The sequence below is a fragment of the Mus musculus genome, chromosome 1 (genome assembly GCF_000001635.26).
Source record: "Mus musculus strain C57BL/6J chromosome 1, GRCm38.p6 C57BL/6J".
NCBI lineage: Eukaryota > Metazoa > Chordata > Mammalia > Rodentia > Muridae > Mus > Mus musculus.
In genome coordinates, this window is record NC_000067.6 from 153,884,030 (window position 1) to 153,955,158 (window position 71,129).

Consider the following 71,129-nt stretch of genomic DNA (forward strand, 5'->3'; position numbering starts at 1 on the left):
TTGGACACGCAAACTTTATATGCCCCAGTACAGGGGAACGCCAGGGCCAAAAAGGGGGAGTGGGTGGGTAGGGGAGTGGGGGTGGGTGAGTATGGGGGACTTTTGGTATAGCATTGGAAATGTAAATGAGCTAAATACCTAATAAAAAATGGAAAAAAAATACTGAAATATGAAAAAAAAAAGAAAATCCTTAGGAGCTATTTTCTGAGTAGCATTTCAAGAATGGACAATATGATGGAGAAACAAAAGATACACATTATATCGCAAGCTATGGCAATGGATAGAGAATTGGATGGCACAGCCGGTGTGGTTCTAAGATGACCTGTAAGGTTCTGCCTCAGAAGACACACTTCGTATAACCCTTCTTCTTGAGTGTGGGAAGATAGATGAAATGGAGCATAACTTTTATTTATTTATTTTTTAATGAGGGAGGGTTGAGGTAGGGTCTCAAATATCCAAGTGGGTCTCAAACTTGCTATGTAGTCAAGGATGACCTTGAATTTCAATTCTCCTGCCTCTGTCCCTCCGAGAGCTGGGACTGGAGGGACACAGCATCACACCAGATTTCTTTGGTTCTGGTAATCAAAGCAGCCCAGTGCAAGCACTTTACCAACGAATCTACACCCCATGCCCCAGGAACATCACCCTTATAAACAGTCACTGATCCGTTGACTCTGAATTCATGAGAGATTCCCTGGGTGGTTCAGCCTTTGTCACTGGGAGGTTAGAAGACATAACCTGTGTACCTGCGTCCAGCAATACCACTCCCTGTAGTTCCCTCACAGAATTTAAAGTTTAGGGTTCCCAAGTTGAAGAATTCAGACTCCTGGAAAGGTCCCTGGCCTCTGAAGTGGTGCTGGAGCAGGCAGCCAAAGATCAGGACTAGAAGTATAAGTTTACACATTCTACAACGATAGTATAGAAAGAACTAGATTTGGCTGGTTAAAAGATGCGCCATACCTGATTTAAAACAAAACAAAACTCCAGAGTGTCACCATGACAACAGGGCTAGGCTTTGTTATGTTGGGATTGTGTCATTAGTCCATATTCCTATCACCAACACGGTGTCTGAGCTCTTTTTAGAACAGCATGTTTCAGTTTGGGGACTGAGAGGCTGATAAAATTATGGAATACACATTTACTACTTGTTTTGTGATTTAAAGATTTTTTTAAAAGGCAATTTAAAAATTGAATAATAAAAAAAAAAGAAAGCCAAGCTGGGTGTGGTGGCGCACCCCTTTAATTCCAGCACTCGGGAGGCAGAGGCAGGCCGATTTCTGAGTTTGAAGCCAGCCTGGCCTACAAAGTGAGTTCCAGGACAGCCAGGGCTATACAGAGAAACCCTATCTTGAAACACCCCCCACCCCAAATTTGAATTCTATGGCATAGAGACTGTCTAGGTGGTGTTACAGGTATTCACATGCATATAACTGTATTGTGCTTTCAGCTAAATTGCAAGCTCTGAGGGTAAGAACTAGATCACCCAGCTCTTTACATGTTCTCACACACAGCAGGACTCCGGATGCCAGCCACTTGGGGGATTCTCAGGAAGTGGAGACCCTCTGGTAGGCCCTGCCAAAGCCTTACAAATACAGAAGCAGATGCTCACAGCCAACCACTGCACTGAGTGTGGAGTCCCCAATGGAGGAGTGAGAGAAAGGACTGAAGGAGCTGAAGGGGTTTACAATTCCATAGGAAGAACAACAATATCAACCAACCAGACTTCCCAGAGCTCCCAGGGACTAAGTCATCAACAAAGGAGTACACATGGCTCCAGCTGCATATGTAGCAGAGGATGGCCTTGTCCTGCATCAATGGGAGGAGAGATCCTTGGTCCTATGAAGGCTCAATGGATGCCCCAGTGTAGGGGAATCAAGGGCGAGGAGGTGGGAGTGGGTGGGTGGGTAGAAGAACACCCTCATAAAAGCAGGGGGAGGGAGCATGGGATAGGGGGTTTCCAAAGGGGAGACCTGGAAAGGGGAAAACATTTGAAATATAAATTAAAAAATATCCAATTTAAAAAAAAAAGAGCTGGGTCCGGGGTGAGCCTCAGTGTGGAACAGGTTGACTGATAGACATTTGTAGGTTTCTGTGGTTAAGCCGAGTGGTCCCCAGCTGAACAAGTCTTCAGGTACTCTGTGTTCCCAGACTGCGGAGCCGTCTGGAAGCTCTGCTAATCATCCACCACTCTTGGCTGCTTCCGTCGACACTACTGTGGGCCGGGCGGGTTTGGGAAGGACCAGTGCTCTCTTTGAAGTCCGGGGATCAGGATGCTCATGTGTTAATAAGCAATATGTGTTCTTTGATGTTGGGCCAAAGTGGGGAATCTGATCACCCCAGACGGGAGCCCCAGAGGGGCAAGCCTGCCCTGCACACATGCCGGTTCCAGCCTCTCGTTGCTGTGGGGTGAGGGCTGCTGTTCATCTTCCTCTGACCACGGATGCTCAGCTCCCAGCAGTCAGGCACAGCTGGAGAGACAGACGACGAGTGCAGGGAGGGAGTAAGAGCTGAAGCTCCCGGCTTACCACAGCCCTGGCAGATGAGAGGCAGCATTAAAGGCCAACATGGAGCTCAGCTGGTAAAGCGCTTGCCTAACATTTATGGAGCCCAGGGTTTGCTCTCCAGCCACCACATAAACCTGGCATGGTGGTGCATGCCTGCCATCCCAGCACACGGGAGGGAACCAGAGGGATTGTTTAATAATAATCAAATTGGTTATACTTGGAGTTTGAGGCAAGCCTGGGTGAGCGACATGGGAGCCTATCCGCACAGGCCTTACTTAGCCTGGTCTTAATAGTACTCAGAGCAAGAGTTCTGCGCTGCTTCTAGGGTGAACACAAGAACGGAAGACAGCCAAGGAGTGCCCTTCCCTGGTTAATTTCAGATGTGTCACTATTGATTTTCCCTTTGAATGGCCCCCTGCTAAGCATTCAGCTCTGCTTTGCTTGGTCTCTTGATAATTCACCACAAGGAGAAATTACTGCTCACCTCTACATAGCAGCACCCATACATTCCTCCTTACTTCCACTTTACAGAAAATGAAATCCAATTTACCTCCTCTCCCTCCTCCCCCTTCCCCCTCCTCCCCTTCTCCCTCCTCCTCTTCCCCCTCCTCCCTCTCACCCTCCTCCCCTTCACCCTCCTCCTCTCCCTCCTCCTCCTTCTTCACCACCACCACCACTACCACCATCACCACCACCTCCTCCACCACCACCTTTTCCATCTCAGCACTTGGAAGGCAGAGACAGGCAGCTCTATGAGTTCAAGGCTAGCCTGGTCTACATATTGAGTTCCAGGCTAGCCAGAGCTACATAGTAGGAGCCTGTCAGATATACAAGAGAGAGCTAATAGTAGAATTCCAACTTCCAGATAAATATACAAATTCACTTCTGCTTGCTTGTCACCTCATTGGTGACAATAGTCACAAAGGTGGTATATAGGTGATTTTTATTTTTTGAAAGGAAAGTAAGTAAAAGTTTATTTAGAAGAAATGATTCGGGCTGGAGAGATGGCTCAGCAGTTAAGAGCACTAACTGCTCTTCCAGAGGTCCTGAGTTCAATTCCCAGCAACCACATGGTGGCTCACAACCATCTGCAATGAGGTCTGATGCCCTCTTCTGGTGCTTCTGAAGACAGCTACAGTGTACTCGTATACATAAGTAAATAGATCTTAAAAAAAAAAAAAAGAAAGAAAGAAAAGAAAAGAAATAATCCCTTGTAATCAGGAGGAGAGCTGGAAAAAAAAATCACCTATGGGTGATTTGCAGTGTTCTTTTTGCTTATATAGTTTCCTGGATTTTCCTACAGTGATGGCACACAAAGCAATTTTAAATTCAAATAAGGTTCATTCAGAAGGCAAAATGAAGCTTTATTTTCCCGATTTGTCTTCACACTCATTTCCCCAGCGTACCAAACTTCTCAGCAGCCAGAAGCAATCTGAATTACTGCCATCTTTAAGGACAGAGGGAGATGTTTCAGTTTTCTGACATTAAGCCACCTTGAGAAAGAACGGATTACAGAGGCCCTGTCTTGCAATGGCTTGTTTTAGGATGTTTTTTCTCAACTGACAGCCCCTAGTCAGTTTTAAATCACAAGATCAGATAATGATACCTACAGTGCACTTGGTAGCTCTGATGTTCTATGCATGCGTGTGTGTGTGTGTGTGGTGTGCGTGTGGGTATATATGTGGCTACGTGTGCACAGGTGCATGTGAAGGCCATACTGGGTGTTGCTCCTTATGCATTGTCGGGAGCTATCATAGGAGAAGCTAATACCTAGCAGGTGATCTTCCTGAGATGAATCCTCCTTGGATTAAAATCCATGATGGATTTGCATCAATAGGCAAGGCCCAGGAGAAATTCATCTTGGGAAAGAGTCCTGCCATTAATATGTATTTCCTGTTATTATTAAATATGTAACTAGAACTAGGCATTAGCCCACCCTTTTGATCAGATCTCTGCAGAACTACAAAGATGTACTATTTTGTAATGATGCTATATAGTCAAATAGATAATGATTCTATAGAATTTCTGATTTGATTCAAATAATTTTAGGAGAAAAGTTTTTAGGGATGTCTTAGTTACTTTGCTAGAAAGATGAAATAAATTTAGAGTCAAGAATACAATGTGCCCACTCCTCAGAATAGTAAGTAAAGGCTTCATAATAAGAAATACAATGAGCTTTCATAATCACACTAAAAAGGGAAATGGACTTGGGACAATTTTGTGTTCAAGGAAAAAGATTTAGGTCCAAGGATAAAGACACAGATGTGTACTATGATAAGGCAAGGCCATGTAAAATCTTTTGCTTTGAACTTATAATGAGTGTATTATAATGAAACACTGCTTTGAACTTAATATCAACATCCTCCTGTAACTCCCATTCTAGGTAACATTCTATCTCCGAGGTAATTTTCTAAAGAACTTTTTGTCTAAGAAGGTATAAAAAGACCAGACGAAAGAAATAAAGTGGTTGCTTGTTGGTTGAGTCATTTGGCTTGGGGAGCTTGGCCCCATCCATCCATCCATCCATCCATCCATCCATCCATCCATCCATCCATCCATCCATCCACCTGTCCATCCAAATATATATGCCTGTTTGTCGGCATGTTTGTGTGTAGGATATATGTATATGTATGTAAGCATGCATGAATACTGGTGGAGTTGATTGGGACAGACAGTCGGACCCAGCCAGAGTATGGATGTATGAATGTTCGAAAGTATATGTGTCTGTGCATACTTGCCTGTACAAAGCATCTTAATTATTTTCCTTTCTTTCCTCCCTGGTTCACAAAGAGTTAATCAGCCGGGCCAGTGAAGGGCTTCTGACTGCCTGCCTGGTCAGGAAAGGGGCCCCAGAAATAAATCTTGTCACTTCTCCGCTGCTGTTTTATGATAGATGCTAACTAGTTTCTCACCTCAGAGGAGCTTAGGCAGGAGCTACTGCAGCTAAGCTCCTTAGACTTGAGGCAGGTAAAATGTTTTATTATTATACAGCAACCCTAAATATCTCTGAAGACCAAGTGGTACCCTGCAGATGCTCTTCCCCCTCTGCTGCCTCAAGAAGAACCAAGAGCAAGAAAGAAGACCCTCTGGGGTTGGCCCTCCTGCAAGGCACCATCCTTTTTCTTTTTTTTCTTTTTCTTTTTCTTTTTCTTTTTTTCTTTTTCTTTTTCTCTTCCTCTTCCTCTTCCTCTTTCTCTTTTTCTTTTTCTTTATCTTTTTCCTTTTCCCTTTCCCTTTCCCTTCCCCTTCCTCTTTCTCTTTCTTTTTAAGGTTTTTATTTATTTGTGATAATATTCTACTTGCATGTATGCCTGCACACCAGAAGAGGACACCAGATCTCATTATAACAGTTTATGAGCCACCATGTGGCCGCTGAGAATTGAACTCAGGACCTCTGGAAGAGCAGCCAGTGCTCTTAACGTCTGAGCCATCTCTCCAGCCCCCATGATTTTTTTTTTTTTTGAGGCAGGCTTTCTTATTGTCCTTATTGTTACCACGTAGGATAGGCTGAGTGGCCATCAAGCCCCAGGATCTGCCTGTCTCCGCTTCCAGAGTATTACATGTATCATCAAGCAAGCATTTTTTCATGGCTTTGGGGGACTGAACTCCGGTTCTCATGCTTGAATGGCAAGCACCTTACCCACTGAACTGTCTCCTTAGCCCTGTGCTCTGTAGGTTAGGTTCACTCATGCTGCGATAGGTTTATCCGGATGCGATTCCACCAGCACATCACATTTGGATAGGGATGAGGGCCCAGGAGCCGGTGCTGTGTTGTAGGTATTAGCATCCTTCCTCCTCACCTGGGTACCGTTATCGTACAGGTGTGGCAGCCTCTGCGTTGCAGTGGCTGGTAGTGTGAAGGAAAATGGTTATGCCAAAGACTGGTGTCAGCTTGGTTCATGATCCGGTTGAATTTCCTTTTCACTCAGGACACATTCTCCCTAGGAAACTCCTATTCCACGCACCCTCTATAGTAAGTCCAGGACCATGTGTGCTTTGTGCACATACTTCCCATTGCCTGGACTTGGATCTCCACAATCCCCTCTGCCTATGCTCCCTAGCCTTTAACCAGTATCAGAGAGAGATGAGGCAAGTGAACTGTTTCCCCTTACACACTAAATGGCTAATTCCAGCTTGCTGGGGTCACTTTTGTCAATGTTATTCACGTTTTAGGAACTATCTCTAATTTCTCATGTTCTAATAGGTTATAGAGGCAGTGGTATTCAGAAGATACAGATAGTGGATGTCTTCTTAAAGGGCAGACTTTGCATATTTGCGGGAGCTGGTGATGAAACCTAGCAGTAGTGGGCCTGCAGTAGTTTCAAGATCAACTGGAGGCAGCACCTGCCTTTCGCCACATCACCGCTCAATGGAAGGCAGACAGCAGGAGAATCTAAGGGGCTACAGGTCTACCTGCTCATCACCCCTGGAGGTAACCTAAAGGTGAATAACAAAATGCATGGGTGACAGTGGTGCCTGGCACCATACTCTGTCAGTGTGATTGGGCTGCTGTCCACTCCTGCCTTCAGACTTGTGAAAACTCCACTTGTAGCCGACCTCTGCTTGGAGCCATGTGGGGAAGGGTATTCTGGGAAACTTCATTCAAGCTTAGTTTTGCTGGCGCAGGTACACCACCACCTCTGCACCGCTGCAGGTTTGTCTCCTGGCCATAAAGATGGTGATGGTTTGGTGGTGGTAGTTAGGAAGGGGTGGGGAAGGGTGGAAGAGGAGGAGAGGGAACTCTCTAGGTGGTCTTCAAGATATGTCTGCAACAGAAGACTAGAAAAGCCAGGTGGATGCTATTATATGTCTCTAAATGTTTCTACGTCTGTGCCCAGAACAAACACATCCTCCTTTACAGATAGACAGAACTTAGGTCTGAGAATTACCAGCAGACACTTGGGAATACAAGTGAGCACAGGCTTTCTCTGGGTACGCAGTAACCCAGCCCACTATTTCCTTCCTACTCAGCACCAGGCAGGATGAGAGGAAGGAAACTTGAGCCGGGGACAGGCATGAGCCAAAGCCACTCAGGAGAAGCCCCCAAGAACCCACTCAGTTCCCAATGCACCAGAGGAGAATGGGGCAATGGGGGCCACATCTCTGCCAACTGTGTGGGCTTGTCTCAAGAAACGTTTCCCCTCTGTGGTGAGCAGTGGGTGAAGTGAGGTGATAAAACTAAGTGGAAGACAATTCTCAAAGCCCAGACCTTGCAGCCTGTGTATCCGAGTTTTACACCTTGTTAGACTCATAGCTCAATGGGAGACTTTATTGGCCATATATCTCCAGGCTTGTTTCTGGTCTTCTATGGTCTGTATCAAGCAGTAATAGTCTCCAGAGCTGTGATATTCAATGACTCTCTTCTGTATCCTTCCTACCTTTCCAAGAATAAGGGGAAATGGGCCCGGCTGTGGAAAATAGCCCATGCAGGCTGGTTGAAGGTTGTGATCGGCTCCCTCTTGATCGTTTATGAGATCAGTTGTGTTAAAGAAGGGCTGACATTAATGACCAAAGGGGTGCCACCAAGGTTTATGTACCCCAAGGAGTGGCAGCACCTCACCATGTTCTTCCTTCTCACCCTTGATGGCTGTGTAGAAATGGTGAGCAAGAACATGCTACGGCAGAGGTGTGTGCTCCTAGAAAGAGGTGCCACGGTCCTGGGTGTCTACGTGCTGCTCCTGCTGCTAGTGTCTCACGTTAAAGAATCATCTGGGGTGGAGCTGCAGGTTCACTCTCTCCTCATCTTGGTGGTGTTCCTGCTGATGCTGGTGTTGACGGCAGAGCTCTGGGCTCCTGAGATGTTTCACCTCTGGATGATAGAGACCTTCCTGATCCTGATAATGGGCTCGTGGCTGATTCAGGCAGCCTTCATTCTCTTTAGACCAGTCTCTGGCTTCCCATGGGAGGATGATGACATCAGTGACATCATGTTTGTCACCACCTTCTTCTGCTGGCATGTGATGATCAATGCCTTATGCATGTTGGGAATCTATGGTGTCTCTTCCTTTTGGCACCGTTGTTACAGTCCCAGCTTGAGGCTGATGGGGTCCAAGGAAGCGCTGTATCAGGAGAGCTCTTCAGGAACCTTCTACAAGCTGCTGCAGGAGGCAGAGCAGCAGGACAAAGATGACCAGGCTCCTCTCCTTTCAAAGATCTCTCCCTGTGACCGGGCCTAGAATACCTGGGCATATACACCGCCCCATCTTCCTCCTGTGGGCTCTCCTGGGCACTTGCAGTGCAACCTTTGCTCCTTGGTGAAGGCAATGGCCCTGGAGGATGGCAGTTTGTGCTCCTTGTCTCTGAGCCTGCAGTTAATGCTGAGGAGAAGAGACCCAAGCGTGATGGGACTTGAGAAGAGGGAGGGAAGAAGAGTGGGGGACAGTTCTACATGCAGGCAAAGAGAGAGAGTGAAACAATGGCGTTAAAGAGAGGAATCTCTGCTCAAGCCCAGAATTCTGCACTCAGCGCTGTTTCTCTGAGGCACCACCGAATGCTTCACCTGAGGGAATAAAGATTCCTCACAGCTCAAACCTGGCATCAGTTGTCTTATTCTGATGAAGTAGATTGATTCTTTTTTATTGTTTTGTTTTTGAGACAGGATCTCATGACATTGTCCTGGCTGTCCTGGAACTCAATATATATGTAGACCAGGCTGGCCTCAAACTCGGAGATCTGCCTTCCTCCACTTCCTGGGTTCTGGGATTAAAGGTGGATATGATGCAGGTTGAACTTATATTCTTTGGGGCTGGTGTTAGAGCTCTGCTGACAGAATGCTTGCCTAGCATGTTCATATCCCTGGGGGATTCAATTCCCAGCACCACAAAAAGCATATGTACAACCCCAGCCTCTAGACAGAGCCAGGAGAATCAAAAGGTCAAGATCATACTTGGTTGCCTATTGAATCTGAGACCAGCTGGGGTAAATCCTATTTCAGAAATAATAAGTAAAGTTTACCTTTCCTCTTTTTTTTTTTTTTTACCGTCCCCTCCCTGATCTTTAATGACAGGCTTCATTTCAAATTATACATAGTCATTTAAAAGGTAATTTAATAATCACATAAATTTACATTATCCAGGATTTTTAGAATGTCCATGCTTGGTATGTCTACCCTAGCAAAAGCTTTCTTCACCCCCTTACATGTGGAACTTATTACACACTACCCTTGGGTTTTGCAACTTTTCCTCTTTGAATCTCAAGCCATTCTATAATCTCTATTTTGTCTTTCAGCTGACACACAGACTGCAACCTTCTGCTACCGAGGCAGTGAGCACTCACAAGGCAGAGAGAGCTCACATGGATCTTCTTGTTCTGTTGTCACTGGGCCACTTGCAGGAACACTGCTTTCTTTTTCCCTAACCATCTGACACATCTGACTTTGTCCTGGTTTTGAAATAATTTTCCTTGGGGAGTTCTCTCTCACCAACATGTAGGTTTCAGAAGAAGAAGGGCTTTGCTGTATCTAAGTTACACAACTCCTTGTGTGTGTTCCAACTGTGTGGCAGCTCCTGATTCCACTCATCTGGTTCCACTGCCCACCCCACCCATCCTTCCTTCTCGTTGTGTTACACAACAGGTAAGATGCTCTGCCAACCTCTGGGTGACCATCCTAAAGCCTGAGGTCACCTTCTCTCTCGTTTTTCCTTGTCCTTGGGGAGAGTAAAGGCACAAAATCTGTTCCTACGTTGTTTAGTCTTTTGATATTAGTGGTGGTGCTTTGGTTGTGTTGCTTAGTACTGAGGGTGAGACCCAAGCCCGCCAGCAATTGCCCACAGAACCACATCCCGCCCCAGCTAGTATCACTGCTGTGATATGTACTTCTCTAAGGAAACTGCTGTTATGGGTCCACTTGCTGGAGAAAAGAGATAGGTCAGCTATTTAAGCCTCATGTCAGCCTCAAGTCTGACAGTGTCACCCAGGCTACCGAGTGAGTAATGTAACATAACATAACAATAGGAGTATCAGTCCCTCCCTAACTGCGATGGAGAAGGAAGTTATCCCCAAGATTAAACAAGGACTCAGGGGAAGAAGAGCAGAGGGAGAACGGGTGAGGCCAGCCAGAAATCCTGGTAGAGGAAGTGGCACAGTGTAAATACCCTAGACTCCCCTAAAGGACAAGCTTATGTGAGACTTTCTGCCCAACTCCCCTTCTCCTAAGAATAAAGTCTGGCGTACTCTCAACTCTTGGCTTGCCTTACGTTTCTGGGCTCAGACCCAAGTGAGGGCTGAGGATAAGGCTTGTTTATGATCAAACCTTTGAATCCATTTCCCCTTTATTCTTTGTCCCTAGACTTGTCTCAGTTGATTTTGCAGAGTCCTTTTTTTGTCCACCTTCCTTGCACACTGATGTGGGGTGAGAAGCAAGCAGAGTAGGCTGCCCATTTCTGGGCTTCTGAAGACTAATTTTATGACAAACTTCCAGTAATCAGGCAGTGATATGAATATAATATCTCTCAAACAGCCAGTGTAGGCGAAACACTTGGGTGCTATCAAATTATCATATGTAATATGTAACAGAGGCAAGAAAATCTTCAGACTCAAGCCTTCTGGGGCGATGTTTGAAATTCTCACAAGCCACCACTAGAGGGCACAATAGCACCATCAGTCAGTCCAAGCACCTCGGTCCCCAACCCCAGCATATATTAGTCTTTCAAAAACCAGTTTAAAAGAAGAAATGGGGGAGGAGAGAGAAAGCCCAGAAGCAGGCTAAATGTTGCCCAAGAATCCAAAATACATACCATAGGGCTGTGTGCTTCCAGTTAAAAATTGACAAATATGAGATAAACAGGGATCCAAACCAGCTAACGGGGTCAGGGGTGAGGGATAAAAGGCTCTGCGCAGGCCCAGCTGTGGACTCCTTTGAGAAAAGTAACCAACTGAAGAACTGTTTCAATTCAGTTTTTACACCACAGGCCAACTTTCCTAAACTTTCAAGTGGGCTTCAGTAAAGTTTAAACCATCTAGCAGCTATATAATGAACAAAAACAGAGCTGTATGTACTCTGGGAAATAAAGCAAAGTGTCTGGACCAGAAAGATGGTTCCGTGGGTTAAGGCATCAGCCACTGTGCAAACCTGACAGGTCTAGTCCTGGAATTCATGGTGGGAGGAGAGAACTGACTCCTGAAAGTTGTCCCCCGACTTCCACACAGGTGGTGTGGTGGTGGTGGTGGTGGCGGCACACGCCTTTAATCCCAGCACTCAGGAGGCAGAGGCAGGCAAAGGTCTGAGTTTGAGACCAGCCTGGTCTACAGAGCAAGTTCTAGGTCAGCCAGGGCTACATGGAGAAATCCCATTTCTGGAAATAAAAAAATAAAAAATAAATAAAACACAATAAAGGGTGGGCTGGGGATATAGCTCAGCAATAGATTGCTTGTCTAGCCTGTCCCAGAAACAAGTAGGAAAGACAGACATGGGGGTTGAACTCTAGAATTGTGATTGTGGCTTCCATAGTCTCAGTAGGACCCCTGCTTTCCCACGCTGTGACAGATGAACTTGGTTCTTCCCAAACCCTTCATGTGACTTCCTAGCAGAGGCAAGCTTTGAGATAGAGTCCAAACAGACCCAAACCTTCCACTAATATGCAGGTTGAGAAATGGGGTGCTCTCTCTCTCTGTGTCTTCACTGAACATTGGTCAAACTCAAATGAGGTGAAAGACAGTTGACATCCCAACTTTGAATTTCTTCTCTTAAACTGAAGAGTATCAAGTGATTAAGCTATGTAAAGAAAACTCCCTCTCGTGACCAGTCTTAGGTTATCGAATTCAAGGACAAGCTGGTCTTGCCTTCTTTCATTGTGCGGAGTGAAGTTTGAGAGGCGGACTTAATACAACTTTGCCCTGTAAATACACTTTACAGGGTCCAGGAATGCTACCGACTTCCAGTGATCTTTCTCCTTTTTGGGGGGTGGGTGGGTGCTTGTTTTAACATTTGTTATGCTCCATTCTTTTGGTCAGATCTAATTTGGGTTTATAAAGAACCAAACAAGTTACCTTCTGGGTTGGGTTTTTGGGTGACTGCAACTTGAGTCCACACTGTGTCTCTTCAGCTTAAAGTTTTCACAGACTGCCTGCTGACATCAGCCACACAGGCAGCCAACTCCACTCCCAGCAGCTACAGTCTACGATTTGGGTTCAGTGGAACCATATCCTAAACTTTGCATCACGGGTACAAGGTAATCACACAGCTGTCCTCTTATGACACTAGGTTAGGAGCTTTAGAGCTTCAGAGAAAGAATGTATAAGAACACAGGAAAGCCTACTCGAGCCATCAGTTTAGCCAGCCGAGCACCACTGATGGAACGTGCTTCGTTCTGGGCTATCTCTGCAAGTTTAGTCCAAGCTCTTTCCTGGCAATATTGCTCTCCCAATCCACCCACCCTGGGGACAGAGGAACTCAATTCAGTGAGAAACTCAACTTCAAAGCACTTGCCATCAGACCCCCATTAGCCTTGGTACTGTGTGGGCCTGGACTGAAAGTTCATGGGTTCAATCGCTTGCCGCCTTTACGGGGGGTGGGGGGGGGCAGAAAATGGAGGCGGTGGCAATTTAGGGGAGAATAAAGGACAGACATAGCAAAGTCAAAGTGGAGGAACAGGCTGTTCTTTTAATTTCTCTAAGAGTACAGGTGGCTTTTCAGAGGGCAAGCCAGTTAAGGAGGGACTCTTCTTCCATGGTACACTCAAAGCTCCCTAGTCCAGTCCTTGAACTTGTCTGGGTCCTACTTCGGCTGGTTTAAACACATGTGGGGCCGACCAAGGGGGCAAAGCTGCCTGTTTACCCCTGAAAGTCAGTGGTCACATGAGATGTTCCTGGTCACATGAAAGGATCAAAGCAAATCCGCTTCTATTCTTGGAAACAGAGCAAATGTTCTCTTGATGCTGCCGCTGATGGTACTGTGGGGTCAATACGTGTTTATTGAACAGTCTGGACACTATTCGAGGGCTACGGGAGAATAAGCAGCCAAGGAGGTTAACATGTCTAGGAAGGGAAGCGGGCACTCACATGGCAGAAACACAAGAAACCCATGGAAAACAGCACATGTGCTCTGGAATATTGCCCTTTCTATCGTGTTCACTGCTCCCATTGTGGAGCCTGGTGAGGAGTGCTGAAGGCTGCCCTGGCTGATGACCGGCAGCTGCCATCTGGAATTCACTATCTCCTAACATAAGAACAACATCTCTCCCTTCTGACAACCCCTTTTCTAACCACCTAAGCTGAAGAGTTAAAAGAAGAAATGGGAAGACAGCCGAGCCCATTGTTGCTGAGTCTACACCTTACTTCCTTAAGTAATGGCGCAGCTCACTACGGAGGCAGAAAGCTGCATCACCCGAGTGGGCAGGGGGTGGGGGGTGGGGGGGGGTGCAGTGCCAGTGCCACAGTGCCGTTGGTGGGTCCTCTCTTCAAAAGAATGAGGGTCCCGGAGTTCATCTCCAGCAACCATGTAAGAAGTCATCTGCAATGCAGGTAACTTCTTCAAGCTGTGCAGAGGCAGATCCAGAAAGATCCCTGGGAGTCACCGGGCAACCAAGTTAGTTAAGTTGCAGTTACAAGTTCAATGTCAGACCCTGTCTCAAAAAAAAAAAAAAAAAGTAGAGGGTGATAGAAGACACCTAAAGTCATCCTCTGACCTCTACACATATGGATGCAGTGTATAACACACACGTGCATGTGTGCATACATGCATGCACACACAGAGTAATCATGGAAAGAAACGACTCAGTCTCTTCAGATTATATTGACCTATGAGATGACATCGTCTTCCTAACACTCCTCATGTTCCAGGTCCCACTGTCATCCCCGCTACAAATGCTAAGACAGAGCTTGTGTGGCTACTAATTTGGCTACTACTCAGAATGAACTTGGGTTTGCCCGACGTGAAGCCCCGCTGTTGAACAACCTCATGGTAAAACGCTTCACACAGTACTGACTAGGACACAGAATTTGCAAGGTGCCTTTCTGGTCCAAAGCCTATTCAAATCCCCACCTGTGGGGCATGCTGCTTCTGTGAGCCACTGTGTCAGACACACTCAGGGGAAATTGACAGAGGTTGACCTAACAGGCCGAGCTATGTGTGTGGGGTCACAGGCAACCTTTCTTTTTCATATTTGTGGTGCATACACAGAAGCAGAAGCACAAACTTCATCCCTTCCTCTTCCAAAGGCACTGAGAGCGTGGGTTTCTGGCATCTAGAGAGAAAACTTCATCTCGAATGCCAGAAGTCCTGAAAGATAAAGCCCAGCCATGAGGTGGATTTCATGTACTAGAAAGAGACTGCTCAGAGCATAGCATTAATAACAATATATGGGCCACGTCTATTTTTTTACAGGTAAATTCTGTGCACATTTTCAGCTTGTCTCACTACAGTATTCACACACTATCTCAGCCATCACTGCAGGGTTAAGAAAGGAAAGAGAAAACTCTCATTCCCTCTCCCCCAACACACACACACAGTTAAAAACAACTTGGGAAGCAAAGCCAGGGGTTCCCCCCACCCCTCTTGCTTTTTTGTTTGTTTTCTCTGTGAAACCCTGGTTGTCCTGGAATTCCCTCTGTAGAGAAGACTGGCCTCGAACTCAGGAGACCCACCCGCCTCTGCCTCCTGAGTGCTAGGATTAAAGGCGTGTGCCACCCCCGCTTTCCCTCCTGAGTGCTAGGATTAAAGGCATGTTGCCACCCTGCTTTCCCGGTCAACTGCTCTGAAAGTCCTTCCATCTGCTTTATTTTGCAGATCCAAGGAAAGGCTGAGAGACGGGAACACACACACACAAGGCAACATCAAATAGACTATGGACGTCCAGAATCCTCTTTATAGAAACATCACACTTGTGTTTAAACCGTGAAATCACAGTCTGACCACTTCCCCCAAATCCACTCAGGAAACCAGGAAGATAGGGTCCTCCAGGTTCTGGGAATCGTGTTTCTCTCTCTCTCTCCCCGCGCCTGATCAGGGCTCCCTGCCTCTCCCCAGCCCAACCCGTCCCCAGGCTCGCTCAACAAACAAAGGGTAAAATTCTCTTCTGGGGTTCTGGATTTTCAGTGACAGATCTCCTCGAAAACCTCTGTACCGTTAAGGAAGCAAAGAGCCGAGGCCAAATGACTCTGAGGAAGCCTCAGCCTGGGTCCGAGGGTCCAGAGGTCGCTTAAGAACGCAAGCTGCAAATGCATCCTGCACCTTCGGCCCTGGCCCTCCTCCAGCCGCCGCTGCCTCCCCTCCCCCACTCCCCTTTCTCTTTCTTTCTTCTGGGTCTCGCTCGCCCCACCCTGAGGCTCCCGCACAGTTCCTCGGCCAATGGCCTCAGGGCCCCGGCGCGCAGCAGCTGATGGGCGCGGGTTTCCTGGCCTAGGTCAGCCAATCAAGGCGACTGGGGGCGGGCACAAGCTGTCAATAAAAAGTACCGAGCAGCCAGCGACCCTGCAGAGCGGAGAATGGGAGTAGAGCAGAGTGTCTGAACAGCACGCTCACCCATCTCCTCTCCGCCTCGCTCTCCTGACCTGTTCACCCATCCATCATCCGGCCGGCCACCGCTCTGGTAAGCGCACGGAGGGTCCAGGAATGTACGGCCGCCCGGGCTGTGGGGTCGCACTCTACTTCCCAGCTCCAGTCAGCTGCTGTACGGAGCGGGATGCAGCGCTCGTGCCTCCCGCGTGTTTGCAGCGTGCGGCCCGGGCCGGCTCTGCTTGGTGTTCCTAGGACGCGCTGTGAGCCAAGCTCCGGGAAGGGCGGGGTTGCGGGTTGTTTTGATCTGTTCTATACTTGCGGCCGGAGGCGCCGCCCCGGGAGGCAGGCGCCGTTGGCTGGGGTTCACGCTGAGATGGGGGCTTTCCGGTGGTCCCAGCGGGAGAGGGTTCTTGCCTTAGGTGGGCGCAGGCGCCTTGATCCTCTCTTCCTGGCGGCGCATTTGGGGGGCGTCGTCACGCTGTGGGTGGTCTGGTTGAGGATGGTGGTCCTAAGCGTTGATGGCACCACTCCCCAGCTCCCAACGCCGTGTCCTAGGCCTTTACCATATGACCGAACAATGGAGAGCCGGAGCCCCGGAGTGGCCGGCGGGCTCCGCAGTGGAGAGGCCGCGCCAAGCGGAGGCAGCAGCGGCGCGCTGTGCCTCCCGCGGTCGCCCCACTCTCGCCACCCGGCCTCTACCCTCGCCGGGGTATGGCCCCCTGGGAGAGGCCTTGAGATCTACGCGGGCCCGAGGGTCGCGGCACCGACTTTCCGGACATTTTAGTGGGAAGGCTGCTTTCAAAGTGGATTGCCCCAACTCCTCCGGGGGCGGGAAGCGGGGATCCTCCCCCAGCCGCAAATACTCAAAGAAACCAACCATTGAAGACGTAGAAGATGGAGATTCTCGGTCCTCAGAGTCCCCTTCTAATACTTTAGGCTTCGTTGCCTACTCTGTGAACTCCGGGGAGAAGTCGAGGGTTAAGATTAAATCGCACCCGTCTTATTCCAGCACCTCCCCCTCCGAACGGTCTGGGTCCCCCACTCCATCGCCCTCGCCCAAAAAGCTCCGTTGCTTAGACCAGCGAGAAATCGAGAACGAGGAGAGGCATGAACACTGCTCTAAAAAGAGGAGGTCTAGAGAGTACAACCCCAGTGCATTTGATTCTCATTGGCTGGGGTGAGTAAAAGTCAGGGCGAAGGACCCCGGGTGCATCTGGCAACCCGCAGAAACTACTCAGAATTTTAAGAACCCATTCCACTTTGCACTACAGGGACACCAGTTGGTGCTATCTATGTACACTAGGCTGCTGGCACCCAGCTGGTCTCAGGGAACCAGGGCCAGAGGAGGAACTCAGGTTCCCCTAACAGTTCATTAATGCTGGATGTGTGTGTGTGGGGGGCGGGGGGCACGGCAGAGGAGGAAAGCTGATGAGTGGTGTAAATTGAAGCCATCTAGAATTACAATCCGGGCCTCTAAGTGGTGTAGGCAGAGGCTTTGGTTCTGCATCGGACTTGACAGCAGAGGCTCATCTGTTCCCCGGGGGAAGGGTGAGGCTTTTGGAGGGAGAGGCAGTTGTTTTCACTTGGGCAAACATGGACGGTTGCCCATAGAAACTTTGCCACTGTACTTCAGAAAGTTGCCCAAGTCATTGGAGGAGAACAATATGTTCCCTCTCCAGCTATCCGGGGAGATTAGGGAGGGAGGGGGGCATTTCCTCTTGTGTTTTGAGGCTGGTTTTTTGTAGCCTCACATTCATCGAAGATCTTGCCCCGACTCCTGTGGCTTGTAAACTTAGAAGTGGGATTTTTCTACGTACCAGAAAATATTATCCGGTGGGATCGTCAAATACTGTTAATTTTCACATTGAAATCTGTCTCTGGAGTAAGGCTTTTCACCACAGTAATGAAGTCAGCAGTTGAGGCCTGGTGTGGAGGGGGCATACCTTTAATCCCAGCTCTCAGGAGGCAGAGACTGGTAGATCCTCTGATTTTGAGGAAAGCTTGGTGTAAATAATGAGTAAGTAATTACTAGGACAGAGAGAGGGCTTGTTGAGATTTCTCTGTCTCAAAAAAAAAAAAAAAAAACCAAAAAACCAGTCAGCAGTGTGCTCCTTGGAGTATGGCTTTACTTTTTACCACCTTAGTGGTGGCAGATAATACAGGTCCTTTCTTTCTCCCAGGAATATGTTAGCCTTTAAAGTCTTACAGCTAGCCCTAGTATTTCATTGTGTAATCTAAAGATGGTGGTGGCATACACCTTTAATTCTAGCGTTCAGGATGCTGAGAGGGGCAGATCTAATTTGATTCTGAGGCTAGCCTGGTCGGCATAAGTTCCAGGGCTCCACAATGAGACTTTGTCTCAAATAAGTAGATAGTCTAAATGTAGGTATGTAGGGATTACAATGGGTTGTGTGTCCCTTAAGGTTGTTCCAAGAGCTGAGCGGTGGTGGCACATGCCTTTATTTAATCCCAGCACTTGGGAGGCAGAGGCAGGTGGATTTCTGAGTTCAAGGCCAGCCTGGTCTACAAAGTGAGCTCCAGGACAACCAGGGCCATTCAGAGAAACCCTGTCTCCAAAAAAAAAAAAAAAGGCTGTTCCAAAGAGTGGAAGACAAAGCAAGACTCAACAGTCAATTAGTCAAGTCTTTCTGTGGCAATAAGGTAGTTCTGTTGGTAGAATAAGATATTCTGTTAATGAACGTCTTGATATTTGTTCTCTCCTGCTAACATTTCTCAAGTTTAACGGTTATTAAAATCCCTTAACTAGTCCCCCTGAGGGGGCATGGTCCTTGTCTAATATAAAACTTTAAACCCCTTGAAAGCAGAGTGAATAATGCACCTTTGTGTGTGTCCAGTCCCAGAGGAGCGAGATCACCACGCACGCCAGCCTGATTCCCTTGCCGTCCCCTACAGTGGATCCCTTTGAATTCGATATTAATAAAATGCGATTTCTGTCTCTCTCCAGAACACCTTCCACCATGGCCACCTCAGCAAGTTCCCACTTGAACAAAGGCATCAAGCAAATGTACATGTCCCTGCCCCAGGGTGAGAAAGTCCAAGCCATGTATATCTGGGTTGATGGTACCGGAGAAGGACTGCGCTGCAAGACCCGTACCCTGGACTGTGAGCCCAAGTGTGTGGAAGGTGAGTGCCGGGGCGGAGTGTGCGCACGCCTGGGAGTGTACGCACAGCCTCGGATCCACCTTCCTTCTGTTTGGTTTGCAAGGCTTTTCAGACCTTAGTCAGTCACCCGTAAGTAAGCTGCTGCATAGTCTGGAGGCGCAGCAACAATGGAAGCCTTTCTTTAGATGGACTCTGGCGTGTGCTGGTACATTGAAGAAAAATACTGGGTCACGTTTGTGGGGGATGGGAGGCTGCTGTGTGCTAACCTGGCCAACCCCAGGAACCTAGTTTGAGAGGACTGGTGTAACTGGAATATGCTATCTAGTTTATAGAACAGTCGGTCTCAACCCTTCCTAATGCTTCCACCATTTAATAAGGCTAGTGTTGTGGCAACCACCAACCATAAAATGGTTTTTGCCGCTACTTTATAATTGTATATACTTCTAAGTTTATTTTAGTTGTAGCCTGTGTTTCTCAGCATAGACCAAGTAAGCCATAGCTGCTCAGGAGAGGGGTGGCCCCCTCACCATCTACCTGGCTTAGGATGGGTTACTCTTCCAAGGATGTTTCTGTTTGAGTGAACGAGTGACCAGATAACAGAGCATGGATTGTATACTTGGTACTTGGCAGAGTGTGGGTAGGTTCTTCAGTCTCTGCTTTCTGAGAACTCAGAGGTAACTGGAGAGTCAAACCCGACCACTAAGACAGTAGGGAAAAGACCAAGCAAGCGGTGGGGAAGCAACTGTTTATATACAAGCATAACTTGAAGTACAACAGTTGGACCTGTGGGGAATGGGAGAAGGGAGATGATGATGGCCTAGAGGAGGAGGTGGGGTTTTTTTGTTTGTTTTGGGTTTTGTCCTGTGTGTGTCTGACACACTGGAAGTGATACCAGAGTACACAGGAGACTTGCACAGAGAGGACTGGTTTTCTGCTCAGGTGGCTCTTGGGATGCAGTGCTCTGGGGACTCTCAGGTCAGGAGAAACTGGGATAGGTGACAGCGATAGGTGACGTCAGGTTATCCCTGATGTAGATGCAGTCACATGCACCTCACTCCTCATAAAGACAAAGTGGTGGTGAGCAACGAAAGGATGAGTAAGAGGCTGACCGTCTTCTTAGCGTGTGCACTAAAAACTTTTAAAACTGTATGTATATGGGTGTGTATGTGCGCGCGCGCACGCGCGCTCCATGTGCTCAGTGCCAGCAGAAATCAAAGAGTGAGGACCGCAGGAACTGAAGTTACAGACAGTTGTGGGCTTTCATGTGATTGAGAGCTCTTGTTGCTCTCACCGATCTGGGTTCAGTTAACAACACCCACATAGTGGCTCACAACCATCTGTAACTCTCAATTCCGGGAGATCCAACCCTCCTCGTCTGGCTTCTTCCTGCAGGCTCAAATAACACGTTTAAAGTTAATTTAATTTTCTATCTTTGTCTTGCCCAGAGTTACCTGAGTGGAACTTTGATGGCTCTAGTACCTTTCAGTCTGAAGGCTCCAACAGCGACATGTACCTCCATCCTGTTGCCATGTTTCGAGACCCCTTCCGCAAAGACCCCAACAAGCTGGTGCTATGTGAAGTTTTCAAGTATAACCGGAAACCTGCAGGCAAGTATGGGATGGGTGTGGCTGGCTGTAAATCCTGAAACTCTAGGGAGGTGACATTCTCAATGAATTGAGAAGCCGCTCTCTAAGAACGTAGGGATGGCAGGGTGGCTATTCTACCCTGAACTTTCCTGTTGGGAACAGTGTGCTCAATCCTTTCTTCCATGGTTCCTTTTATTGTTTGTATAGTGTTGGCTCTTCTGTCTGTTTGCTGACGGGCAACCTCTACCTGCTGATCTAAAAGCCTGTGTTTAAAAGTTCTGTAGTTTTTGAATTTAAATACTAGATCTACCACTGTTCTACCTGCTTTTTTTTCTTCTGAATTGTGTGTGCTGTATGTGGAGAGCATGCGTCGGAGAGCATGCCTTGCTGGGTGCGTGGACGTCAACGGGCAGCGTTGGAGTTGGTTGTCTCCTGCCTGTTTATGTGAGCTCTGGAGGTGGAACTCAGGTTGCCAGGCTCGAGTGGCAACACCTTTACCCACTGAGCCGTCTCAGTAGTCTTCTCTGATAAGAGCCCATCCCGAAGTCATTGGAAGATCACATGAATGACCGTGTGCCACAATCACTTGGGAGTACTGCACGTTAACTATCGGTTACTATTTTATGCCAGACAGCTTGTTGAGTCTGAATACTCACAAGTATGAGCATCGAGACTTCGGGATGTGCATTTACCCTGCCTGCACATGCGTGGAGTTTAGTTTGCACTGTGCTATCCATCTCCGTTTTCAGATAGCTTTGAACCTGGGGAAGTCTCACTTCTGTGAAATATCTTCTAGCAATGCCAGTAAGGCTTGGTGGCCCTGGGCCTTCAGTGCTTCTGTTTCAAAAGGCAGTAGCATTATTGGTAAAAGGTGTGCTCTGTGCCTGTCCTGTCACCTGGGTGTGCCACCTAACACCCTCTCTTGGGGTTTCATTTTCTTATTTGTGAAAATGAAGGTTTTTTTGGTTTGTTTTTTTTTGTTTTTTTTTTTCCAAGACAGAGTTTCTCTGTGTAGCCCTGGCTGTCCTGGAACTCACTCTGTAGACCAGGCTGGCCTTGAACTCAGAAATCTGCCTGCCTCTGCCTCCCAAGTGCTGGGATCAAAGGTGTGCGCCACCATGCCCTGCCAAAATGAAGGTTGTTAATACCTTAGACTCAGATGGTTATTTTTTTTCTAGCTTGGGAATTGTTTTCAGCTATACTCATATATAATTATATGTCTGTATGTCTGTCTACCTATCTACTTTTGTACCAGTCATAACTGTAAAACTTAGCACTTAAACTCACCTGGCATGTGAACCTAATGGACAAATTATTCTCAATAACAGATCTGGCCTTCAGTGTCTGAGACACTAGGGAATACATCTGACAACTAGAAGCAGTTGTCCTGTGAATCTGAGAATGAGTGCCTGGCGTGTGGTGTTGGGATGGTGGCCAGCATGCAGATAGGGTGACCACTTGCTCGGATTCCATTCCCATGATGCTGCGTGGCTGACTTTAATTATAAAAAAGTCTATTAGCCATTTCCTGCAAATGGACAATTATCACTTCTTCCATTTTCCTTGGTGATAAAACATGGTGGTTAGGCCTGGGTCAGTCTCTCCTGTGACCAGCACTGGAGCTGTGTGAGAGGGCTCTAGTCCTGATGGCATGTTGATTCTTTATTTCTAGAGACCAACTTGAGGCACATCTGTAAACGGATAATGGACATGGTGAGCAACCAGCACCCCTGGTTTGGAATGGAGCAGGAATATACTCTTATGGGAACAGACGGCCACCCATTTGGTTGGCCTTCCAATGGCTTCCCTGGACCCCAAGGTACGTCCCACTGGGTAAAGGGTGAAACTTCCTCCCCTAAGTTGTTACTGTCCAGGAAATCCCCTTCCCCAGAGATAGGTGCAATCCTGAAATGAGAAAATGGAGACCAGCAGCAGAATCTTAACAGTAGACCGACCTTGCATCCCTCACATCCAGAGGTGGTTAGAATTTAAAGTGACAGAGAGTGGTGAGATGGCTCAGTGGTTACCCACCAGGCCTGACAACCTGAATCTCCTCCTGGGACCCATTTGGTAGAAGGCAAGAAATGACTCCCTCAAGTTAGCCTCTGACCATACTGTAAATATGCAAGTACACACAAAACTAATGAAAAGCCACTCAAAAAAAGCAAGCAGGGCCTCTACCGAGGCCGAGGCAAAGAAGGAATGACCTAAATTCTCCCGCCTGCAGCTGAAGGCAGGACTAGTGACTCAGGAAAGCAGGTTTAGGCCCTCCTAGTTTTGGGCTTTGGGGTTTCCTGGATTCCCTGACTGACTCTTCCCTGCTGTGTCTTGAACCTCCTTCAGGCCCGTATTACTGCGGTGTGGGAGCAGACAAGGCCTACGGCAGGGACATCGTGGAGGCTCACTACCGGGCCTGCTTGTATGCTGGAGTCAAGATTACGGGGACAAATGCGGAGGTTATGCCTGCCCAGGTAAATGGTGCCCATCTTTTTCCTCCTCTCTGAAGACCTGGGTAGGTAGGCACATGGGGACTTCGGGCTAGCAGGGGTGGATCACAAAGTGGGGCAATCACAGAGGGTGGATCTTAAAGGTCAACTTTTTCTCTCTAGTGGGAATTCCAGATAGGACCCTGTGAGGGGATCCGAATGGGAGATCATCTTTGGATAGCCCGTTTTATCTTGCATCGGGTGTGCGAAGACTTTGGGGTGATAGCAACCTTTGACCCCAAGCCCATTCCAGGGAACTGGAATGGTGCAGGCTGCCATACCAACTTCAGCACCAAGGCCATGCGGGAGGAGAATGGTCTGAAGTAAGTACCTTCCTTTGGAGCCGTCTGTATTCTCATGGGGTAGAAGGGCTTTGGGTACTCACAAGGCTGTACGTACATGCCTAGCTCTGCATATTTGTTCTAAGCCTGTCAGTTTGTGCCTGTTGGAGAGGCGATAGGGTAAATACTTTAGGAATAGAATTGACAGAAAAGCATTCGAACTAAGTAAAAATACAAGCAAATGGGAAACTTAATTCTTACTGGTGGGAAGAGGCGAGTGATTGGGGGTCTTTCCATCCAGTGGATAATTTGCACTGCATGTTAAAGACTGGCCTGAGGGAGACAGTGCCTTCTTTCTTCTGGGATTCATGCCCGCTCCCATCCTTGTCGATGGACCCTCATCTTCACTGTTTCCACTAGGTGCATTGAGGAGGCCATTGACAAACTGAGCAAGAGGCACCAGTACCACATTCGCGCCTACGATCCCAAGGGGGGCCTGGACAACGCCCGGCGTCTGACTGGATTCCACGAAACCTCCAACATCAACGACTTTTCTGCCGGTGTTGCCAACCGCGGTGCCAGTATCCGCATTCCCCGGACTGTCGGCCAGGAGAAGAAGGGCTACTTTGAAGACCGTCGGCCTTCTGCCAATTGTGACCCCTATGCGGTGACAGAAGCCATCGTCCGCACGTGTCTCCTCAACGAAACAGGCGACGAACCCTTCCAATACAAGAACTAAGTGGACTAGACTTCCAGTGATCCCTCTCCCAGCTCTTCCCTTTCCCAGTTGTCCCCACTGTAACTCAAAAGGATGGAATACCAAGGTCTTTTTATTCCTCGTGCCCAGTTAATCTTGCTTTTGTTGGTCAGAATAGAGGGGTCAGGTTCTTAATCTCTACACACCAACCCTTTCTTTCCTATCTAGCTTTCTAGTAGGGAGCGGGAGGGGGGAGGGGAAGGGTAACCCACTGCTTCATCTCATCGGGTATGCATGTCCGGTAGGCATAGCTGTCACAAAGCGGGTGTACTTATGGTGAAAGAGGACATTTTTTTTTTCTTCAGGATAGTTGAAAGGGCAGGCCCAACGGCTGAGATTGACATTTCCACTGTTGGTAGAGAGCTGTTATTTCTAAAGGGGAAACCAGCTTTCTGTTCCAAATGGAAGTTAGGTGAGGAGTTGAAGGTTGGTTTCTTGCGCTGTGCTTCCTTGGCTTGGGGGAGGGGGCATCCGTCCCCCTCTGTGTGAACACAGCTCACCGCGTCACCTGATGGATGGCCCTACTGTGAAGGAAGAAAAAAGTTGGCATTTCTTGGTCCTCCGTTCATAACACAAAGCAGAGTAGTATTTTTATATTTAAATGTTAAAAACAAAAAAGTTATATATATATGGATGTGTGGATGTATGTCTTTCTAATTGAGAGAACCATCCTATTCACTGGGTGCCAAGTTTGAGTGATGAGGGGCTTGGCTTAGAAGTGAGGCTCCCTTGAGGTAGGGGTGAGGATGCAGTACCGGGAAAGTTGGTTATCTTGGGGTCTCAGCTTCATTACTGCTTAGGGTTTCCCTGCCCACTCTGCAGGAGCAGATGTTGGACAGGTAGCCAGTGGGATGCCACTGCTTGCCACCACCTGTCCCCAGGCTTAGGTTTAGGGGATGCGTATACTTACTCCACACACGAGTTAGAAGTATGAGTTGGCTGGTCAACTTGAACACTGTTACTGATGGGTGGGTGGGTGGGGGTTTACTGGGGTTATTTTTTTGGTGGGATTAGCATGTCACTAAAGCGGGCCTTTTGATATATTAAGTTTTTTAAAAGCAAAACAAGTTTAGATTTTAATCAGATTTGTAGGGTTTCTAACTTTACAGAATTGCCTGTTTGTTTCAATGTCTCCCTCCACTTGGCTCTTAGGGGAATTAAGGACAGGCCTAGAGTTAAAACACTTGTCTCCTAGTGTCACCTCTGCCAGCAGACTGTTACTTTCCTTCTGAAAAAGCCAATAGTCTTTTTTTTTTTCTTTTATAGTAAACACACCCCCACCTCCATCCCAGCCTGTTGCCCTTCAGTTTTCTGGTTGTTTGTGTCGGCAGCGGGCCAACTGTGGTTTCTCTCTTGCCATGATGACTTCTAATTGCCATGTATAGTATGTTCGGTTAGATAACTCACTGTAAACAGACTGTAACTGCCAGGCAGCGCTTATAAATCAACCTAACATTTATAAGATTTCCTCTGACTTGTTTCTTTGTGGTTCCCAAAAAAAAAAAAAAAACCTCAAAAATTAAGTGCTATTTCATTCCTTCTTTCTCTATCAAAAGAAAGGGAAGGGGGGTGGTTCTTGTTTACGGACAAAATGTGCTTATCTGTACTTATGCTTTTAAGATGAAGTCACGTTGACGAGATATTTTGAGACGGGGTCCTAGTGTCCGGCCTTTAACTTGAAAGTTCTTGCTCCAGAGTAGGCAATTCCCAGTTTCATGTTAGGTCTTACATTTTGAAAGCAGTGTTGTCTAACAGTTCAGACTCAAGGATCATGCTATCAAGTGACACAAAATAAGACACAGATACTTTAAGGTCTTGCGTTGGGCCTGGCCACTTTCACGGCTGCCCTCAGCTCTGGGTGACTAGGCTGCTAGAATTTCCTGGCAAATGGGAACCTCTGTTTCACTTCCGGTGCCAGGGCTTGGTTTATCGAACACTGACAGTCCTGGCTTATCAGGATATTTAATACAGCGTGGTACAGTGTATTAGCTGCCCCTGTTCTTGAGTTCTTCCTCGGTCCAGCTGCTGGGAGCTATCTACACAGTAGGTTTGCTCGCCTATTGAAGCCGCTGAAGGCCGTTACACTTGGGGCATTGGCTTGTCCTAGATTTTAATTAACCAAACACTAGGTTCCGTGGAGTTCTCTGTTTTATCCTGGTTTTCCCTGAGTTGTCCAGCCTAGGTTCTCAGGCTTCAGGACAACCAAGACATTTGTGGACCACTGAACCTGGGTTCCAAACCTCCATGTTTACACTTCATGCTCAGCTCCCTAGAATTTCCAGTTTGGGACTCATCCCGGGCTGGGCTTGAAGTCTTGATCTGGATCCTACATTGTGCCACCAAGCCTGGCTGAGTCCTTACTGTGTCCTGTTGCTGTTTAAGCATTTTCCTCACTAAGCTAAAAGAGGCGCTTCCTCTTTCACGGTGCTTCTGTGCATATGCCCAGATAGTAGAAAGTAGCTATCCAGAGCATATACTAGCTCCGCTGTTGCTGGTTTGTGATGGTATCTCTGCGTATCCCTGGCTGGCCTGAATCTTCAAGATCTGCCAGGTTCTGCCTCCCAAGTCCCCCACTGTTGCTGTTGTGGGCAACAGTAATTTAGTAGAGACTGTTGGAACAGATCTTAAAGTGACAGTTTTCTCCAAGCGAGCATTCTCTTATAAAGTAAATATAAACCTAGTAGCTTATAAACCTGCTAGTCTGGCGTGATTGCCCTCCTACTGTAGAGATGGCTCATCAGTTAAAAAGCACTTGCTGCTCTTTCGAGGACCCTAGCTCAAACAGCATGAAACAAACCACTTGTAACTCCAGTTCCAGGGGAGCTGGTGCCCATCTGGCTTTCTTGAGAGTTGGGCATGCAAACGACACCTATACATACATGCCAGCATTGCACTCAACATACACACACAGAGATTTTTTTTTAAGTGCCCTCTTCTACTCTCAGAATCTTCCTAGTCTTCATGTTAAAATAAATATTTGTCCACCTTTTCCCTCCCAGTGGCTGTTTCCCTGGGTCATCCACAGGACCTGAGTCCTTTTCATTGTTTTGTAGCCGATTGCAGCCAGTTCTCTTCTCAAGGTTACTTGAAAAGAAATCCTAACTTAATAGGATCAGGATTCCAGGTGGGAAGTATTTCCTTCTCCACCCTGGAACCTAGAATTACATCTGCTCTCCCGGTCAGAGTTCAATCCCCTTACATTTCTAAGGTTTTTGTTTTTTTTTTTAATTGCTCATTTAACAGACCCAGTTACTTGATAACTGTATCAGTGATAGATTAAACAGAATGAGGGGCTATATTAAACAATATTTGCCAAACTTTCAGCCTTAAAGAGACGGATGTGGGCTCTGGCTCAATGGAGTAACGCCCTGGGGTGTGTGAGGTCCCAGTTGTCTCAGTATACTCTTTAAACTCGACTTCCCAAAGCGGGAGTTTAGCTGTTAGATGCTTGCCTAGCAAGCAGAAAGCTATGTAAATCAGGTATAAGGTGGTGCATGTCTGTACTCTCAGCCCATCCAAAAGTTCATTTCAAAGTTGTTTTCCACTACGTAGCCAGTTTGAGGCCAGCCTGGGCTACCTCAGACTCTCTCTCTCTCTCTCTCTCTCTCTCTCTTAGAGATTTGTGTACTTTTTTGTATATGAGTACACATCCTGCTCTCTTTAGACACACCAGAAGAGGACATCAGATCTCATTACAGATGGTTGTGAACCATCATGTGGTTGCTGGGAATTGAACTCAGGACCCCTGGAAGAGCAGTCTTACCTGCTGAGTCATCTCTCCAGCCCTCAGACACTCTTTCAAGACAAAACAAGTGTTTAGTGTCATGTCAGTTGCGAGGTAGGAACTAAAGGCATCCATCACAAGTGCACAGAGTTTTAAGGTGTGTCTTAGCATGTGAAAGTCAGAGCTGTGTGTCTGAGAAGGACGGAACACATAGGTACAGAGTTTGACCTGATGCTTTGGGCTGGTGCTCCAGATAGCTCGCCCAAAGTTTCACAACTCCAGCTCCTGCTGACCTACCTGTTCCAGTGCAGCGTGAAGTCTAGAGAGTAAGGTGCTATCCCTGGAGCAGATGCTTCACTCAGAAGGGCTTTGAAGTAAATCTTCTGGGACCAGCTTCCCTTCCACCAGGTCTCCAGACCTGTCTGTGTTGCCGGCAGAGTTTACTTTTGTGGTCTGTTTGTCTTAGGGTTTCTATTCCTGCACAAACATCATGACCAAGAAGCAAGTTGGGGAGGAAAGGGTTTTTTCCGCTTACACTTCCACATTGCTGTTCATCACCAAAGGAAGTTTCTACTGGAACTCAAGCAGGTCAGGAAGCAGGAGCTGATGCAGAGGCCATGGAGGGATGTTACTTACTGGCTTCCTTCCCCTGGCTTGCTCAGCCTGCTCTTTTATAGAACCAAGACTACTAGCACTACCCACAGTTGACCCTCTCAACCACCCTTGATTACTAATTGAGAAAATGCCTTACAGCTGGATCTCATGGAGGCCTTTCCTTAAGGGAGGCTCCTTTCTCTGTGATAACTCCAGCTTGTGTCAAGTTGACACACAAAACCAGCCAGTACAATGTTTAAGGATTAGTCAGTTTTGTGAGCTTTTTTAAAGTCTGCCATTCTGCTGGGTGGTAGTGAAACCTAGAGGCCACAGTTGTCTGGCTGAGTAATAAGCTTAAAGGATCAAACTTGCTAATTTCCACTACCAACATTATGACCCTACTGAATAAGCCTGTGTAGAGGGAAAAGAATGTCTGCTTGCGTTTGAATCTGGCTGTAATCAAGCTGCCATGAGCTTTATGTTGCTTCAAGGGTTATAACTAATAGAAAGCGGCCATGCTCCATAAACCCCCAAAGAATGCAAGCAAATTGCTACTGTAAACAAAGTGAGCAGATTAGGGACTTGACCCTTTATAGCCTTAGGTCAATCATCATTAACAAACATAATTAATAAGCACTAAAAGCATCTGAAGAATAAAGGCAACTCACATTTTATATATGCAGACAAATGCATGTGTGCATATGCACATATCAAATTGGTGAGAGCATATATATATATATATATATATATATATATATATATATGGGGGGGTGTGTTTATATGTGCTATATACACACATTAATTATATGGTACTGCTCCTATGTCTTAGGGTTTTACTGCTGTAAACAGATACCATGACCAATTGGGGCTGGCTTACAGGTTCAGAGGTTCAGTCCATTATCATCAAGGCAGGAGCATGATAATGTCCATGCAGGCATGGTACAGACATGGCTGAGAGTTCTACATCTTCATCTGAGGGCTGCTAGCAGAATATTGACTGCTTTAGGATAACTCCTTTGTGACTACTACCATTCTGCCTTATTGACATTAGAGTCACTCAAGATACTGCCCAAGATTTAATAAATTATATATTAAATTAATATATTATCTATAATATGTTGTTTATTTATATAATATAATACATTATATAATACATTACATAATTATGAGCTATGATATTTTAATTAAATATATTTATAATGTATAATGATATAGTAAATAATAAAATGATAAATAAAAATGGAGTGGGTGGGAATATAATCCAGTTTATATTTCCCTAGCAGGCAGGAAGCAATGGGCACCACATTAAAAAAAAGAAAGAAATTCCAAAGTGCTGTGAAGTGCCTGAACCAGGACTCAGGATGTGGAGACAAGGCTCAAAAGTTCAAGTTCATGCTGGGCTACATAGTCAGTTAGAGGTCAGCCTTGGCTACACGAGACCCTGTCTAAACCAACCAAACACACAAGCAGACTGAGGCCCAACTTTGGCCCTATTTGATGTTTTGGTGAGAGCTTGTCACTGAGGAGTAGGGGTGGCCAATGAAGGAAAATTCTTTCTCTTCCTCTTCTTTACTTCCCCTTCCTCTTCTGCCCTGTTCTTAGGGTTTGCACATTTCTTTGACACTACCAAGGAGGATACAGGCTAATCTTCAAATGATTGTGTGGGCCATTTTGGCAGAGAGTAAGACAATATCATATTGGGGAGAGAGGGGACTTTTACACACGAGTCCACACGAGTCTTGTCTCTGGGAAGGAGCTTGCGATCCAACTGGAGCTAAATTTAGAAACACAATTTTGTAAGAGAAGACTCCGATCAGAGCTTCCTTGTAGGAGCTTCCCAAACAAGCTCGTTCCTAATCGAATTTAAGGCCTAGAAACTGCCAACCTATTAATGCTTCTATAAATACACTTGGGGCTGACTACTCAGCCAAGGAAAACTTTAATAAGGTGAACACAAACTGTCAGAGAAAGGTTATTACCAGTACCCCTGGAAGTATATACAAAGCAGGGAAAGGGTATATAGAGGGGCGGGGGCAGTTAATGCACAGGTATTAATGGTCTCTGGTATTAATGGTGTATGCTTGAGCCCTCGAACTTAATGTCAGTTATCTTGCCCAGAATAGAGTTCTTCGTCTCCTTGATTCCAAATGTGGTTATTGATCTATTAACTGACTAATTCCTACAAAAACTGGTAAAATCCTTGTAGATTCTGACTGTGGTAAGCCAGAACGCACGCACACACACCCCCCCTCCTCAATTCCTTCTAGATTTAGAATTCCATTCCATGAGCCATCACACCCACACTGCAAAGAAACCGTTGGATCAAATTTGTGTTTTGGAAGAAAAGAATGCTCTTCCAATTTATCATGCTGTGTTCCTTTGGGGGCGAGGGAAAACCCTTTATGAGCTAGTATCTTCTGTTAGCAGGAAAGGGAGTATATGACCACGGGCGCTCTGATGAATTTCCTTCAGGGAGGTCCATTCCCTGCACCCCCCCAACTCTGCCTCTCTGTGCTGTAGGAATTTCCTAAACAAGCCAGAGCGCTAACCCAGCACTTTCCATCTCTGAGGAATCTATATCATCTATATCATTGATTGAATCATTATGTGTTTCTTGCACGCACCCGACTCGACCAGCAAGAACGACACTGCAACAGGATCCTTCTGCACACGTTTATTGGGAGAGCTTGATTGCAGAGGCGAAGAGACCCCGAGCCCAGAACTGGTGCTGCTTATATAGGCCTAGGAGAGGCGTGTCTCACACCCGGATTGGTTATGCACTAAGCCTCATTTGTATGTTCCTCATCTGATTGGCTACTCTCTCTCTCTCTCTCTCTCTCTCTCTCTCTCTCTCTCTCTCTGTACCTCACAGAGCCTCATTATCATAGCTCATTTGCATGTCTCACATCGGATTGGTTATACTCTCAAAGCCTCATTATCATGCCCGGGCCAGGCAGTGTCTTTGCAAAAAACTTTACTGCATATGTACACATTGGTTGTTTGTCCAAACTTATGCGTGGTGGCCAGCAGTAGTCAGTGCCACTCTGCAACGGCACATGTGGCTTCCCACATGTGTTCTCTATCACCGCCTAACAAATTACCCCAAAACAGCAGCTTGACACAGCAAATGCGCTGTGGATGGGGAACGTACACACACTTTACTGAGTGGCTCTCTGGAGGCTCTTAAGAAGCTGCAGGTTATCTGTGGGCGCCCCATGCAGCCTTTGAAGAAGAACTGGGTTCAGTTCCTTTCTACAAGGGCCCCTCCTTCGATAGTGCTGCCCCCTGGTAAGTTTCTGTCCAGATTTGTGATCAGAGGCAGGGCATGAGAAGGATTAGATTGAATCCACTTAAGAGGAAGGGAAACCGCCAAGAAAGATGGAAGGTGTCAGGTCCCAGAGAAACCAGGGACTAGGCTCTCTAGGTATCTATGGCTCCTCCCAGCTCTTCTCAGCCTGCCCCCTACCCAGAGGCTCGGCTTCCCTTTCCTAATAAACCTGCCATCTCCCACTGTGTGCTAGCTTCCTTCTTGGCTGCTCTCTCTTCTCTCCTGTCTGTTCAGCCTGCACCCTTCCAGATGCCGCTGGCTGAATTCTCCCCGATACCTACAATAAAACCCTTTTCCTCAACTCTATCTTGGAGCAGCCATGTCCTCATGTTCCTTCAGCAAGCCTATCAGAGAATCCGGGCAGATCTTTCCATTTATAAACGGCAGTTTGGTCCTGAGACCATAACCCAAGTTAAACTGTTACCCTGGGGAAAGTCTATTATTGAAAGTGTCTGGTTTCTTTTGATGTCTTTAATTCCTTTAATTCCATAATTCCTTTAAACTCTCTTGACCGTCGGAGAATGAGATTAAGGATATCCAGTTCAGGGCTTCGGATGTAGCTCTTCGAATGGAGTTCAGGGCTTCCTGTAGCTTGCCCAGCTTCAAGACTGTCAGACCCCCTGCACACCATGCACCCAAAGCATTTCTAGTTCTGTGTCTGGGCAGAAAATATTGATTATCTCTATCTATTTCTCCATCCCAGACACCAGGAAGGTCCACTAGAAGCTACTTAACACACTTGGAGCCAGGAAGACTAAAAAGGCCACATCCTCAGCAACGTACAACCTCCAAAGCGCCAGTGTCCATGAACTCGTGGCGCAGTTTGCATGTTCAAGTTCCCCTGGATAAGGATGTTGCCGCCGCTTCCTGCAAGAATGGCAAGGTTTGCTTGTCCTCTTTTCTCAAATAAAGTGATTTAACCTAAAAACAAACAAACAAACAAAACACGCCTTTAATCCCAGCACTTGGGAGGCAGAGGCAGGCGGATTTCTGAGTTTAAGGCCAGCCTGGTCTACCAGAGTGAGTTCCAGGACAGCCAGGGCTATACAGAGAAACCCTGTCTCAAAAAATCAAAAAACAAAACAAAACAAAACAAACAAACAAACAAACCTCTAAAGCATTGGTGCATTGAGCTAATAAATTAGGCTTTTGTAGCCTATAAATCCAGTTGTAATTTCTATATTCACATTAGTCTGATCTCAGACCTCAGACTGCAGTTCTTCCGTGAGATAGCTCCTTTTCATCCAAGGTTCCCTCGGTCATAGCTGTTACCAAACTTTACCCATATTAAAATATGTGGACAGACTGAGGATGGTGGCTCATGTTTAAAATCCAGAACCCAAGAAGCTAAAATAAGAGGTTTGCTGCTAGTTTGAGACCAACCTGTACTGGACATCAATTTCCAGAACATCCTGAGCTAAAAAGTAAAATCTTATCTCAAAAGCAAGTAAACAAACAAAAAAATAGACAGATGAGGGGGTTCACTCCTGCAATCTCGGCACTTGGAGAGGAGATGGAGGGCTACCTTGTTTCAGGGGGATACAAAGTTTTTTAATTGTAGAAGCATGTACATAAATTATTTTGGTACGCTAGATCAAGCTCTCTTAAACAGCAACTCCTTGGTCAGTCCTTCTGCTCTTCAGCAAGAAAGCTAAATCCTCTGCAGAAATTATAAAGAGAGAGAGAGAGAGAGAAAGAAAAGAAAAGAAGAGAAAAGAAAAGAAAAGAAAAGAAAAGAAAAGAAAAGAAAAGAAAAGAAAAGAAAAGAAAAGAAAAGAAAAACCCAGGAAATGCAAAAATGTGTTGTGGTTTTGTTGAAGTGTTCTCAGGAGCGACTCTTAACTGGGCCTTATTGATATTTCTGTTAGAATAACGGGGACCTGGGAGCCATGGACATCCCCCGGGGGATAAGGTAACTGGAAGTCCCTCCTAGGCATCTTGGAGGCTCTGCCCTTTTGCTCAGAGAACAACCTTGAGGATAGGGATGTAGCTCTGTGGTCGAGTGCTTGTATAGCATAAAGAAAGGTAAACACACGCACAGAGGAAACTTCTAGATGCTACTGAACTAATGTAGATTATTGTAATGTTTTTGGGAGACCTCCAGCACTAGTAACAGGATAGATTAGCATAAGCTTTGGCCCTGGTCCTTATGGTCCTTAGTCCCCTGGTTTCTTTTTGCCTCCTGTCTTTGTCAGGCTCCCTCTACAGATCTGGCAGAATCCCTTTGAAGAGATGGAGAACTGGGGTTTAAAACTACTTTGGTAGAATGTCCTCTTAGCATGTACAAGGCCCTGGGTTTGATTCCCAGCACTGCACAAATCAGGTTTGATGTCACACCACCTGTAATTTCAGCTCTTGGCTTGGGGGGGGGCCTGTCTGTCTGTCTGTCTGTCTGTCTCTGTCTCTGTCTCTCTCTCTCTGTCTCTCTCTCTCTCTCTCTCTCTCTCTCTCTCTGTGTGTGTGTGTGTGTGTGTGTGTGTGTGTGTGTGTGTGTGTGTGTGTGTGTGTGTGAAAGTAGAATCAAAAGTAAATCAACACCAGCCTGGGCTACTTGAAACCTTGGGGAGAGGGAGGGAGAGAGGGAGGAAGAGGGAGAAGACAGAAAGGGAGGGGGGAGAGAGAGATTGAAAGATAGATAGACTGACTGACTGACTGACTGACAGACAGACAGACAGGCTAATACAGGTAGAACATGTAAGTGTTGGTTCCAAGTTGTGTCCATCCTCAGTCTCCCTACCCCACCCCACCACCCACCCCCAGCCACCAGCCTCATCAACCCCCAGAGAAGCCCAGGCTCTTCCTCTCCATGCTGGGCTTCACAGCCTGGCAGGGCAGGCAGCAGGTTGTTTTGCTTTCGTAAGCCATATTATGTAAGTAACATCTTGAACATGGAGCTGAGCCAACCTAGAGGTCACATCAGGAGGGAAAAGGGGAAAGAGGCTATTCAAGGAAGTGGAAAGAGAATGAGGACAGGGAATAAGAGGGGAGAAGGAGAAAAATAGAGGTGAGAGTGGTAATGAGAGGTGAGAGTGGGATGAGATTCTTTAACATCTGCTGCCTGTTCATAGTTCTCAGTCCCGAGAGACGGAATATATTAGCATGAAAAGTACTCTCTTCATTTTATCTGGGCACTAGGTCATCTTTTAGCTCTCACTCTGTGTACTGAACTGTATGCCAGCAGCCTGCAGGTATCACCCTAGGGTCTATTTCAAGGGCAGTGGCAGGCTGATACAATGCATGCCTAGTGTCCTGGTAGGGAATAAACAGGCCTACTCTTGTGGAATGTTGTCCTGCCAGCATTGGAATGCTTAGACCTTAGCAGAGTTCCACTTGTGAAGCTACAGGGAAGCTATCATCCTCACCTCTGCTCCTGCAAGCCCACTAAGCTCACTCTCACCCTGCTCCTGCAAGCCCACTAAGGTCACCCTCACCCCTGCTCCTGAAAACTCATTAAGGTCACCCTCACCCCTGTTACTGCAAGCCCACTAAGCTCACCCTCACCCCTGTTCCTGCAAACCCACTAAGCTCACCCTCACCCTGCTCCTGCAGGCCCACTAAGCTCACTAGCACCCTCCAAGCCCGACTTAGGTGGAATAGTTATTTTAGTCTGGTGTTGGTGTACTATATAAAGTGAGTACACATTTGTTCACCCACGTGGTGGATTACAACCGTCTGAAACTTCAGTTCCAGGGGATCCAGCACCCTCAAAACAAAGTAGCTAGATGGTTAAGAGTGTTGTCTAATCTTCCAGAAGTCCTGCCCTCAGTTCAACCAAATCCTCACAACTAATTGTGAGTCAATCCAAGGCTCTTTTCTGAAAGCTCTGAAGGCTCCTGCACTCATGTGGCATATACATAGTGCATGCATACATGAATAAATGTTTAAAGTTCCCCAAATTAACAACAACAACAACAAAATGGAGCCAGGTGATGGTGGTGCTCGCCTTTTATCCCAGCACTCAGAAGGCAGGGTGATCTCTGAGTTTGAGGCCAACCTGGTGTACAGAGCCGAGTTCCAGGGCACCACACAGGCAGTGCATCGTATCCTGGCCAAGCTTCTGTCCTTGGTGTCACCACCAAGTTTACTAAAGGTGGTTCCAGAACGACATTAGCAGTCCCGCACCACCACAATTAGCAGTCATGCTAGGAAGACCCTGGAGACCGCTACAAAACCTCTCTCCTCCGTCCCTAGAGAAAGCACAAATTTGGAAACACACAGAGATGGATGGAAGCAGGAAGTGGAGTGTCTAAGGAAGCAGGAAGTGGAGTGTCTAAGGAAGCAGGAAGTGGAGTGTCTAAGGAGCTTTGGTCAGAAAGGACATGGACATGTTTTGGGGGGGGGGGTGGGATGGTAGACAATGGACCCTCCTAAGGGGAGGATTGTAGGATTTACCTGAAAGGGCGGGAGCAGAGCATTGAGAAAGCCAGACAAGCCTGCCGCTTTTGAGAGGTGGGAACCCTGTGGCAACAGCCCCTGGACACATTTCCAGGTAGTTCTTTACTTCCTGTTCTGACAAAACCTGAGACCCTAGGAACTCCCAGAAAGAACTGTTTCTAAGCAGGCAGGACTGGGGCTAAGAGTCAGGGGACACTCCAGGTTAATGTCAGGGCTGTTTTGATTGTCAGCGCAGATTGACAGATTCTTGAAAATTCAGATAACAACAAGTCCCATATATACCATATTTTTCTTTTTCTTTTTTTTTTCGAGACAGGGTTTCTCTGTGTAGCCGTAGCTGTCCTGGAACTCACTCTGTAGACCAGGCTGGCCTCGAACTCAGAAATTCGCCTGCTTCTGCCTCCCAAGTGCTGGGATTAAAGGCATGAGCCACCATGCCCGGCCCATATTTTTCTTAAATGTACACAGGCTAATTTACTCTCTGTGTGTCTCTGTCTCTCTTTGTCTCTTTCTCTCTTTTGATAGGGTCTCATAAAACTCACCACTGAGGGGCCAAGAGAATGTTTCTGTAGTTAAAAGCATACTCCATTCTCACAGAAGAGCTGAATTCAGTTCCTAGCATCCACCAGGGCAGCTCACACCACTCACATGACTCTCGCTCCAGGGAACCCGAATCTTCTGGCCTCTGCAGGGACCTACAGGTACCCCTGATCTCCATAACTAAAAATAAATTTTTGAAAAATAAACCCAGGCCCTTGGAACTCAAACCAGAGGCAATCTCCCTGTGGCAGGTTCTCAAAAGTGGGGGTGGGGGTGGGGCTGGCTCAGTGTGAGCCCCAGGCTAGACTGCTCTTTTTTTGTTTGTTTGTTTTTTTCGAGACAGAGTTTCTCTGTATAGACCAGGCTGGCCTCGGACTCAGAAATCCACCTGCCTCTGCCTCTCAAGTGCTGGGATAAATTCTGAAGAAAGGATGGTTCATGACCCAGGCAGGCAGAGTAGCAAGGCTATCCCTGCTACTCTTGACTTTGGGGGATGAAGAGGGTCAAACCCAGGCTCGCACACATGCTAGACAAGCAGCCTACCACGATCTAACTTTTGCAGTCAGGGATTTTTCACTGAGTGTTTTCAGATGTAGGTTAACCTCAGCTGACTGAAACTTTGGATGAGAGCGTAACTGTGGTGATGGGGAGGGTGCATATATTTATATACAGTAGAATTTATTTATGTATAACATATTTATACATAAATTTATAAATATATAAGGAATGTATAAGAAAATATTATTTTTAAAGAAATATATTCTATTGTACATAAATACATGTATATACATGCTAATGTACAGACATCATATGCATAATATCTGCTTTTACTCATAGAATTATCCCTGGAATTTATACAATTACTGACAACACCTACACTTGGTGGTGCATGCTCTCCTAGTGAGGTTTCTATTGCTGTGAGAAACACCACAGCCTAGAGCAACTGCTGGAGGAAAGGATTTGTTTCAGCTTAAGGTTGTTCCCATTCTGAAGAGGAGGGAAGTCAGGGCTGGAACCTGGAGGCAAGAACTGAAACAGGAAGTGCCTGGAGTAGCTTCTTACTGTCCACCAAGGCTCAACCTGCTTTCCTATACTATCAAGATCACATGCCTAGGGATAGCACCACCCAAGGTGGGCCGGGCCCTCTCCTCCCACATCAATCATTGGTCACGAATGCCCTACAAAGCTGCCTTCAAGTTGATCTGATGGAGGTATTTCTCAATTGACATTCCTCTTCAAGATAACTCTAGGGTTGCGTTAAGTAGCCAAACAAACAAACAAACAACAAAAACAGAAACAACAAACAACAACAACAAAAATCAAGACACAAGCTTATATATATATATATATATGTATATATATATATATATATATATATATATATGTATGTATGTGTGTGTGTGTATTTTTTTTTTTTTTTTTTTTTGGAGACAGGGTTTCTCTGTGTAGCCCTGGCTGTCCTGGAACTCACTTTGTAGACCAGGCTGGCCTCAAACTCAGAAATTTGCCTGCCTCTGCCTCCCAAGTGCTGTGATTAAAGGCATGTGCCACCATGCCCGGCTACTAGCTTATAATCTTAATGCCGGAGAAGCAGCAAGAAGAAGTGTTTGTTGCTATCTTTCTCTGCAGTTTGGACTTTTGAGATTCTGGGGTGCTCAGGTGGTAGAGAAGGGGACGTCACTTTATTAATCTCCCTGAGATTCAGTTTCATCACCTCTAAAATGCTTCTGTCGATTTACAGCCCTTGGACTAAGTAAGGCCACTCTGCAGTTGTGCCAAAGCCCTGTGTCAGGGACATAGCAGATGTCTGACAAATCTTGTTAGGCTCCTTTTCCTGTCAGTCCCTCCCCTACCCTAGAGGTGGGTCGAGCCCCCATGGCACCTCAGCTTTCAGGGCTCCGGTTTCCTTTCCCCAGCCAGGAAAGTTGTAGCTTTGGTGACAGCTATTTAAGTCAACTGACCTTTCCTGCAAAGGCTGCAGGATGCCTCTATCTTAGGCTGGTGATGACGAAGATGGCTGATGACAGGAGGTTCCTGGGGGTGTGTTGGGAGGTGGGGCAGGGGTGGGGCCCTGCATTTGTCAGAGCCATATGACCTCCTGGCTCCTAGGCTCTGCAGATTGGTCCTGCTGGAGATTCCTGCCTGCCACCAAGCTTGGAGAAGACAAAAATAGCAGCTTCGGGTTCCAGGTCCCCTCCTCCCTTTGGCCCAGAGCTTCTTGTTGCCTAGCGCCTTCTCCTGAGGGTCATGCAGCCTTGTCAGGGAAGGCAGGCAGACAAGCGTTCCAGAAGACATGATCTGGAAAAACTGCCTCATTCTTTCCCTTCAAGAGGCACTGTTGGGAACCCATTTTCTGTCTAGTCTTGCAAATTTAGAGATACTAACTGAAGAAGTGCTCTTTGCTTTGGGTATGTTTTTATGTAGTGCAAGCTGTCTGTAAACTCTGCATAGTTGAAAATGACTTTGGTCTCCAGACTTTCCTGCCCAAATGCTAGCATCCCTCGGAAATCCAGGGTTCTGTAACCTTCACCATACTCTCACCTTGAGTCACTGCACCACACCGAATAATCTAAACGAGCCAGGGGCTGTGGTGCACACCTTTGATCCCAGCACTCGAGAGGCAGAGGCAGGCGGATCTTTGTGAGTTTGAGGCCAGCTTGGTCTACAGAGTGAGCTCCAGGACAGTTACACAGAGAAACCCTATCTCAAAAACACAACCAACTAAACAAACAAACAAAAACATATACAAATGTAGTGTTTAGCTAAGTACAGCAGTGCATGTCTGTAATCCCAGCTACCTGGGAAGAGTTAAGAGCGTTAGAGACTAGTCTGTGCAATTTAGCAGGACTGTATCAAAACAAAATTTAGAAAAGAGCTAATGGTTAGTGCTGGGAATGTTGTTTATTTATCTAGCATTACATAAAATCAGATAAGGTGGTACACACCTATAAGGAGGAGGCAGGAGAAAAAGGAAGTTCAAAGTCTGCTTTGGCTACATGGACAGTTCTAAACTGACCTCGGCTGTACAAGATCTTGTCTCCAAAAAACCAACAACCCCCAAACAGTAACAAAAACAAAACAAAACAAAAAATCAAGGAGAAGGTGTGTGACTAGGCATATAATTCAGTGGGAGAATTCATTTTCATATACATGCACAGGGCCTTAGGTTCAAACCCCCAGTTTCATGGCAAAGAAAATCTGTAGCTCTGTGCAAGGTTCTACTGCAAAGCAGAAAACAACACAAAAAAACTCCACAATATTCTCTCCCTCTCCCTCTCTCTCTCCCTCTCCCCCTCTCCCCCTCTCCCCCTCTCTCCCTCTCCCTCTCCCCCTCTCCCCCTCTCTCCCTCTCCCTCTCCCCCTCTCCCTCTCCCTCTCCCTCTCCCTCTCCCTCTCTCCCTCTCCCCTCTCCCTCTCCCTCTCCCTCTCCCTCTCCCCTCTCCCTCTCCCTTTCCCCTCTCCCTCTCCCTCTCCCTCTCCCTCTCCCTCTCCCTCTCCCTCTCCCTCTCCCTCTCCCTCTCCCTCTCTCTGCAGTGATTCTCAACCTTCCTAATGCTGCGAACTTTAAATACAGTTCCTCATGTTGTGGTGACTCCCAACCATAAAGTTTTTTTTTTGTTGCTACTTCATAACTGTTATTTTGCTACTGTTATGAATCATAATGTAAATATCTGATAGGAAGGATATCTGATATCCTTCCCTACCCCTTGCTCCACCCCCAAAGGGCGGAAACCCACAGGTTGAATACCACTGCCCTAGACAATAAACCCACCTCAGGTATACAATTACAACTGCCTGAAAACTCCTTCAGCCTGCTAGAACTTGAACACCTTAAATGGTTTCTATAAAGCTTTATGCAAACACTGATAAGGCATGAGAAGCAACAATACAAAGCTCCCTTTTATCTTCATAGTCTTTATTTATACAAAGCTTTTAGGAAAGAAAGTGTGTTGGGCAAACTTTTAAGTATCAGCCTGGCAAATGCCTAGATGTTTGGCCAACAGTTTTGGATTTTGCCAGTAAAGGTAGTTATTTATTTATTTTTTTAAAATGAGACTGGCATTTGTATAGGTAGACATTGAATGAAAGACTTCCCTCCCCATATTGTGTGTGGGCCTTACCCAACCAGTTTAAAGTCTTAGATAAAACTAAGCTGCGGGAGTTGGCACACACCTGTAGACTGAGGGCAGAGGCTCTCGAGTTCTGGGCTATCCTCAAGAGAACTTGTCCCTCAAAGAGCAAAACACCAAAACTCAAACCAAACCCTGACCTCCCCCAACAAGAAGAGATGCTGTTAACCTGACCACCTTTGGACTCGGATTGCCTTTCTTCCCCAGGTCTGCAGCCAGGCTTAGTCACCAGAGTCTGGACTCCCAAAGCCCCCACACTTACATGAACTTCCTTCTTTTCCGTCTCACCCCTGCTTTCTTTAGTGGCACTGGGGCTCAAGCCAAGAACCTCACACAAGTACTGTACAATGAATCACAGAGTCAGCCCTTGTCGTTTTCTTAACACAAATCTCTCTCTCCTCTTGATATAAATGTATATGCCTATATTATATCCTACAGATTCTATTTCCTGAGACCTGAAGAATACACCAAGTATTCACACTTAAAAATTCTATTCTGTGGGCTGGGAGGTGGTCACACATGCCTTGAGGCAGAGGCAGGCAGATCTCTGTGAGTTCGAGGCCTGGTCTGCAGAGTAAGTTCTAGGACAGTCAAGGCTACACAGAGAAACCCTACTTCAAAAAACCAAAAACCAAAAACCAAAAAACTATTTTCTGTGATTAAATAAAACCTGATCAAATGTAAATTCTGTTCTCTCTCTCTCTCTCTCTCTCTCTCTCTCTCTCTCTCTCTCTCTCTCTCTCTCACTCTCTCTCTGTTATATAAACCAGGTACAACCTCTCCTCCTGTCTCAGTCTGATTACAGAAGTGCTTGGCTTTTGTAATTAGAAGGTTAGTTACACTTTTAAAAAAATTAAATTTAGTTATTACTTTTTATAAAGACTTTTGTTTTGTGCTTTGCTTTTATTTTATTTTATTTATGTGCATGTGTGTGTATCTGTGTACATGTGTGCACATGTGTTGGGCACCTCTGGAAGCTGGAAGAAAATGCCAAAATCCCTGGAACTATATAGTTCTGGGCAGTTGTGAGCTGCCTGCTGTGGGTTCTTACAATGAACTTGGATCCTTTGAAAGGACGGAATATATGCTTAACTGCTGAGTTATCTATTCAACCCCGAATTTTAATTGATTGATTGATTGATTGATTGATGATTTGAGAGAGGGCCTCAGTCTGTAGCTCTGGCTGTCCTAGAACTTGCTATGTAGACCAGACTTGATAAAAAAAAAGTTAGATTTGTTCTTATTTTACATGTGTTCATACTCTGCCTGAAAATATATTTGGGATCTGTGAGGCTAGACAAAGCTGTTGGCTTCCCTAGAACTGTAGTTACAGATGGCTGTAGGCTACCGAGTGAGTACTGGGAACCACACTTAGGTTCTTTGGAAGAAGAGAAATTGTTCTTAGCTGCTGTGGTTTGAATGGCCCCAGCGAGCAGAGCTAAACTTGGCAGTTTTAGCCCCATGATTCTAGATTTAGAGACAGGACAGGAGTTATGGAATCGTCCTCTGTGGTTAAGGAAAGCCACCATGGTCAGGCATGTGGCAGGGGGGTCCCTGCATGGAGGTGAAGAGAGGCCACTGTGTGAAGCTGTGAAGGTAAAACCTGGATTGTGTTAGAGACCCAAGATATTGAAGGTGCCTGTGATGTGGGATACTTGCCAAGGAGAGCTGCAGGCAGGTATGGAATCAGATCAATAGAGAGAAGTGTGTGTCATCAACAAAGTTGGGAGAAAAAAGACCCAGGGATGCAGAGTTTGACATTTGCCCTACTGGGTCTTGGTCTTCACTTGGTCCAGTATTTCCTAACTATGCCCCTTTTCTTTCCCTTTGGAATACTAATATATATATTTTATTCCTTGCCATTGTATGTTGGAAGCATGTAACTTGATTTTTGTTTGTACAGAGAGTTCAAGTTAAGAGATGGTCTTGAGTCTCAGAAGAGACTCTGGACTTTTAAACAATCTTGAGGCTGAAAGACTATGGAGACTTTTTGAAGGTGTACTGAATGTATTTTGCATTATGATATAGTCACAAGTCTACGAAGACTAGAGTGGAGTGTGGTGATTTGAATAATATTGGCCCCCATAGGTTCATGTATCTGAATGTTGGAACTTTTGGGGAAGGATTAGGAGGTGTGGTGTTTGTGGAATAAGTGTGGCATTGTTGGAGGAGTTGTGTCACTGGAGGAGGGCTTTGAAGTTTTCAAAAGCCCAAGACAGATCCAGTGTCCCACTGTACCTGCTGCCTGTGGATCAGGATGCAAAGCCCTCGGCTACTGCTCTGATGCCACGTCTGCCTACTTCCAGTTAGGATGATCATGGACTAACACTCTAAAACTGTAAACAAGCCCTCAACTAAATGCTTTCATTTACAGAGTTGCCTTGGTCATGGTGTCTTGTCTCTTTGCAGTGATAGAACAGTGACTAAGACAGCTGCTAAGCCATCTCTTCCACCTCAGAAGTGTGTGTGTGTGTGTGTGTGTGTGTGTGTGGTATGTGTGTGTGTGTGTTTACTAGCCATCTTACTAAAGGGAAAACAAAGAAAAGTGTGGTAAAGCTAAAAAAATTATTTAAATGTTAAAATTAAATTCCAGAACCATAACTTAACTTTATAATATCCTAAATGCTTAACAACATTATTTTATAATGAAAACATCTAATATTCATTTCTTTTTTTTATTGTTTGTTTTTTGAGACAGGGTCTCAGTGTCCTGGAACTTCCTATATAGATCAAGCTGACCTCCATCTTACGGAGATCCACCTGCTTCTGTCTGACTCCTGAGTGCTGGGATTAAAGGTGTGCACTACCACACTTGGTTTAAAATGCATGTACTTTTTTGTTGTTTTACTGTTGTTGCTTTTCTTTTCTTTTCTTTTCTTTTCTTTTCTTTTCTTTTCTTTTCTTTTCTTTCTTTCTTTCTTTCTTTCTTTCTTTCTTCCTTCCTTTTTCTTTCTTTCTTTCTTTCTTTCTTTCTTTCTTTCTTTCTTTCTTTCTTTCTTTCTTTCTTTCTTTCTTTCTTTCTTTCTTTCTTTCTTTCTTTTTTTTTTTTCAAGACAGGGTTTCTCTGTGTAGCCCTGGCTGTCCTGGAACTCACTCTAAATCAGGACAGCCTTGAACTCATACCTCTGCCTCCCAAGTGCTGGGATTAAAGGCATGAGCCACCACTGCCTGGCTGTTGTTGCTTTTCAAGACAGGATTTTTCTGAGTAGCATTGGCTCTCTTGGAACTAACTCACTCAGTAGACCAGGCTGGCCTAGAATTCACAAAGATCTGACTGCCTCTGCCTCTTATATGCTGAGATTAAAGGCATGCACCACCATTGCCTGGCAAAATGAATTTCATTTGTTTGCTTGTTTGTTTGTTTGTTTGTTTGTTCGAGGGTTTCTCTGTATAGCCCTGGCTGTCCTGGAACTCACTCTGTAGACCAGGCTGGCCTGGAACTTAGAAATCTGCCTGCCTCTGCCTCCCGAGTGCTGGGATTAGAGGTGTGCGCCACCATGCCCGCCACAAAATGCATTTCTTTCTCTTTCTTTCTTTCTTTCTTTCTTTCTTTCTTTCTTTCTTTCTTTCTTTCTTTCTTTCTTTCTTTCTTTCTCTCTCTCTCTCTCTCTCTCTCTCTCTCTCTCTCTCTTTCTCTCTCTCTCTCTCTCTCTCTCTCTCTCTCTCTTTCTTTCTTTTAAAAATGTATTAACTTTACATCCTGCTCACTGCCCCCTCTCAGTCACCCCCTCCCACAATCCTTCCCCCATCCCCCTATATGTGGGGAGGGCTATGTCCAACCTGTATATGTCTTTTGGTTCATGGTTCAGACTTTGAGAACCCCAATGGTCCAGGTTAACTGACTCTGTTGGTTTTCCTGTAGAGTTCCTATCCCCTTTGGGGCCCACAGTTCTTCCTCCTATTCTTCCATAAGAGTCCCTAAGCTCCATCCAATGTTTGGCTGTGGGTGTCTGTATCTGAGTCAGCTTCTGTGTGGAGCCACTCAGAGGACAACATGCTTCTGTTGGCAAGCATAACAAAGTATCATTAATAGCGTTAGGGATTGGTGCTTGCCCATGGGTTGGGTCTCAAGTTGGGCCAGTTATTGGGTGGCCACAAAATGCATTTCTTAATAGTAAGGTTTTTTTGGGGTGGGGGTGGGAATCCTCCTATTTCGTCTAAGAACTGGAGGTCAAACTTGGGCAAATCAAATATCCTGTTACCGAGTTCTATCTACTGAAAGACCCCGAGAGATGCCCCTCACTCAAGCCTCAGGATAATAGTGGACCCCCAAGTACTCACAAGAGACCAAGCTTGATGCAAACCACATGAGGCTTTATTCGGGGAAAGCCAGAGCTCTGGGGACGACTCATATCCCACACAGGGGTAAAGAAGTCGACCTCGAGGGGAAAGGGGTCCCAGTTTTTATAGGCCCTCAGGGGGTAAAGGAGAAGAGGGGAGTAGGGGATTTCCAGATCTAAACAATGTCTATTCTCAAGAAATGGGTATGGAAGGGGTACAAGGTGTAGCAACTCCAGATTGGCCCTGACTGTGGTTGCTGGGGAGATTTTCCGACTCTATCCCAGCAACCAATATCACCTGGCAGTGAGGTGCAGCAGTGGTCACACACCTGGGTTCAAGGAACGGTCAGAACATTGGCAGACACACGGGTTTAAGGAGTGGCCAGAGCATTATGCACCTCTATTTTTCTAAATCAGTGAAGCTACTTCTACTAACAAAGAAATCTATTTTGCCAATTTCAGGGCTTCTGTGACCTTTTACATTCTGTCAGGATCTTTCACTACAACCCTCAAACTAGGCATAGTTCATCCCCCCAAGAAACCCTGTCAGATTTTTGTTTTTGTTTTGAGATAGGATTTCTCTACATAGCCCTGGCTGTCCTGGAACTCACTATGTAGACCAGGTTAGCTTGGAACTCAAGAGATTCACCTGCCTCTGCCTCCCAGGTGCTGGCATTAAAGGTGTGCCCTACCACGCCTTTAAGTAACTATAATTTTCAAAGCAAATTAAAGAGCACTGGCAAGTGTGCTTGCTGTGTAAGCCTAGCTTCAAGTCAAATGCCCAAGATTTCCCTCCCAACTAGCTGCTACCACCTAGACTTTTGGAGGTCTTCTCTGTGGCTCAAAACTGGGACCCAAGGCAGAAGTCACTGGTCTCCTGGATTCTGATGTGAGACTGTGTAGGAGGGCTGGCCACAGGCCTGGCTTGAGTCACTCTCAGCTGGTTTTATACTGTCCCTGCAACTCTGTGTGCAAGGTAGATTATCTTTGCTTAACTGTTGAAAATCTGAAGCTGTAGAAAGGACGATTTGCCTAATTCTTCACAAAATGGGCAAGCAGTAGAATCAGGATTTGAACCATCGCTCCTGCTAACTCCAACCTCTTGCTGCTACTTTCTGGGACTGCAGAGAAAAGACTACTCAGGGAATTAGGAGTAGTAATTAAGCACACAGGCAAAACTTGGAAGTCAGATGATTCACCATCAAGTCTCAACTCTGCCCTCAAATGTCTACATGAACCTGTATGAATTTCTTCAGAGAATCCAGCTCCCAGGAACTCATGATGTGACATGTAAAGACCTAGTGGATGCACCCTGCGTTGGCTTTTACAACCCCCAAACTAGCTCTGCATCTTGGGTAACTCACTTCCTCTCTGACCTTTGGTTTTCTTAGTTATAAAGTAAGAACATTGGATTGGATGACACACATGCTTTCCCAACTTTCAAGGTCTGGGCTTCTGGCTTCTTCCCAGTCAATTGGAAAGCACTCTCCAATTTCTATCAGAGTCTGGTTGTATAATGTTGCCTACACAGTATTTTTTATTTAATTTATTCTGAACTGCTGGGGAGTGAACCCAGGGCATTGTGCATGCCAGACAAATACTGTACCACTCGGCTGTATCTCCAGCCCATAATAATTTAAATGGATGCATTAACCCAGTCACTTGGCATCTACCATCATGAGTTTATGTCTTTGGTTTTAGGTGTTTGTTTGTTGTTGTCTGTTTGCAAAGTCACTTTTTATTTCAAGTATCAATGTTTAAAACAAGCAGAATACTATGCGCGTCTGTTAATAGCCACTTTCCTTAGCTAATAAGATCTTTAATTTAATTTTTTCATGTAATATGTTTTGATCATATTCTTTCCTATGCCCCAACTCCTCCCACCTCTCCACTCATCCTGCTCATCTTCTTTCTCTATCTCAAAAAATAAAATATCCAAGCATTAAGATGACAAAAAAAACCCAACCCAAACCAACCAACCAACCAACCAAACAAAAAAAACCAACAACAAAACCAAAAAATAAAACAAAACAAGACAAAGTAAAAAACACTAAAACAAAACAAAACAAAACAAAACAAAACAAAACAAAACAAAACAAAACAAAACAAAACAAAACATGGAGTCTGTTCTGTGTTAGCTAACTCTTCCTTCCCTGGAGTGTGGTGATGTACTTAGCATGGCTCTGTTGGAGCACACTGATTTTCCTTGTCTCAGCAGGTATCAGTTTATAGCTTCTTGGTTAGGAGTGGAACTTTGTGTCCACTTCCCTCTTTTTTCTGCTGGTTTTAGGTTATTAAAGAATGTCCATCTGAAGTTCATATTTTCTGGGAGACCACAAAATCAATAAAAGAGGAATAGACTTGAAGTGAAGAAGAGGCGAGAGGCACCTATCTTTAAGGTAGGGTGGCAGAGGGTGTGGTGTGGCCCATCACAAACACCAAACGTAGCTAGTCAGTGTCTTGAGGTTCCTTAAGGTTGTTAACTGAAGGTTACTTTTGCCTAGGCAACCCTGCCTTCCTCTTCTCCTTAACTTTATCATTGCTAAGCTGTTGATATATTTGCCCTCTGTTTACAGCAAGACTTTAAGAAAGGGTGGACAGCCAGAGGCTGATGGGGTTGACTGTGGGTGGACTTCTGTGAGTTCTGGGCCAGCCTGGTTTTACAGAGTGAGTTCCAGGACATCCAGAGCTACACAGTGAAACCCTGTCTCAACAAAACAAAACAAAGCAAAATAACAAAAAAGGTTGGACAAACCCAACTACCTATACATCTCTCTGGCAAGCTGGTCTCATCCCCATCCTCCATGCCCTCTCAAAGAGCTTGGCTGCCTCACTTCTCCAAATGTTTTCCCCCTTAACACCAGTGAACTGGTGTGCTTGTCTCTTTTATGGTCTCCAACCCTGACTTTGGTCCTGATTAGATTTTGTTGTTGGTTGTTTTGTTTTGTTTTGTTTTGTGGTTTTTCAAGACAGGGTTTCGCTGTCCTGGAACTCATTCTGTAGACCAGGCTGGCCTCGAACTCAGAAATCCACCTGCCTCTGCCTCCCAAGTGCTGGGGTTAAAGGTCCCTGCTACTACAGACCCCTGATTAGTTTTTAATTATACACTTGACAGATAAAGTTGACTGGGGAAAGGGAATTTCAATTGAAGAACTGCCTCAGATTGGCTTTGGGTATATTTATAGGGCATTGTCTTGATTGCCAATTGATGCAAGAGTTTCCCAGCCCACTATGGAACTTAGCATCCTAGGCAGCTGGTCCATCTGTATAAGAATGCTAGCTGAGCCTAAGCCAGTAGGTGAGCCATCAGTCAGCATTCTCCTATGGTACCTGCTCCAGATCCCTGCCCTGACTTCCCTCAATAGTAGACTGTGACCTAGAAGTGTAAGCCAAATAAACCCTATCCTCCCAAGTAGCTTTTGACTAGTGTGGCTTATCACAGAGACATTACGAAACCAGAACTACTTTCAAATGGCCTCTCATTCTACTCTGGCTGCTCCTCTGACTATAGCTAAACAGTAGGCTCAGGGAGTCACATCTGGAGAGATTTGGCCCATGTGAAAACAGTCCCATTGTCTTGATGAAATGTGACCTGGGATTTTAAGCTTCAGGCTTCCATATTGCAGTTTGAATGAGAATGACCTCCACAGGCCCATAGGAAGTGGCACTATTACTGTGGCCTTGCTGGAGGACCAGTGCAATGCGCGCGCGTGCGGTGGGGGGTGGGGGTGGACTTTGAGGTTTCAGAAGCTCAAGGCAGGCCCAATGTCCACTCTCTTTCCTGCTGCCTGCTGATCCAGATGTGGAATTCTCAGCTACCTCTCCAGGGCCATGTCTGCCTGTGTGCTGCCATGCTTCCTCCCATAATAATAAAGAACTAAACTTCTGAAACTGTAAGCCAGTCCCAGTTAAGTGTTTACCTCACTAGGAGTTGCCATGGTTGGAGAGTTGGAGAGATGGCTCAGCAGTTAAGAGCACTGACTGCTCTTTCAGAGGACCTGGGTTCAATTCCCAGCACCCCACATGGCAGCTCACAACTGTCTCTAACTTCAAGATCTGACGCCTTCACCCGGACATACATACATGCAGGCAAAACACTAATGCAAATACAAAATAGATAAATTACTTTTTTTAAAAAAAAAAAAGAGAGAGAGTTGCTATGGTCATATCGTCCCTTCACAGCAATAGAAATCCTAACTAATGCACACACTGAGGGTGAAACAATTGTTTTCCTCTCTCCCAAGACTTCTTCAGTTGCATCCCCTCATCCCAGTTCCTAGCTTGCTGTTTAAACAAATGTTGAGGGAGCTGCCTGGGTGGTTCAAACAAACAGTTGTCAAGAGCATCCTTCCACTCCCTTCCCCTCCTCACTCCATGCCCTCCCCCGCCCCCACTTGCCAGTGCTATAAGTAGCCTGGGACCTATACCCCTGAATACTGGATCCATGCTCATCCCTCTCGCAAGCTCCCTTCCTCTCTCTGCAAGGTTTCCTTTATTTGGTTTGGGATTTTGGGCGACACGGTCTCATGTAGGCTGACCTGGAATTTGCTTTGTGGCCAGGGATGGATTTGAACACCTGATCCTCCCAGCCTCTGTCTCCCTAGTACCAGGAATTACGTTTGTGTGTGGCATCATACTCTGCTTCTTTCTTTCTTTTTTTTTTCTTTTTTTTTTTTTTTTTTTTGCTTAGGAAGGTGTGAAATCCCATAGCTCCCTGGCTCAAGTCCACATTTTCTTGTGTGTTGGAGCTCTGAATAGTGGATCATGTGGCTGGCACATGCTCTGAGCTGGAGACTCTAGGGACACTGAGGGTAAAGTGTCTTCCTAACTATTGGAGTGTATATACCCAATATGTTCATTAAGCTCCATGTGTTAGCACTGAATAGAATCTGACCACAGGCTTAAGAACACACACACACAGAGAGAGAGAGAGAGAGAGAGAGAGAGAGAGAGAGAGAGAGAGAGAGAGAGAGAGAGAGAGAGAGATGAGAGCTAGACAGATGATTGATGGATAGATAGATAGATAGATAGATAGATAGATAGATAGATAGATGATACAATTAAAAATGGTCAGTTGCTGCATAGATCGTACTGAACTAGATTTGAACAAGTCTGAAAAGTCAGAGCTCCCTGGACAAGGATATCAGCTCTTCTGGAGGCAGTTAAACACTGAAAGCAACCGCTTAACTTCCTTGTAAAAATTTAAGACACAGAGAGGCTAAAGTCCCCTTTAACAATCCTATCCTTTTACCATCCTAGGATATCAGAATTCTTAACAATTCATTGTCTTCCCTCAGGCCTTCCCTTATATATTTTATATACCTGTGGAAAATACAAAGTATTAAAAATGTCACTTGGACACCATTCTTCAATCTACCTCTTTCTATCCTTTCTATCTTTCTCTCTCTCTCTCTCTCTCTCTCTCTCTCTCTCTCTCTCTCTCTCTCTCTCTCTCTCTCTCTCTCTCCCTCCCTCCCTTCCTTTATTTTTATTATTATTATGGACAGGTAATAGAATCTAGGACCTTGTGGATGCTAGGCAGGCCCTCTACCACATTCCTCTTTTGATTTAAAACATTTTCTTGGTTGTTTTTCAAGACAAGATTTACAGTGCTGGGATCGAAGGTGTGTGCCACCACATCCAGCTGACTTAAAACGTTTTATAAGATTACTTTTTAAAATTATATGTAGGTAGGGCTGGAAAGATAGATGGCTCAGTGGTTAAGAGCATTGACTGCTCTTCCAAAAGACCCAGGTTCAATTCCCAGCACCCATATGGCAGCTCACAACCATCTGTAACCCCACTCCCAGGGGGGATTCAATACCCGCTTCTGGCTTCCGTGGGTGCCAGGTATACATGGGATATGGAGCATATATGTGGACCAAACACTAGTATACATTAAATAAATGCAGGTATGAGTATCTGCATGTGAACATGAGTGCAAGAGTGTTTGAAGGTCAGAGACAAAGATGCCCAGGAGCTGCAGTTACACACACCTGTGAGCTGCCCTGTGCTGGGAACTGAGCCCTCTGGAAGAGCAGCAAATGCTCCTACCCGCTGAGCCTTCTCGCCAGCCCTGCATCTTTCTCCTTTTGATTTTGAGACAGGGTCTTACTAAGTTATCCATGTTGGGTTTGAATTCATTTTGTATTTGCCGACCGTGAACTTTTCATCTTCCAGCCTCAGCCTTCTGAGTAGCTAGCTACTGCAGGCCTTTACCACTGGGGCTGGCTTTGATTAAATTTTTCTTTCATTTCTTTTTGTTGGGGAGGGGAGCATGTCAGAGCCTCATGATTAGCTTGGTCTGGTCTTGAACTCTAAGTAGCCAAGGATTATTTTGAATTCCTGCCTCCACTTACAACATACTGAAGTTACAGATGTGTACTACCAATTTGGACACACACACACACACACACACACACACACACACACATATACATGTTGTTGTTGTTGTTTTTGTTTTATTTAGACAATCATTCCTTTTGTAGCCTGGCAGGTCAGATCTTACTATGTGAACTAGGCTGGTCTCAAAATCACAGAGATCTGCAAATTTCTGCTTCATGGGTGCTGGGATTAAAGGTGTGTGCTACCACACCCAGCCATTTTTAGAGACAGAGTCACTATAACTCAGGCTAGCCTTAAACTCGGGATTCCTCTGCCTTCACCTCCCGAGTGCTGGTATTTCTGGTGTGTGACCCCATCCTCTGCTGCCCAGCTCTCTTTCCCGGTTTTATTTTTGAGGTAGGGGGCTCACTCAGTTGTCCAGGCGACTACTGCATTCACTGTAGGGCACGTAGGAACTGAGCTTGTGAACTTCCTGCCTCAGCTTCTCTAGCAGCAACTGCAGGCCTGCACCACCAGGCCCAGCTCTTGCTGTATTACACAATTCCCTCTGTTGTTGAATCTAACGCTCTCTCCTTTGTGCCCTTGCCACCTCTTAGCCAGAGAGAACAGATCTTATTCCTGATTCACACGATGTACCAACCCTCTAACAAGCCCAGATTCCTGTCTCCACCCCCACCACCCTCGTTTAATTGTTCGGTGTTTTTGTGAAGATAAATGAGATAATTTTCATGAAAGCGGCTTGAGTTCTTTTCAAGGTTGGCATGTAAGCAGAGCAACCGCGTGTTTCCAGAGTGGGCACGTGTAGCATTAGTTCTTCTCTCTCAACTAGAATATATTAATTCTTATTTAGATATTCCTGCGGCAAAGTCTCACACTGTAGCTTAGGCTGGCAGGCCTGAGGCCTACCCTTACAGAAATCCTCCTGCCTTAGCTTCTCAAGTGCTTGGATTATAGGTCCAAGCCATATATCTGGCTTGGTTTTAAGTTTGTGAAAATGATATGTTCTGATGACCTGAGTTTAAGTCCCTGGATCCTGATGGTGGAAGAAGATAACAGACTGCTGCAGGTTGTCCTCTGACTTTTCTGTCACATGTTCAGTAGGCTATGCATGTAGGTGAACACACCCACACTAAATTAAAGAAAGTAATACTATATACAAATGTATTCACTGGCCAAAGGAAATGAGAGAAAAGAATTACAATCCCTAATCATCGGGGAACATTGAGAAAGTAAATGCCTGTGGTCATAGAAAGCAGTACAGAGATTCCTCGATAAACTGAATATAGCAGCACACACTTGTAAGCCTTTCACAACAGGAAAAAGGTAAGGAATGGCTACTTGGGGCATTATTAATATCCTGTTTCATAAACAAGCAAATAAATGAACAAATCCCTCAAGAACATGTGCCAGATGTGTGGTGGAACACAGCTGTAATCCTGGCACTTGGGACAAGGAGACAGCAGAACTTGAAGTTTATGGTTATCCTCAGCTATGTATAAAATGTGAAGCCAGCCTGGCCTAGATGAGACCCTGTCTCAAAAAAAAAAAAAAAAAAAAGAATTAAATCAATCAAAATGAAAACTAAAAGTAGGAAGTGTGTAGGGTGAATACGAACCCCACCCCCACCCCCCATAGGCTCTTATATGTGAATGCCTAGTCATCAGGGAGTGGCACTACTTGAGATGGACTAGGGGGTGTGGTCCTGTTAGAGTGGGTGTGGCCTGTTGGAGTAGAAAGTCTGTCACTGGGAGTGAGTTTTTGGGGTTTCAGATGTCAAAGCCAGGCCCAGTGGCTCCCTCTCTTCTTGACGCCTGTGGATTTGAATGTAGAACTCTCAACTCCTTCTCTAGCTCCATGTCTGCCTGTGTGTTGCCATGTTTCCCACCATGCTGGTAGGGGACTCAACCTCTGAAACTGTAAGCAATGCCTAGTTAAATGCTTTCCATTGTAAAAGTTAACTTGATCATCATGTCTCTTCACAGCAATAGAACAATGACTAAGCCAGATAGATATGACTAAGCCCGTTCTTTTCTCTCATCTTTTCTTGACTCCTCCCCCTAGGTCATGAGGAAGCACTTGAAGCAGCCTAGAATCTCTGTATCTATAAGAACCAGCTTACACTTTCACTGACTTTTCACTGAGTCCCACTACTGATACCCATTTCTTTCCACACACTCAGCTCTTTTTTCTTCATGGACAGAACACGTTTTCTTACATGAAGACGTATGTCATATTTATTTGTTAACCTCTTAGCTTATTATTATTATTTGCATTTTGGTTTTTTTTGTTGTTGTTTTTGCTTTTAGGCTCACTACGTAATCCTGACTGACCTGGAATTTGCTATTTAGACTAGACTGGCCTTGAATTCACAGGGATCTGCCTGTCTCTACCTTCTGAGTCCTGGGAATAAAGGTGCCTGACACCTTGTGTGGTGGTTAGTTTGTCTTTTGAGACAGGGCCTCATGTAGTCCAGTCTGTCCTTGAACTCCTGATTCTTCAGCCTCCATCTTCTAAACACTGAGGTTATAGTTAAGCACTACTATGTTTGGATTTATAAATTTATTTGACCAGTGTTCTGTGGATGGATGATTGTTTCTGTGGTAAGATTACTTTTTAATAATTAGGAATAGCTTTATGTATGTATGCATTTATCAAGTTTGTCCAAGCCTTACTGTGGGCCATATTTGGATATATTCAGCCAGTAGTAACTATGAATTTAGACCAGCAAAAATCATAAACTTGACTAAAATATCTTAAAATTTTTGTGATTTCTTTTATAATCAACTGTGTTGTTTTTGAGCATGGACTTTGTAAAGGACAATGTTGCCTGCTATCTCCAAAAGTTGAACATTCCTTCATTGTGGTAGTTTACAACTTTAATCCCAGCACTCAGGAGGCAGAACCATGCAGTTCTCTTGTGTTTGAGGCACGCCTGGTCTACATAAAGAGTTCCAGACAAGCCAGGGTGATATAGTGAGATCCTGTCTAGTTGTTTTTAAAGGTTGGGCATGTAGAATTCCAGATAATAATTTCACCCTTAAGAAAAGAGAGACAGTTTTTGTCAGATCTGAATTTCATCAGATCTAATCTTTTTTTTAAAAGGAGGCTTATTTTTATTTTTTTAAATTATGTGTGTATATGTATGTACTGCTGTGTTGAATCCCTTTAGGCCTGGAGTTACAGGTGGTTGTGAACCTGATGTGGTATAACAGGCTCCCAGACCTTCGTACAACCAACTCCATGGTGGAAGTGTACCATTCCAGCTGTAAAACTCAGCACGTAGACAGAACTATCTGCCAAAACGAGAACAAAGGTATAATCCATTGAAGCCCATTGTAGTGGCTATTCCTGGTTGTCAACTTGACTATATTTGGAATGAACTACAATCCAGAATTGGAAGGCTCACCAGTGACCCTTATCTGGAGGCTTGGAGATCCCTATCTGGATCTTGGTATGGAGATCTTGAGCCATAGTGGCTATGGATTCCAGAAGAATAAATCTCTGAGTTTAAGGAACACACCTTTAATCTGGGCTACACCTTTTCATCTGGGATTAAGGGTGTGGTGGAGCACACCTTTAATCTGGGCTACACCTTATGCTGGAGACAATATAAGGACATTGGAAGAAGGGAGTCTTGCTCTTGCTCTTGCTCCTTCACCTGCTTGCTGTGTGAGACTGAGTAACTGCTAGATCCTTGGACTTCCATTCACAGCTGCGACTGAACAATTGTTGGGAATTGGGCTGCCGACTGTGAGTCATCAATAAATCCCCTTACTATCTAGAGACTATCCATAAGTTCTGTGACTCTAGAGAACCCTGACTAAGACACCCATAGTTCTGGGAAAGTCTCTAAATGTACTAACTTTGATTTTTGGCTTCTGTAGTTCTGCTTCTGGATAACTGTTCTCATTAACTGAAGTGTGTCAGCCTGGAACGTGGCTTTGGTGCTTAGAAACTCACCCTGAGAAAGATTCAGGCTACACTGGGATCCTGAACACTCAAGAATAGCGGCCAGATGGCTAATTAAGGCTTTCTACTGGCTTAAGCCCATGTCCAAGCAGTTTTCTTTGGTGAGTACCCCACCACAGTGAGTGTTGTGAATGAATTGAACTCAGGTCCTCTGGAAGAGCAAGAGAAGTTCTCAACAGCTGAGCCATCTCTCCAGCCCCATAAGATCTACCTCAGCAGCCTCAGGGAGATGGCAGTCTGGGAAGCCACTGGCAGCTCACTTTCTTCTTCTGGTCACAAACTTCTGTGGGAGATTCCATTCGAAGTACCTGCCTCTTCTCATATTCCATGATATGAGAAAGCTGTCAACGTTCTAAGTCTGTCTTCCTTCTGCATTGCAAGACATTTCTCTTTCCCAAGTTACCCTCCAAGAGTTCTTTTCCCCAGAACTGACTGGCCTCATGAGAGAAGTGACTTGGTTCTGAGGGCTATCCTGGGCCTTGTAATATAGTAGCATGCATCTCTGGTGTTCACTTAATAGATGCCCGCCACACTCCTGCCTTCCATTTTGGTCTACAGATGTTGCTACAGGGCTCCTGGGAGGTAGTCTGCACTGTCACTGCTGTAAACTCAGCAAAAGGAGGGAAAGTAGAAGTCCTTGTGGTCTTCTATTCAATATCCAAGTGGGTGGGGGTGGCTGACCACCATATGCTGATGTTCTGGCTTCTGGCTTCCTCTGCAGCATCAATATATGACCAAGATGCTCTCATTGGTCCGAGTAAACAAGGTTTGGGAATCCATGGTAAGGCACTTGGATAATGAATGTCTCTAATTTGGTTGATATATTTTAGCAAAGGGTTATCTCAAACACTGCTTGTCTTTCCCCTCTGGTGAGTCACTGATTTCTGAATACTGTGAGTCACTGCCTTGCTCCCACTAAATGTCAAAGCAAACTTCATAAAGTTGAAACACTTTTATATGCGATGGAATAGTATCCCTTCTCTCTCCCTTTACTTTTCTTCCCTCACCTTCTCTTCCTTTTCTTGAGACTTTGTAAAATGGGAATCTCATATATCCCAGGATGGCTTCGAACCTACTAAGCATAAGAAGATGACCTTGAACTTTTGACCCTCCTGCCTCCACCTCCGAAATGCTGTGTTTAGGAATCTACCACCAGGCCTGGTAGATTCTCTTCTCTCCTGGTGAACGAATCCAGGGCTTTGTGCTTGACTGGCAATTTTTCTACCAACCAAGTTATATCCTCAGCCCGCATCTAGGTCTTGACTGATTAATTTCTGAATTGAAAGTTTGTTTGTTTGTTTTTCTCAGTGACCTTACAAATGTGTTTCAATTTTAAAATTGGCCACTAGCCCCAGAGAAGAAAGTAAAAGAGGGATATAGAGTCTCTTTACTTTGTCCTGCTTTTTAAATTAAAACTTCCTTTTTAAACATTTTATATCTATTTATGTATGTATGTGTGCATAACTATTGGAACTCATCTCTCTCCACTATGTAGATCTCAGGTCGTCAGGCTTGGTGGCAGGTACTCTTACCTGCCCTGCCCTCCTTTCTGAGAAACTTGCTTGCAGAAGGAAGAGAACAGAATTTCCCCAGCTCAGAAGTTAACCATGCTGTTGGATGCTTAAGAATCCTGCCAAGGACAGTTTGCTTGCCTATTCTTCTATAAGGGCTCTGCAGCTGTTGAGCTAAACTGGGCTTTCTGGTCCCTTCTGCTCTGACAGCATTTTAAAACTCAGTGTAAAGAGGGAAGAAGAAATGACTCAGTGGCTAAGAGCATGAACCATTCTTACAGAGTAACAGATACCCCTACTTCTGTTCCCAGCCCTCACACTGGTCAATTTACAACTGTCTGTAACTCCACTAGGAGGGGTGCGGGGGGGGGGGGATCGGATGCTGCTTTCCCCTCAGGCAGCTTCACTGGTGTGCACATACATATCTCTAAGAATAAAGTAACTCTTTTTTAAAAACTACAAAGACGTATCATAATTTGGCCTGTTGTGACATACAGCTATAATCCCAGTTCTCTGAAGGCAGAGGCAAGAGAATAACCTCAAGTTTGAGGCCAGCTTGGTCTATATAATGAGACTCTAGAGACTTAATTTCAAAAGATGTAACAAAGCAAATAAATAAATAGACATCACAATTTATATGTAAATAAAATTGGGGGGAGGGCTCAGATACACGGCATGGTGGTTAATAGCACATAGTATTTTTGCCAAGGACTCAAGTTTGATTCCCAGCACCTGTACTGGGTGACCTATTGTGGGGAATTGGGCTATACACAGACAGCTTGGTTTCCAGTTGAGGCTAGATGTTGAACCCCGGGACCCGGTGATGATAATTCACTTACATGGGACAGAAGGAGTTCTCTCATGTCTCCTGGACCCTGGCTCCTGTTGAAGTTACTGCCCCCACAGCCCCCACTGGAGAAGCATGGGTAGAAGTCATGTAGACAATGTCCCAAACTTCTGACCTTCAGGCTAAACTCCTCCCCAGTTACCTAGCAACAGTAAAGATAACAGCATACCATAAGATGGGCTGTTTGGCCCCACCTCACTCTCTTGCTTTTACTCCCCTTATTCTCCTGTCTCCTCTCACTCTCTTCCTCTCTCTGCCTCTTACTCTCTAGCCTTTCTTCTCTCTCTCTGTCTCTTCCCCCTCCCCCTTCTCTCCTCTTGGCCATGGCTGCTCTCTCTCTCTCTCTCTCTCTCTCTCTCTCTCTCTCTCTCTCTCTCTCTCACTCACTTTTTCTCTTTCTCCCTGCCTCTCTACAATAAAGACCTAAAACCATAGATTGTCTCTGTTCATCAAGGCTCGCTGTGCTTACTCTTGTCTGCATGGCAACTTCTCTCCCTCTGCCCTCTCTCCCATAACCCCGGGGCTACAGGGTGTTGCTCTGGGGCCCCCATCAGGGGCTGCCCCTTGTCCACCCCTGTCAAGTGGGGTCAGTGGCTTAGATGTCCACCCGAGGCTGAGTGGAAAGCGTCTGGCAGCCCTCCTGCGTCTGCTTGCCCAGAGCATAGGAGGAACTCTGGCCAGATGTGAGCTATCCTCCCTCCCCACTTTTTCCCCTATAGCCCCTTTTAGTTCCCACAACTCTGACTCCAAGCCATCTGATGACCTCTTCTCTCTGCAGGAGCTGCACTCATGTGCATGCATGCAAACATAAATGCATACTCATTTTTCCTGACATCATGGTAAAGTAGGAAGATATGTTGCCTTTTTTTTGTTGTTTTTTGAGACAGGGTTTCTCTGTAGCCCTGGCTGTCCTGGCACTCACTTTGTAGACCAGGCTGGCCTCGAACTCAGAAATTCGCCTGCCTCTGCCTCCCGAGTGCTGGGATTAAAGGCATGTGCCACCACGCCCGGCAATATGTTGCCTTTTAACTTGACACTTATTTACTTATGAGGACCCTGTTGGCATGAATTCACTCATTAATACCTTTCCTATATAACTCCTAATATCCAGGATGACACTTGGCACACATTCTGAGGTTCAGTCCATTATCATCAAGGTGGGAACATGGCAACATCCAGGCAGGCATGGTAGAGGAAGAATTGAGAGTTCTACATCTTCATCTGAAGGCTGCTAGCAGAATACTCACTTCCAAGCAGCTAGCATGAGGGTCTTACAGCCCACAACCTACAACAAGTGACACACCTACTCCAACAAGGCCATACCTACTCCAACAGGTCCACACCTTCTAATAGTGACACTCCCTGGGCCGAATGTATACAAACCATCACACCCCTCAAACCTCATGCCTTATTTAGAGGTAGTACTTATTAATGTTGGGTCTAGTAGCATATATCTCTAATTCTAATACTTAGGAGGCTGAGGCAGGAGGATGGCCAGTTGAGGGCTAGCTCAGCCTACTTGGTAAGACCTGTCTTCAAATAAAAGTACAAGCAGGGAGCTGGGCGTGGTGGCACATGCCTTTAATCCCAGCACTCAGGGGGCAGAGGCAGGTGGATTTCTGACTTTGAGGCCAGCCTGGTCTACAAAGTAAGTTCCAGGACAGCCAGGGCTATATAGAGAAACCCTGTCTTCAAAAACAAAAACAAAAACAAACAAACAAACAAACAAACAAAAAAGTACAAGCAGGGTCTGAGATATATATAGTTCAGGGGTTAGGATGTTTGTCTATCAGGTGTGAGGACCTGAGTTCAGGCCCCAGTGCTGTCAAACTAAACAGAACCAACCAGAACCCAGAAACTAGCATTTATTGTTTTGTTGTTTTTGGAGTTTATGCCATATCTATTCTATGTCCACACATCAGCACTGCCATGTTACAATCAATAGAAGTCTCCCTTCATCATCACTGAAATCTCTTAATTACAGCTGTTATTTTATATTGTAGAGTAGGCATTTTATTTATTTGTTTGTTTATTTGAGACAGGATTTCTCTGTGTAGCCCTAGCTGTCCTGGAACTCATTTTTGTGTACCAGGCTGGCCTGGACCTTACAGAGATCCACCTGCCTCTGCCTCCTGAGTACTGGGATTAAAGGCATGCACTACTATGTCTTGCAACATTTTAAATTAATTTTTTGTTTGTTGTTTTGAGACAGGATCTCATGTAGCAGAGGTTGGCCTCAGGCTTGCTATGTGGTTGAAGATGACCTTGAACTTGTGATCTTCCCACCTCTAAAACTCTGGAGTGCTGGGATTATAGGCATGAGTCATTACATCCTGGTTTTATTCAGAACTAGGGATCAAACCTAGACTTTGTGGAAACTGTGGTGATTTCAATATGCTGGGTCCAAGGAGAGGCACTATTAAAGAGGTGTGGCCTTGTGGGAGTAGGTGTGGTCATGTCGGAGGAAGTGTGTCACTTTTGGGATGGGCTCCTCTTAGCTGTCTGGAAAGCAGTCTTCTCCTGGATGCACTCAGATCAAGATGTAGAACACTCAGCTCCTTCTAGAACACCATGTCTGCCTGGATACTGGCTGCCATGCTTCCTGCCATGAAGATAATGGATTAAACCTCTGTAACTGTAAACCATCTCCAATGAAATGTTTGTCTTTATAAAAGTTGCCTTGGCCATGGTGTCTCTTCACAGCAATGGAGACCCTAACTAAGACAGATACTAAGCCAGCACAGATTTATCCAGTGCCAGCTAGCCATTCTTGCATGTTCTGCCCCTATGAATTAGGAAGCTGAAACTCAGAGGGGCTGAAACACCAAATGTCACCAACTATTAAGTAAGAAAATGAAAGTATCAGCTTGGCTCTCTGAGTTCTAAATATTTTTCACCCAATGTGTAATTACAATATATCATACAGGAGAGTCTTGGGGACACAGCAAGATAAAACAAAAGGTTTAGACATAATAAGGCATGAGGCACATGTCTACAATCCCATTCCAGAGGCAGAGGAGGAGGATCAGGAGGCCAGCTTTCCTTGCATTCTTAGAGACACCTTGGGCTCCATGAGGCCCTGCCTTCTAAAAATGTATATTTATATATTTTAATATTTTATATCTATAATAGTTAAATATTTTATTATATTCATTATAAGTATATATTATTATATAAATATACTATATATTTATATAAAATATAAATATTATTTATATAAAATTATATATATTAAAACAAAACCCCATACAAATAGTTGGGAGTGAGTGGAGGTGGGAGAAGCTTTGGTCATTGTCATTGTCATTGTCATTGTCATTGTCATGTTCCTAACAGGACTCTGGACCTGTTGTTGGCTGGCTCCTAGATTTCTCCAGGCAGAGAGTCCTTGACCCTGTTGGAGCTAGAAGGATGGTCTGGGAGATTTAAATTTACAGCAAGGCAGGGACCTACTAAAAAGGTCCTTGGGGGTTGTAAGAATCCCTAGGCACGGTCCAAGTTCATTTCCTCTTGTCTTATATTCATGGCTCTGGCATTGCGCAAGAGAGGCACAAACAATTTGGAAGGGAACATCGGAGACAAAGCCAGCAGGGAGCCAGCAGTGGGGCAGGGCCAGCCCAGACAGCATCGAAGCCACCAGCAGGTTTGCTTTTGAGCCTTGGAGCAACTCATTTTGTAGCGTTCTCTTCTCTCTCTTTTGCCCCTGGTCTATACTGGAACAGGGTGATTTTGCATTTTGTTCTCCAAACTCAGATGATTTTGAAAACATGGCACTATTAAAAGTCACATGGATCTACAAGGTACAACTAGAACTCTCCTGAGAAATAGTGATTCTTGATCCAGACTGAGGACTTGGTACCATGATCCTCCCTGCCCCCTTCCCTTCCTGACCATTCCTTTCTCTTCCCATATCCCCTCCGATTTCTTTCTTCTTCTCTTTTTCTTACTTCTTTTCCCTACCCCCTCCTTCTTATCCCCCTAGAGGAGTGGGAGAGATAGTCTTCCCCGGGGAAGAGCATACCAAATAGTTATCCAATATCAGATGGTCAGCCCTGGAAACATATATGCAAGTACAATTATGCTGAGTAGGTCATATCATACTTATGTATTTAGGGTTGTGTGTGTGTGTATATATATATATATATATACATATATATATATATATATATGTGTGTGTGTGTGTGTATACACATACATATGTGTATGAAAGAATAATTAATGAAAAAAGAGACCATGAATTTGAAAAAGAACAAAGAGGGCACCATGGAAGGGTTTAGAGGGAGGACAGAAAAGGGGAAAATGATGTAATCATATTATAATCTTTAAAAAATTAAAAATTAAAAAGAAACAGAAGAAAAGAGCCCCCCCCCCCAGGGGCCTGAGGGAAGCAACAAAGGGGCCTGCAATGGTTTGTATATGCTCAATCCAGGGAGTGGCATTATTAGTAGGTGTGGCCCTGTTGGAGTAGGTGTGTCATTATGGGTGTGGGCTTTAAAATTCTCGTGCTAGCTGCCTGGAAGCCAGTCTTCTCTTAGCAACCTTCAGATGAAGATGTAGAACTCTCAATTCCTCCTCTACCAGGCCTGCCTGGATGTTGCCATGTTCCCACCTTGATGATAATGGACTGAACCTCAGAACTTGTAAGCTAGTCCCAATTAAATGTTGTCCTTATAAGAGTTGCCTTGGCCATGGTGTCTGTTCACAGCAGTAAAGCCCTAACTAAGACAGGGACTAAGACTCCTGAGAATTGCTGGATTTGCTCAGAAGGTAAAACTGATGAACCCATGGCATATGTGCCCAATCCTGAGCTCATTATCTATGCTTGAACATCCAGAAGATGTGCAAAGGGCCCGCCATTCCCTATGTAGCTAAGCTGGGAATCAAGTAAATTACAGTCAGTAGGGAACTAGGTGATGGGGGCACAGCAAACAGGTCTCCCTTAAAGCTCAGAACATAGGTGGGGAGCCCAGCATCCCATTTTGTCTTCACGTCACCAGCAGTCCTTTGCTGGAGCCTGAGGTTGTCTCTGTTTTCAGCTCTCTCAGGCTCTTCTTTGCTGTTGTAAGGGGGCAGGGGTTGGGTGGGGTGAGGACCCCATGAACTGAGATGCTGGGAGACACAGGCAGGTGCTATTTATGGCTTGGACTGAACTCCGAAATCCTTGAAAATGTTTCTGACACTTTTTGCCTTATGGGAACCAGGGAGGCTGGGGACAACCACTGCTTGGATGTGCTTTGCACTCATTCAGAGCAGGAAGCTTGCCGTCCACAGCACGGGAGAAACGGGGAAGATGGACGCGGTGACATTACTAAAGAGCTCCCCAGGGGCTGTCTCTGCTGTTTGGTTTACTCAGTCATGCAGCTACTCAGCAGAATGACTGGCTGTCAGACCTCCTTCTGTCTGCCTGAGATACAAGGCAAAGAAGGAGACTTATTCTTCCCGCCTTCATGGGTTTTATGTTCTGGCCAGAGGAACACAATAATAATTAAACAAAAAGCATCATGGTGCTTAACTGTCACCCCGAAAGTTACAGAATTAAGAGGGTATGCGCCTTCCTCTCTTAGCATGAAGGTTTGCCCCACACGCTTCTTTCCTTTCCTGAGGAGTTGGGTGGGCTTGTGTTACTGGGGACCAAACCACTGACCTCATACACGCTTGGCAAATGCTCTACTCTGTATTTAACACTTTTCAATATACTAAACATTTCAGGATTGTCAAGATAGCTCAGAGGGTCCAGGCATTTGCTACCAAGTCTGATAGCCTGAGATCCATCCTCCAGACCCACATGGTAGAAGGGAACTGACTTCTGTAGGTGGTTCTGTACTGGTGGACTGGTACACAAGCGCACATACCTCCATGAATAAATATTAAAAATTATAGTTGTTTTAAAATGATATTTATTTATTTATTTATCTGTCTGTCTGTCTGTCTGTCTGTCTGTCTGTCTGTCTGTCTGTGTAGAGACAAAGTCTCACGCAGCCCAGGTTGCCCTCAGTCCACTCTGTGGTTGACGATGCCTCAATGTCAGATCCTCCAGGTCTAGGTCATGGAATGCTCAGGAGGAGCCTGGTACCTTTGAATCTAACACAGTGAAGACGTCGTCAGAGGTTCTAGATGGGTTTCCCAGGGCTGCCTTGAGAGACTGCCACACACGCTGAGTCACTTCACACAACACACATTTTCACAGCACAGGCGATTAGAAGTCTGAAAGTAAGGTATTGGTGAGATTAGTTCCTTCTGGAAGCTCTGAAGAACCATCTGCTCTGCGCCTTTCTCTGGGTTTCTTCTGGGTTTTGGATCCCTTGGTTTGGAAACACTTCTTCCCAAGCTCAAGGTCTCTCTCCATTGCTGTATGGTATTTCCCCATGTATGTGTAGGTCTAAATGGCTTTTTAAATTGATTGATTGATTGATTGATTGATTGATTGAGACATGTAACTCTGGCTAACCTGGAACCCACTATAAAAACCATGCTGGCTTTGGCCTCACCAAAATCTGGGTTCTTCTGCTTCCCAAACCCTGGGGTTAAAGGTATTTGCCGTCATGCCCAGACCAAATGCCCTTTTTATAAGGATAATGGCCATATTGGCTTTAGTGAGTCTAAGTGAGTCCAATATGAACTCATCTTGAACTGATTTCCAAATAGGCTCCCATTTAGAGATGCCAGTGGGACATGATGTCGGGGTCTTGACTCAGTCTGGTGTAGACTGCTAGGCTCCTTCCTATCAGATGAGTTCAGGAACCGTACCCGGACTCCCTTTTCAGGCTGCATTTGGTGTCTGGCTTTGTTCCCACTGTCTTGACTTACTTGTCCTGCATCCCATTTCTCAGCCTGAAGCCTTCGAGTTTATCTGATAGATAATAGAAACCAGGTCGGATTGGATTGATGGGAGCTGCTTGGACATGGTCCACTTCTGCCTTTTTGCCAACGATTCTCAAACTTATCCAAGTGGTTATTATGGTTTCGTCCAATTATTTAGTGCCCTTAGTGGGTGTATGTATGTGGGCATGTATTTGGCCATGGCATGCACTATGGAAGGCAGAGGACACCCCACATAGGACCTGGCTTTCTCCCTCTATGTGGCTCCTGTAGCCTGAGCTCAGGTTACCAGGCTTGGTGGCAGGCATGCCACCCTGGTGCCTCTCTGGCCCTTGCATATATTTTTAGCTAGGACTCAGAGAAGGAACCCAGAGGAAAACCCTGGTGCTGGCGCTAAGCAGAAGCCAGCAACCACAGCACCCATGAGGAAGCTCAGCTTCTGGCAAACAAAGACCTCTCTGGGGTCTTGATTAAGACTACACGCAGGTTACCGATCTGTTGGCAGTGAAAGCTCTTCCTCTAATTGGATCCTTATCCGTCCCCATCCCTGTATCGTGGCTACAGTGGTGACCTGACTGGCTTTGTGTGTCAACTTGACACAAGCTGCAGTTATCACAGAGAAAGGAGCCTCCCTTGAGGAAGGACCTCCATGAGATCCAGCTGTAAGGCATTTTCTTAATTAGTGATCAATGGGGAGGAGGGCATAGCCCATTATGGGTGGTGCCATCCCTGGTCTGGGAGTCTTGAGTTCTATAATAAAGAAGCTGAGCAAGTCAGTAAGTAACATGCCTCCATGGCCTCTGCATCAGCTTGACCAGCTTGAGTTCCAGTCCTGACTTTGTTTGGTGATGAACAGCAATGCATAAATGTAAGCTGAAAAAATCCTTTCCTCCCCAACTTGCTTCTTGGTCATGATGTTTTGTGCAGGGATAGAAACCCTGACTAAGACAAGTGAATTCAAGCCCCACCACCTAAGGGCTCGCAGGCGCACATGAGCACTGAGAGAGAGCCTTGCGGAGGAGGGCTGTTCCCAGCTTCAGAAGGGGTTGCCAGGAGAGAGGCTCCTAGTCTTGTTTTGACTCAGCTTATCAACTGTGGGTCAGATCTAATCACACTTTCCTAGGGCTGGACTGGGCTCCAAGGCACACATACGTGAGGAGAAGTCACTAGAATCCATTTGTAGTTTCTGTATCACTCCTGGAGAGAAGGGTGAGCAGGGTCACTGGTGATGGAAACGTTGCTTGTGTGTACTTTGCTCCCTTGTGGGCATTGAGGCTCAGTTCTCAGCACCCTGTGTGCAGAGCCCTGCTACCTGTCTGAACAGACCCTCCTGTTAGTGGATAGGAAGGTACAGCCGTCTAGTGCGCTGGAGTTTGGAGGGGTGGACAGTTCCCTTTCACGTCCACACTCATGCTAGGCAGAGTGAACGCCAGCCTTCTAGAGACAGCTTTGGGCCAATATTCAGTGAGCATATTTATTCTTTTTAATTTTGTTTTTGTTTTTGTTTTTTTGAGACAAGGTTTCTCTGTATAGCCCTGGCTGTCCTGGAACTCACTTTGTAGACCAGGCTGACCTCGAACTCAGAAATCTGCCTGCCTCTGCCTCCCATGTGCTGGGATTAAAAGCCTGCACCACCACACCCGGCTCTTTTTAAATTTTTTTTTAATTGAGAGAGAAAATCCTTTTCTCTTCTCTGATTTAATTTTTATTTTATGTGAATGATTGTGTGCCTTTATGTGTGTATGTGTGTGTGTGTGTTGTTGTTGTTGTTATTGTTTTGTGGCTACATGCATGTCTTTGTCCTCCATGTGTGTTTGGTTTCCATTCCAAGTCGGACCTCCCAGACCTGGAGCACTGTTGGTTGTGAGCTGCAGGTGGATGCCAAGAATCAAGCCTGGCTCCTCTGGAAGAGCATCCAATGCTCTTAGCCACTGAGCAATCTATCTAGGCCCCTGCCTAGAGAAATCTTTAATTTGGGGTGTGAGTGTGAATGTGTGTGTGTGTGTGTGTGTGTGTGTGTGTGTGTGTGTATGTGTGTCTATGAAGTGTTAATAAAACCACAAAGCTGTCCTTTTGCTCTTTAACTCTACAAGAGGCGATCTTTCCCTTTTACTTTCTGCTCCCTTTTCTCACAAGATTCAGTTGTTGATTCCAATTACAAAACAAGCAAAAAAACAAAAACAAAAAAAAACCCTAAATATCTGGAGCACAAAGATCCTTGGGCCCACAGATCTCCAGGGAAACCAGGAATGTCAAGCACCCAGGATTGCCCTCACAAAAGAAAGGATGTATAATCTGTTTTTCCATCCAGAAAGGATATGGGGCAATAACAGCCTGGTCATCTGTGTTATCTGTTGGACCAGGACATATGAAACCCCCACAGCCAGGACCACAGGTGGCTAACAGTCTAAAAAACCCTTACATTTTCTGTATAGCTGAAGACTCTCCCAAGATTCTTCAACCAGAACCGGGATGGCTAACAGCTCAAATGACCTCTACACTAGGTGTGGGACTGAGACCAGGCCAGATCCTTCCTCAGTCCCCTTAAGCTAGTACAGGTAGCCTGCCTCTAGAACCCATCTTCTTTGAAGAAATGACATGTACTTTGAGTTGAGTTTCAATGGAATTATGGCTCCTTGTGCACTGGGGTTTATATTACACCAGGAAACGTCTTCACCAATTGAATTATGTTTAAATATGCTGACAGTAAACTGTCTGGCATCAGACTTACGAAGTTTGATCTGGTCTGAGGAAGTCAGGCTGAACAGAATTTTTATTCTCACCCATTCAAGGATCCTTGTGCTGCCTTCAGCGACACCTGTGGAGAGTCCCCCATACAGACACACCTCTCCATGCCTAACTTTGAGCACATCTTTGTAAATTTCAGCCCTTGGTTGGCCGAGGCAGGAAAAAAACCCTTATATTCCAGACCAGCCTGGGCTGTTTGGAGATAACGTCTCGGAAAACCCGAAACAGATCCAGCAAGATGGCTCAGTGGGTAAGGGTGGGCTGCCAGGCCTGCAGGCCTAACCCATACGGTGAAAGGGGAGAACCATCTTCTAAAAGCTGTTCCCTCACCTCCACATGTGTGCTGGGGCATGCATGTCCATGCCTGTCATACAAGGACACATAAAATAGGTAAGTGAAATAGAAAACAACAACAGCAGAAACAAAGCAAAGCGATACAGAAAAGACACTGGTAAACTGGCAAATGTTTGCATCTCTCACGTACCCTTTGAGACTGGGCACAGCGGAAACTGTTCTGGTGGAATCAAAGATACTCTAGACACTTGTCCCCTGATCACCTCAGCTATTGAATGGTGAGACAGTGGGCTCCGAGGAACTGGAAGTTCTCCAGAAAAATCTTCATGCTAGGAGAAGGGAACACTTGAAGCCTAGTGCCAGCCAGAGAAGGAGGCACTAGTCTCTCAGAAAGAGGAACTCTGTCTCTCAGAAAATGGGTTCACGGAGTACTTACAACATTGTCTAAGGCAGGCTAGATTCCAGACCATGATGGGGCAGTGATGATCGGCACCAGACTTGACAGGACTTCTTGGTCATGCAGGCCTCTTGTCCTCTGTTTAAACCTAAACCTCATGTCAGTACCCTGAAGATGGAAGTGGGCTCACTATACTTCTCGGTTTGTTCCCCTGCCTAACATGGCCTCATTGAATAAAACACCTTCCTCGTTTCACCACTATTACTAGTCTCTGTCATCGGCATATCGAAGATGGTGGCTGATTATCCTGTGTTACAGAGAGGAGAACTGAGCCTCAGGGAAGTAGAGGAAGATAAACCAAGGAGGATGAGGATTCTGATTCGGCTCTCTCTCTCTCTCTCTCTCTCACACACACATACACACACACACATACATACATACACACACATACATACATACACACATACACACACACACACACACACACACACAGAGAGAGAGAGAGAGAGAGAGTCATTCTATTCTCTCTCGACACAGGGCAGAAACATTGTAGCATATTGTCACTATTGTCACCCTATTTGTACCCCGATGCCAAGAAAATGTAAGCAGGTGTATGGGGGAAATACATTGAAGCTGTCAACTCGGTAGGAAAGAAGGGCTCAGGTTAATTTGCAAACAACTGTCTTTGGGCCATCTTCGGTTGGACATCAGTCCTCCTGGGGTAAGAGGAGGACAAATTCCAGCAAGAGAGAATTTCCCCTTCTCATCAAATGCAGTAAAATCTCCCGGCTTCCCCACTGTCTCATTCCATCTGCAAAGGGTCCTGGCGGGATCACCTTGGCAGTGAAGTTGAGGCACCCACACCGTTCCTATTTTTCTAACCCATGGAGACAGTTTCCCTACCTAACAAAAGTCCTTGTGTGCCACGGCAGTGCTGTGTCATATGGCAGCAGCAATACCTTGCAGACCGTCTTAGCTCAGGAGTTCACGGTGGCCTAGGTCTCTTGTTCCTTTGCCACCTGCGTTTAATGGTCCTCAAACCTTTGAGCACAGGCCACCAAATTTTGAAACTCTGACTTACGGCTCAGGTTTAACATTCTTTTCTTTTATCCATGTCTATAATTTCTACATGGACTGCCATGCTATGCACTCTCACACAGGGTCTTCTGGGTCTATAGTGACTTTGCCTCTGGGACCCTATGGCCGCCATCTGTCATTCTCTCCCAATGGTCCCACCCTCACCCCTTTCCTTCCTGGTCCTGTGGCCCTCCGAGCCAATGTGCAAACCCACAGAATCTGTCTGGTTATGTAAGCTTCCTGCTCGCCGAGTGGGGTGACTCAGCACCAAGGTGGTGCCCGCTATTTCCCAGCCTCAGGCAGCAGAGAAAATGGGATGGAAAACAGGTCCTGCTAATGGGGTCCAGCTGAGAGCTCCCTTTCCTAGTGAGCCCGGCAAATCTCGCTGAACTGTCCTGGGCAGAGGGATGCGCCGCTCCCCTGCTCATTTCCTAGTTCTTCCCCTCCTCACCTCTGGCCAAGGATCAGAGCAGCTCACACGCAGCTCCGCTTTGTCCTGGGCCTGGTATTTTCAGGCTCCAAGCTAAAGGCTGAACACTTCTGCCTCCAAAGTTCAAGTTCATAGTTCAAGTTTATCGCCAAGGCGACGGTATCAGAAGGTGGGACCTCTGGGAGATGTTTGGGTTCATAGGAGACCATGAGGGTGGTATACCCATGATGGGATTAGTACCTTCATAGGAAGAACGTGTGAGAGGAAGGGAAAGAGATCCAGTCTGAGAAACAGGAAGTCCCCTGTAGTATACCACTCAAGCCTGTGACAGTGCCAGCACGCGGATCTAAAACTGTGCTGAACACATGTATGGTTGCCCAGGCAACACAGTCTATGGTATTTTGTTGTAAGGGCCTAAACCCAATAGGCTCAGGCAGGAGGCGGGTCTGGTGGGGGAGGACAGACAGGTAGAGGGACAAACTCTCTGCAGCAGCTGCAGGATGACCAGAGTAAAGACATCGGTGATAGCAAGGGCGGTCTGTGGTTGACTTTAGACTTATCCCTGGCTCTCCCTCGTCTTCTTCTTCTCTCCTTTCCAGAACAATAAATACCAGGCTCTGTTACAGGTTCTACCACTGCTCCGGTACTGAGGGCCTTATTTATTTTCTGTCTTAGGGATCCCTTGACCCACATCTGCCTGAGAATGATTGCTTATTCCATTTATTACATATCAAGTGCCAAGCCCCTACTTTATGCAGGCTCTTCCCAGCAGTGGGATGCTGAATAAGATAGGAACAACTCTGTCGGCCTAGAAACCATACTAGGCAAAGAGAAGATAAGCAGGGAGATACCACTGACTGTGGCTGTCACTCCATGGGAGATAACAGAATGTTGAAATAGACAACAACTTTAAGGGAAACTATGATGGGAAAACCTCCATCCACAAGGCGAGAGCAAGCATACAGAAGAGTGGGTAGCTTTAAACAGTGTGAAGATGGAAGGATAGTGTCATCAGTAACAGTCCTCTGGCTCTTCATTTAGTTGCTCTGTGACATTTTCTGAATATAACGTCACCATTCTCATGTCCTTGGGGACATACCCCTTATTGATATATTTTAGTGACTAGGCAATCATTTTTCTGTTTACTCATGTACATTTTCTCTTTAGATCTGTACTGTGTATGTCTCCAAAGCCTTTAAGCTTAGTTTTTAGGAAATGAACACCGGCCGGATCACTTTTTAGTGTAGCAGGTATGGGATAATGTGCATTATAGAGAGACCTTGCCCGTTTCTCTGGGCCAATTTGAATGTTTCCTGTTGGTGTGAGGATGGTAGGGGAATCAGTAAATACAAGTTACGTTGGTTTAGCAGAGCAAGCTCAGTGTGGGTATTTCTCTTTGAAGCATCGTGTGTAAAGCATCGAGTAGAGAACTTGGTCACCTTTGATTCCTCTTGCAGTTTGCAAACTGCTGCTCAGCAAATGTGTACCTACTTTGCCCCCTGAGTAAAAGCAGGAACTACTACTGATTTGTCA

The 71,129-nt window shown here is 45.8% G+C and overlaps 2 protein-coding genes, 1 long non-coding RNA gene and 1 other non-coding gene across 4 annotated transcripts; 3 read left to right on the forward strand and 1 right to left on the reverse strand.

Annotated features, from left to right (window-relative positions):
- The first annotated feature begins 7,616 nt into the window (after positions 1-7,616).
- Teddm1a (transmembrane epididymal protein 1A) lies at positions 7,617-9,031 on the forward strand. The gene has a single exon (NM_178244.3). It carries the CDS (start codon positions 7,763-7,765, stop codon positions 8,678-8,680), a length of 918 nt encoding a protein of 305 aa, NP_839975.2. The 5' UTR covers positions 7,617-7,762; the 3' UTR covers positions 8,681-9,031.
- A 663-nt stretch (positions 9,032-9,694) lies between these two features.
- Positions 9,695-15,747, reverse strand: Gm38440. Its single transcript, XR_387481.3, has 2 exons — positions 15,566-15,747; positions 9,695-14,721 (listed from the first exon to the last, which is right to left on the reverse strand). It is a non-coding gene; the product is annotated as a predicted gene, 38440 (long non-coding RNA).
- Positions 15,748-15,896: 149 nt separating this feature from the next.
- Positions 15,897-16,007, forward strand: Mir8114 (microRNA 8114). The gene has a single exon (NR_106194.1). It is a non-coding gene; the product is annotated as a microRNA 8114 (primary transcript).
- On the forward strand, positions 15,900-25,694 carry Glul (glutamate-ammonia ligase (glutamine synthetase)). The gene is made up of 7 exons (NM_008131.4): positions 15,900-16,030; positions 18,905-19,083; positions 20,508-20,669; positions 22,320-22,466; positions 22,991-23,118; positions 23,257-23,456; positions 23,835-25,694. Exons 2-7 carry the CDS (start codon positions 18,918-18,920, stop codon positions 24,151-24,153), a joined length of 1,122 nt encoding a protein of 373 aa, NP_032157.2. The 5' UTR covers positions 15,900-16,030; positions 18,905-18,917; the 3' UTR covers positions 24,154-25,694.
- The last annotated feature ends 45,435 nt before the right edge of the window (positions 25,695-71,129 follow it).

Bases quoted from the DNA above. Each gene is read 5' to 3' on its own strand.
- Teddm1a (NM_178244.3), top strand. From the start codon at position 7,763: ATGGGAGACTTTATTGGCCATATATCTCCAGGCTTGTTTCTGGTCTTC.
- Glul (NM_008131.4), top strand. From the start codon at position 18,918: ATGGCCACCTCAGCAAGTTCCCACTTGAACAAAGGCATCAAGCAAATG. The intron at 20,670-22,319 runs GCAAGTATGGGA...CTTTATTTCTAG, and splicing joins GTATAACCGGAAACCTGCAG to AGACCAACTTGAGGCACATC. The intron at 23,119-23,256 runs GTAAATGGTGCC...TTTTCTCTCTAG, and splicing joins CGGAGGTTATGCCTGCCCAG to TGGGAATTCCAGATAGGACC.